The 63,330-nt window shown below is 34.4% G+C and overlaps 1 protein-coding gene across 3 annotated transcripts; it reads left to right on the forward strand.

The window, feature by feature from the left end:
• The first annotated feature begins 505 nt into the window (after positions 1 to 505).
• LOC138703663 (15-hydroxyprostaglandin dehydrogenase [NAD(+)]-like) lies at positions 506 to 36,676 on the forward strand. 3 transcript variants are annotated; one of them, XM_069831728.1, is made up of 7 exons: positions 506 to 636; positions 11,954 to 12,061; positions 19,186 to 19,312; positions 19,841 to 19,947; positions 21,723 to 21,896; positions 27,089 to 27,234; positions 36,048 to 36,676. In XM_069831728.1, exons 2-7 carry the CDS (start codon positions 11,969 to 11,971, stop codon positions 36,184 to 36,186), a joined length of 786 nt encoding a protein of 261 aa, XP_069687829.1. In that variant the 5' UTR covers positions 506 to 636; positions 11,954 to 11,968; the 3' UTR covers positions 36,187 to 36,676. The 3 variants fall into 3 exon arrangements, with proteins under 3 accessions (XP_069687829.1, XP_069687828.1, XP_069687827.1); XM_069831727.1 differs by having other exon boundaries at positions 527 to 748; XM_069831726.1 differs by lacking the exon at positions 506 to 636 and adding an exon at positions 643 to 795.
• The last annotated feature ends 26,654 nt before the right edge of the window (positions 36,677 to 63,330 follow it).

A 63,330-nucleotide genomic window follows, 5' to 3' on the forward strand; every position in this document is an offset into this window, starting at 1 on the left:
CATGTCGATACACTGCAATAAAATATGTCTCCAGGAGTCCTTTTCTCCGCACAGTGGACAAAGGCGCTCTCCTTCTTCGTTGACAACTTTATTACTCTTCCATGCCCCCAAACTTAGCCACGTTAAACCTGCTCTGCGCATGAATACTTCTTGGGTCCGGCCCAACATGAGCTGTGGTCACCCATACATAAAAAATGTTCCAGGGCTACAATTACGTCAGTGTATTCCTTAAGCCCTTCATATCATTTCTTCGACAATGAAGATTTTTCCGTAGGCGGCGCGCACTTGAACGGTGATTTTTAACCCCATACAAGCAAAATGTCATTCGTCATCTCATCTACTTATGAATTTGAGTACTTCATAATTATAAATTGGCGAGCAAGATTTTTGGGAGTATGGAGGAGGAGTAGAAGAGCAAGCATCTACTAGATAGGGAGCATGCGCAGTACAATTTCCTTCCCCCCAAAAAGCGGCATATATATTTAGCTGGATCAGCTCATAGCTGCCTAGAAGCTTATAGATCTACATTAGAAGTTACGCGATTTCATTTGAGCAGACAATAATTTATGCTTATAAGTTTGTAACAAGCGTTATAGAGTAAAGATCACGTGACGTCCAGAGTTGGCAGTTTAACAGGTGTGTTAAGGATATATCGTCATAAGTATCAGAGATAATAAGGTTATTATTGAGTAACCAAGGACACAAGAACATCTTCAGCGTACAAGCAGCTTACTTCCAACAATTGAAGGTACAACGTGACTCCAACATCACGCATCAGTTTAACATTTTCAATACGTGAGTCAAATTATTTAATAATGTTATCAGGTGCAAAGCAAACACTTCCCTGATAATCATTAAACTGTAGGCCTACATATAACATTGAGTATTAACTAAGCTGTTTGATTTCATAATAACTAGTGGCTTGTGCAGCAAATGCTGCAAACTAAGTTCATTAGACGTTCAAATAAACATTTTTAACATTTATTTTCAATGAAGAATACCAGATATTTTGAAAGTTATTTGCTTGCATAATAATGAAACATACTCCCTCTGAATGGTTTTTTATGCCAAATACTTTTTCTTGAACCTATCCACCTTCAGTTTTTGAGTTTCAACGTGAAAACCCAAGTAACAATGTCAGGCCGATCAGTGGATTTTTCATGTCGGAGTAAAGCAATAACTATTTCAGGTCATTGTGGATTGTAGGTGAAAGTTAAAAAAATTGTCAGGTTTGCTATGCTTTCGAACAATAAACATAGCATCTTGGTATAGCTGCTGCATGTAGAGTTTGAAATGTAGAGTGTAAAATCATTTTATTCTGCTAAGAGATCTTCCTGAAATGATGGGGAGACTATAAAATGTCGTAGGCCTCTGATTTTATCAGTAAGTAATTAATAGCTTTTGGTCTTTCCTTAGGAACTGTAATTTTTGCGCTCTCTCGAGCCAATATGAAGAGAATAACGCATATAAATATCTACAATCACATCGCCATTATGTATATGAAAAAACCCATCCCCACTTGATTAATAACTATAAAAATATTTGATTTTTAATAACAATATTACCTTACGTATGTTTTACAGTTATATAACTTATATACTATATAGCCGCCACTCAGTAAATTATAGAAATGAAGGTCTAATTTAAGATATTCTCTTCATCTACTTACATAACCCCAAAACTTTTCACTTTCATATCATCAATATAGCATTAATATTTATAATTAATGAAAAATAGTCACATCATGGCATTAACTATAATAATATTTCATTTCTAATTGTAATAATGTCATCAAACCACCTCAAGTTTTGTAGATTTTAATATCCAATACATAGCTGTACTCAGAATATTACACACCGCAGAATCAGACCTATAAATTATTTTTCGTAAGTCTTGAAGTTTTTAATAACCAATTGAATTTGAGCTCTAAGTAATATGTCAGCAATCCTTCAAGTCATGGCCTTCGTGTAATATCGTATTGTTTATTGTAGTGTGTGTTTTGTTTTATACTGAAATGCAATTGCTAAATTCTCAAGACTGACGAAAGATGGATTTTGGAAAATATGAAAATTATGTAGGAAAACTAGCGCTTCACTGAAAGTTACTATTTTTCTGAAAATCCTTGGATGCGAAGCTTCAAAATGATGGGTCATTCATTAAAATCCGTTCAGCCGTTTTCCCGTAATTTCCATTACCAGTTCAAATTATATATATATATATATATATATATATATATATATATATATATATATAGATATTTCACAATTAAATATACCAGTACGGTAAAAAAAACAATTGAAGGTAAAAGCTTAATTATTTCTCATTTTCATTTTCATATTAATTTTATATGTGATGAATAGATACTTTGTTTCTTTTTAATATTCTCAAAACATGAATAGTCGTCCAGAACAAGATTGTAACCCTAAATTCTCATAAGTTCACTTTTTCATGAATGATGGTTGTTAATGATGCACTTTGTGTAAAGCTTGTACTCGTATTAAAATCATTACACATATCTTATTATTATAACCTTGCTCTTAAAAATTAAAAGTATGTACAGTACAATGTATTTTCCCCCCATTCTTTAAGAATTTCGTATTTGTTGGTTACAAACTTGTTCTGGGCGGCTATTCTTATGAAGAATGATGAAAAAGTGTTGTGATGTTTCAAAGACTGACTTCAAGATCTTCACGTGATACAAATTTCCAGCATAGCCTACTTAACATACTTATGCCGTATAAAAGTGATGTCAAAGCAAGCGCATTTTTCTGACCTTGACGTCGTGCGCGGGCATCAAGCGCTAGGTATGCTAGGAGGAATAAGCAGCCTGTTGGATTAAGAAAACAGTGGTGCACAAACTTCACACGGAACGTGAAATTTTATGTCGTTATTTTTACATGGCCTCTTTCTGTATGTTATTTCCTATATTGTCTGTAAAACAAAAGTACTAACACCTATTTCTTAGCCTAATATTGCAGTTGTGTTTTAAACGTTAATAACATCATAAAGAGTAAAGAAGGTATATTCACATAAATTCCATAATAACTACAACTATACTGTACTAAGTGAATTAAACACATCATTCATAAAGAAAGTGTTATCCCAAAGAAAGACACTGAATATGACATGATACGTTGAAATTGATATTGATGGTATCTTTAGCCTTATAAAAGTAAGCTAAACAATATTATAGTACAAAGCAAAGTTGCCTAGGTATATGTTTTAACTGTAACTAATATTACATAATAAAACTCTTATCGCATTATGCTTTTAGGTGATATTGGTGCGCAACTTTCTGTTATCAGAATATTAAGTTATCTCGAAATCTGCTGACGCTATAGAGCTGACGTTTTACCAACACATAGGCACACATCTTTTGTTTCTGATGTAACAGTATTTCCTTTGTTAATTCATTTCCTTGCAAACATTTTCCATGCGAATATTTTCAAACATTTTAATACACATTTTTCAGTAATACGTATTTACGATATATTAGATATACAAAAACATTATTTTAGTTCCTGTAAGGCTACTAAATAAACATATCTGAAAATTTCCATTTTTCTTTAAAAAAAGTTTAGAAAATATTCCTTTTGAATAAAAAAGCAAACTTGTGAAAAATAAGCATTAAAATTAAAACTTACATTCTTATACTTCTCAGACAAATCTAAAAATTAACATGGATACAGTTTTAATAAGTTCTCTTCCCTTTATCCATTGAATCAGTGCTGGCCATCCCTGTATATAGCTCGACCAAGAGGCATATACTACCTCTTTCGTCTGTCTCTTTCCTTTCCGCTGTAAAGCGCTCAGGCTCTCCTGGGCTCTAAAGCGCGCGCTTGCTCCTATGGGCATCAGTTGACTATGCAGCCGAGAGCCCTGTACACGGTTGCTAGTGGTGATGGTAGATCTGTTGCTATTGTGCGCTATGCCAGATCCGGACGGAGAGTTCGTGGTATTCGCGTGGTGTGTTTCTATTGTGCCAAACCCAATGTTTTTGTTACCCAAGTACTGTTAAGAGTCCGGTATTTTGTATCAGCATGTTCTTACATATAATCAGGGCCGGGTATTTATGGAGATCGCGAAAATCACGACAAAATAGTTGTACGATAGATTTTTACTAATCTTTCAAATTAAGTGATTCTGATTAATAATATGTAATACAATTACGACAAATCGCGAAATAGAGTTCTAATAGCGAAATATGAACACATTCTCAAATTATTACTATTGCGTCGTTTTATAGCGAATTTCATATTCTGAGTTTTTTTTCGGATTTTTTTTTTTTCACTTGAATTTGTTATACATCCAAGTACGCTACATTCCATGGTATTCCAGGTGTTCTGATTACATTAGTGAACTCAAAAGACGAAGAATTCAACATTTCACTAATAATTTGAAAGTGTTAATTTGAGGGCTGCAAGTTTTTTTTTTTTTTTTCGTTATTAATGAATGTGTATTAAATACAGTCTCAATCCAACAAATACTGCCTATTGGCCATACCGCACTTTTACCAGAATCCAACGAACCGTTAATGTTAATTATTTGGAAAGTAATATTCATACTGAGTTAATAGCTACTCCAGTTCCAAAATAATTTTATTTTCAAAAATTTCCATTAATCTCCACCAAGACTACAAATCAATCTCTAAAAATCTCCGCCGACCCCAATATTAAAAACAAAAGTGATAAAATTAATCTTCATAAATACCTGCCTCTGTAGGCCTATATAATGGTGACTATTACACTTTTACTACGTCATACTACTTTTGACCAATAAAACTGTACGAAAGGACGTCTTTCAACCAATCATGGCTGTTCATCGCGCAATTTTATCGCGTCCCTAGCATTTGTTTAATTTTATCGCTTCCCTAGCATTTTTTTATTTTATCACTACCCTAGCATTTGTTTCTTTGTTTGCCAACATTTTAAACTGCATTGGTCTGGACGTGAAAAAAAAATTACAAACCACTCCAGTCGATGCACAGCAGTTTCAAATATGACTCGCATTGGCATTCAAGAACAAGAATTAATAAAGATCACTGGTCATAGCTATGCATCTTCCCTGAAACCCTATTTACAAATAAATGAAGAGCACCATTCGGAAATCCTGAATAAGTTGAGGAATACGCCATGTATATCAACGAGTTCACTTCTTTTACGCACACGTCCAATATAACATCAACTGAACAACTAATCACTAAAACATTCGAATTTGAAAATTGTACATTCAATAATTCTTCCTTTTAAAATTATTCATGTTTATTTTTTATTTCATCATCGTTAATTAAAACTTTTCTTCTTTATTTCATCATCCTTAATTAAAACTTTTCTAACACTTATTTACATTATTTAGATTATGTTATAGCTTCTGCTATATGATATTATGTGTAGTCACGTATCAGAGATTGTTTAATACTAAGATTTATTGAAAATCATCTGTCAAGTGACGTTGATTACTGGGATCCGGATAATTGAAGTGGAATGCAACTGTTTTAATAAAAAATGAAACTGAATCAACAAAGCCTTCTTGACTAGTAACCGTCCACAGAGTTCAATGAAGATTGCATAGTTGGCACAACTGATAACAAGAAAACAGCTAATCATAACAAACTACAGCGATCTAGCGTAATGTTGAGATGGTACAATAATACATTTGAAGACAGTTGTATTTTCGTAAGTCAATTAATATTTTATTGTATTGGAGTACTTCGTTACTTCTAATCTTTATATACTTTCTTCTAATCGTGTAATAGCCTAGTCAATTAAATCCCACTCGAGTTTTGATTTCCTCTAGATAAATCTGCTCGTGTTCCACTCACAGATTTATCGATAAAATCAAAACCTCTCGTGAGATTACTGTTGATAATTTCTGTAGTTTCAGTTTTAAGACGATTATGAATAAGAATAATGTTAAATATTTGCAAAACTTCAGCTTTTCATCGTTAACTTTTGCGAGACGGGTGAAATTAAGAGTTTAGGCCATGAGACCCCTGATTTACTTATCTGTCAGACATAACCAAGCAGAAATCAGACTTATTCTAAGAAATTTAATCCCTCTATTTATTTTGAGCATAAATAATTGTGTGTTTGTCAAAAAAATAGGTCCCGTGCACGTAGGCTACTTCCATTGTGCTCCAGATAATTGAAAAGTTTACCCAAGTTACGGTATATCTTGTAACTTCACTATTTGTGGAAATTTATATCGAAGTTAACGTCATACCGAAAACCATTAGTTTATTGTAATGGCATTCTAAGTGCTCTACTTGCTTCACAAGTAATCAGCAATCTATTTCGAAAGTGTGTGCCTTAAATAGTTGAAAGTTGTAAAACATAATGCTCTTGCGAAAGTTCGGACAACTGTACAGTACAAAGGTTACGGCTTTCACTAATTCTCTAACATTGGCCATCGATCCGGAGTGATTCAGATTCTTTGTGGCAAGAAAAGAATACGAATTCTGCCATTGACGTACATGTGCTATTCTTTCTGCAGACAAAGTGTTTGTAGAATAATTATATCTTTCATTTTCGCAATGGTTAACCTTTTGTTAATTATAGGCCTAAAGTCACTCGTGAAAATAATTTCAAACTTTGAAATCTTTGTCAAAAGAGATCTTCAATTTGAGCAATAATTTTGTAAATAATAATTTCTATAATGCATTCATTTTCGAAACTATGTTATGATTTGCACCATTTCTCTCAGCGTTTCATATTTTCTAGAAAAAAATTCAAGCAAAATTTTTAGAGTCGATTGAATAAATTGCCACTTTGTGCTCTTCGTTTGAAAAGATTTTATTTATTATTTATTTAATTATTTATTGTTTATTTATTTACTTATTTATTTACTTAGTTACTTCTTTATTTATTTACTTAGTTACTTCTTTATTTATTTACTTATTCATTTACTTAATTACTTCTTTATTTACTTAGTTACTTCTTTATTTACTTAGTTACTTCTTTATTTATTTATTTATTTATTTACTTATTTACTTACTTACTTATTTATTTATTTATTTATTTATTTATTTATTTATTTATTTATTTATTTATTTATTTATTTATTTATTTATTTATTTATTTTTATTGGCAGGAAAATACTGTGCAATGAAATTGTGAATGCACAAAATTCTAGCACTCTCCTGAAAGAGAGCGATTTCGTGCTCAGGGGAGGATCTCTGTTATGTTTTGACAAGCCAATTATATTTCAAGTGTGAGCTTTAAAGGCGTCAACTTAGGCCATAGATCAGACCTGCAGAACTGTAGCTCCTCAGAGCGACTGTTTTACTACCCCTTCTTACCCCGATCACCTTGTCTATCAGTGCGATCATAGCGTTCTAGTTACGGCCGGCTGCATCAACATTCATTCTGGCGGCGGCAGGTATACAATACGCTATCAAGAATTACAAATGAACAGATAATAAAATCCTTAGAAAGTAAGAGAAAAATGAATGAGGGAAATAAATAAGTTAAAAGATACTTACTTACAAATGGCTTTTAAGGAACCCGAAGGTTCATTGCCGCCCTCACATAAGCCCGCCATCGGTCCCTATCCTGTGCAAGATTAATCCAGTCTCTATCATCATACCCCACCTCCCTCAAATCCATTTTAATATTATCCTCCCATCTACGTCTCGGCCTCCCTAAAGGTCTTTTTCCCTCCGGTCTCCCAACTAACACTCTATATGCATTTCTGGATTCGCCCATACGTGCTACATGCCCTGCCCATCTCAAACGTCTGGATTTCAAGTTCCTAATTATGTCAGGTGAAGAATACAATGCGTGCAGTTCTGTGTTGTGTAACTTTCTCCATTCTCCTGTAACTTCATCTCGCTTAGCCCCAAATATTTTCCTAAGCACCTTATTCTCAAACACCCTTAACCTATGTTCCTCTCTCAGAGTGAGAGTCCAAGTTTCACAGCCATATAGAAGAACCGGTAATATAACTGTTTTATAAATTCTAACTTTCAGATTTTTGGACAGCAGACTGGATGATAAGAGCTTCTCAACCGAATAATAACACGCATTTCCCATATTTATTCTGCGTTTAATTTCCTCCCGAGTGTCATTTACATTTGTTACTGTTGCTCCAAGATATTTGAAGATATGTAAAATAAATTTTAAAATGTATGTATGCATATAATGCAAGAAGGTCTACCTATGTATATATCGTCCTATTACTAATAAAGCCGATTAAGTCCACTTTTTGTGTAAAATAAATTAAGTACAGTCCCCAACTTGTCTCTCAGTGCTCTGTATTCTACTAAAATGGAATAAATCGGAAATGTTGCATGCAGGCAACAAACCAATTACTTTATTTAAAGAATTTATTATGATTTTTCGTGCATTAATAAAGTTTATGCTCGACCATGCCGAAATGTAGTAATTATACACCTGGTAGCAGTCCTTTAATGCATGTCATTAAAGTACACCTATTCATTTAAGTTCAGGTTTTCGATTATTCTCGAAAGACAACTAGGGAAACGTCACGGAGGCTGGAAATCCAATACTGTCGCAGAAGGTTATGTTCTGTTACTATAATAATTAGCGTTAATTGTAAATAATATTCAAATCAATTCAATTTGTCATCTCGTTTTTCAATGTCGACTTTAATTTCAAGGTTATACAAGATTAATCTTTATCTTACTCTAGATTATATCAAGGTCGTCGATATTCGTTTCCCGAAAAAATTCAATACTTTCGCGTCTGCGCACATCTCACAATTTATGAGGTAGGCTATTGCATTCACATAACAATTACATGAATACTTATGAATAATTTCAAGTTAGAAATATGGTCGAGCATAAAAAGTCGTATGAAACTTGCCTATAATGGTAATTAAGATGCTCGTATGAAAATTATGAAACTCGCTTGCGCTCGTTTCATAAACATCCTCGCGTCTTAATTACTACCATTATAGGCTCGTTGCATAATGTACTATTTAATTCCTGTTTTAACAAAACTTGCATTACTGGTCTTAACTGGTTTTACTAGTAACAGGACGATAAATAAATTGCACTTTGATAAATGAGTGATAGTTATATGACCGGATGTCAATGCTGTCATTCAACATTGTAACGCACTCCAGCTAAATAAATAAATGTATAAATAAATAAATAAATAAATAAATAAATAAATAAATAAATAAATAAATAAATAAATAAATAAATAAATAAATGTATAAATAAATAAACAAATGTATAAAAAATAAACAAATGTATAAATAAATAAACAAATGTATAAATAAATAAACAAATGTATAAATAAATAAACAAATGTATAAATAAATAAACAAATGTACAAATAAATAAACAAATGTATAAATAAATAAACAAATGTATAAATAAACAAATGTATAAATAAATAAATGTATAAATAAATAAACAAATGTATAAATAAATAAACAAATGTATAAATAAATAAACAAATGTATAAATAAATAAATGTATAAATAAATAAACAAATAAATAAATAATTCAATACGCGTACTGCAGTTTAAAGAGAACTGGCACATGGCAAAATCTAAACCCGTGAAGAAATACTGCTTCCAAAGGAAATGGGAATATGATTATTTTGTTGTTGAAGACGAAAGAATTGCTTGTTTACTGTGTCCCATCCAATTTATTTCTACTCGTCATTTCAGTATTAAACCACATTTCAACAAAGTCCATATTAAGAATTATGGAATGCACAAACTTTCGGGTAAGTTCATTATTACGAACTATATATTGATTATTTACTTATATACTACTAAATTAAGGACGTCACTCGTTGTGTTCATTTTGAATTGAAATTAATAGTGACTTTCAAGATTCATTATTTAAATGCTATAAATTTATGTTTCCGTAGGTATTGATAGAACGAAAGTTTTCGAAAATCTAAAGCAGGTTAGGTGCAAAGAAACCTCAAAGAAACTACCGACAGGAAGTCTAGCATAATTGTAAACCTTGAAACGAGATAACACATTATAAATACAATGAATTTATTACAATCCTTTTTGAAATTTACAGTGCCGTCACGGGCAGAGAATACAAACAACTCCACGCGGAAGTCGATTATCCCCAATGAAAGTGAAGTGAGACTGACGTCATATTTCCCCTACTCACGGGTTCTGCAGGCATGCCATAGATAATGGAGATTAATAAAATACAAATATTACGAGTAGTTTAGAAAAATATATTTTTAAGCAGATAGATGTTATGATAGAAATCATCTTTTATTTTCGAGGTACTGGAAATTTGTCTTTCGTTGAAAATCTCGAAATCGATTTTTTTGCAGCATATAGGCTAATACTTCAAAGCAGAAGGAGAAAGTGAAACGAAAATGATTTCTCTAACAAAAGCATTTCTTTTTCAGAGATTGGCAAAAGTGTTTAAGTTAAATTATTTATTTATTAGAGCACTGGAATGGAGTCTGGACTACACAATCAGATATCGCTAAATTAGAGCATGGATCTGTTATATGTTACTGCCTGCCAATCTCGTTCTACATATTGTCAGAATTAAACATATTCTCAACATTATTCTGCATTATATTGTTAGTGAAACCCAAAAACATTTCAAAGCTATTTGAGAAAAGTACGGAAATTTAATTTGTATTGTTATCAACGTTTGTAAAAATATATATGTCCTTATTCCTGTTGATGTTTACACAACACGGCAACACATCCTTTAACATAATGTCTTAGTCCGAATTGTAATTTTGCTTTTAAAAGCATATTTTTTTCGCAGAATAAATGTTCAAGTTTTGCACTTTCAGCTCATTTCGCCTTTTATGCAAAGTCGGTTAATAGACATTAACATTCAAATATGTTTATTTTAATATATTGCCCTATGATATTCTTATTGAATTTGGAATTCCCAAGAAACTAGTTCGATTAATTAAAATGTGTCTCAGTGAAACGTACAGCAGAGTTCGTATAGGTCAGTTTCTGTCAGATGCGTTTCCAATTCACTGCGGCCTAAAGCAAGGAGATGCACTATCACCTTTACTTTTTAACTTTGCTCTAGAGTATGCCATTAGGAAAGTCCAGGATAAGAGTGAGGGTTTGGAATTGAACGGGTTACATCAGCTGCTTGTCTATGCAGATGACGTGAATATGTTAGGAGAAAATCCACAAACGATTAGGGAAAACGCGGAATTTTACTGGAAGCAAGTAAAGAGATAGGTTTGGAAGTAAATCCCGAAAAGACAAAGTACGATATGATTATGTCTCGTCACTAGAATATTGTACGAAATGGAAATATAAAAATTGGAAATTTATCTTTTGAAGAGGTGGAGAAGTTCAAAAATCTTGGAGCAACAGTAACAAATATAAATGATACTCGGGAGGAAATTAAACACATAATAAATATGGGAAATGCCTGTTATTATTAGGTTTAGAAGCTTTTATCATCCAGTCTGCTGTCAAAAAATCTGAAAGTTAGAATTTATAAAACAGTTATATTACTGGTTGTTCTTTATGGTTGTGAAACTTGGACTCTCACTTTGAGAGAGGAACAGAGATTAAGGGTGTTTGAGAATAAGGTTCTTAGGAAAATATTTGGGGCTAAGAGGGATGAAGTTACAGGAGAATGGAGAAAGTTACACAGCACAGAACTGCACGCATTGTATTCTTCACCTGACATAATTAGGAACATAAAATCCAGACGTTTGAGATGGGCAGGGCATGTAGCACGTATGGGCGAATCCAGAAATGCATATAGAGTGTTAGTTGGGAGCCGGAGGGGAAATAACTTTAGGGAGGCCGAGGCGTAGATGGGAAGATAATATTAAAATGGATTTGAGGGAGGTGGGATATGATGATAAAGAATGGAGTAATCTAGCTCAGGATAGGGACCAATGGCGGCAATGCACCTTCGGGTTCCTTAAAAGCCAGTAAGTAAGTAAGTAAGTAAATAAGTAAGTAATTTCCCTTCATGTGTCTAATTTATATATAAATTTTCTTGTTCATGCAGACTGCATAATAAAGAATGGATCCAGCTGGCAAGGTCATCCTGGTAACGGGAGGAGCGAGTGGCATAGGATTAGCCATATGCGAAGCACTACTGGCAGAAAAAGTCAAGGTAATTCACATTTCACCTATTGAGAAATATTTCCTATAGACTATACTTATGCATGGGGGCAGAAACATGGACTTGAGGGAGGGAGGGAACATCCCACGCACTATGACCTGAGGTCTATTGTACACCCCGCGATATGGGATGAGTTGCGTGCCCGCCGACCCTCTACGGCTCTACGCGCACCGACCTAACCACTTGGCCCCCTTAACGACCAGTCCCTACAGCCAACAGAGTCCATGTATAGCTCGCGCAAGAAACGATTACCGAAAAGCAATGGTGGCGTTGCTGTCTGTTTTGATGCGTGTACGTAGGCACACCGAGGAGGGAGAGGTGCGAGCCGATGGAAGTACTGTCTCATCCAAGAAGATGAACAGATGAGGACATCGCTGTGGAAATAAAGAACGTAGCAAGAGAAAAATTCGAAGCTAATTAAACGCGCAACATATGTTTACGATTGAAATAATAATACCGTGCGATACAAGACACGTATTCACATGCAATGGAACAAACTAAAGTCGTAATGTAACTATCACAACGCAAGACTGATTCTATCGATGTCATTTCTCTTCCGACTGTACTCTTGAATATCATTCAAGGTATCTCGTGACCTTTCCTGTCGCCCGCTCTTCCTTATCGCATTGTTTGATTCGCAATCCTTTCGTTGGTATTACGTGCTTGCGAGACCTATACCACTCCTGCTTCAGCAACCCCTCCAAGGCTCCCTTAACGGTCCGAGGCGGAAGTCCTTCCCCGAGAAGGTCTGCCCCGGGTTCCATTGCAGAAGCTATCCATCATCGCATGAATACAATCCATGGAGGCCGATCGAGAGAGCCAGCAGCTTTGGAGGGCCGCCTGTAGAGGGATCTAAAAACCAGAAGAGGTAACGGGATGATGAATGAAAGGATGATAGGGGAGGAAAAGAAGTGGCGAAGATTAGTAGGGTTCCAATCGCCTGATAAAAAGTTATCTGATATTCACCCATTGAAATGAGGGAAAAAACCCGAAAAAACCTCACCTAGGTAAATCGTTCCGATCGGGGATCGGATCCGCTGGGTCCGAAGTTAGACCCTCAGCCACAATCGTGGACAACAAGGATGTTAGTATCATGCAATGTTCGAACATGAGAGGGGATATCAAGATACTACAAACTTCGCCCTACTCCTTAGGCATCCAGCAGTACGTGGAAATGAAGCGTGTAAGCTAAAATAATCGAGTCTGTTGAAAACCGGTAAGAATATAAAGAATATAATTACAAACAAACAAGAGAAATAGAAATAAAATAATACAAACAATATGAAACAGGAGATACAGTAGTATTAACAAAATTTGAGACCGAATGAGCAGCGCTCGTGTTCGGTCGCAGTTCAGATATAATATTAATAAGCCTATAAGAGAATATAAAATAAAATAGGAAATAGAATTAAAATTAACAGTACAAAAATTATATAATACAATATTAATATAAGAGAAATATAGAAAAAATAATAAAAATAAATAAGTAAAAAAAAATGGGAAATAAAATTTACAGCGGCAATGGAATTATATAATATAATATTAAAACTAGATAAGAATAATATCGCACGTGAAAAGTAGGACTATATATTTCAAAATTATAGAATCCAAATATAATATAGGTTGATTAATTCATACACATAGGCTATAAATTTATTTAATCAAATTGAAGATATTAACCGTTTCTAATTTTCTTGTTATATGTTAGTGGGTTACATGTTAGAAGTTCTGGGTGTAATTTAGTTAAAGCATTGTACAACCGAGGGCCAAAATTAATGCTATGCTTTAGACCAGCAGATGTGAGACATTTAGGTTCTACTAATGTTTAATTAATATTTCGTCTTGTGTCATAATTGTGTGTCTGTAATACAAACTTATTACGATTTTTATGATAAAATTTTAACAGCGTATACTTATAAGTTATAAGCATACTTATAAGAGACCTTATGTTCGGTTCTAAACGACATCTCATACGAGTTGAGAGAATGCGAAAGCATTTCTTTCCCCTTCTACTTGCTCTGAGTTTGTCAGTAACAGGGCGGTAGCTGTTACCTCTTATATCTGCACCCCCCCCCCCAAGTTGTACACACAAGATAATAGAATCTTAAAGTACACAACTGAATATAAAATACAGTGACACGGATGTTTGACAATTACATGGTTGAGTATATTTTAGTGTCGTTCTTAAATATTTTCAAGTTTTTGAATGTACTTCACTCCCACTCCTTCTACTAATGAAGTTCAACCGTCCTCCACACAGATCCAAGACCGCATATACAGTCATAGTAGCCTTACGGTCATAGTAACACAGATCCAAGACCGCATATACAGTCATAGTAGCCTTACGGTCATAGTAACAGTACGTTCCAAAAATATATTCGCGTTTTCCAGTGACGAAAGAGCTTTCAATATTGGATCATTTTCGCACAGGTACTGTCGTCCGTTTGCCTACGTCGTATCCCGGTTTCCCCCATCAGCTTTTATTCGCCAGCTAGTGACTGGGCTGTCTTAGCTCTTTTCTGAGAACATTAATTTCTGTTACGAATTGGACGTCTACGTAATATTACACAACTATTTAAAATAATTTAAATGAAAGGGCCTCGTTATGTAATTAACTGTCACGTGATTTCCCCCCTTTCTACGACCCTACGACAAAACCCCTTGGACGGACAGTACCGTAGGTAGTATGTCTGAGTAATTTTATCTTTTCGGATCGGGTAGAAGTGAAGATTTAATTTACAGTACATAAGCTACTCTTTTATAGAGTAGGTACAGAATTATTTCAACATGAGTTACTAGTACGAAGGACGAAACTGGTAATAATTGGAATTAGATACAATAGTCTATCGTGCGATAATATGCACAAAAGAACTGAAGCCTGTATCGAAATGAACGGCCACCATTTAAAAAAAATGTGTTTAAATATCCATATTATGATTATTTTTCAATTTAACTTCATTCCCTATATTGCACGCTAATGTGCTGTAGACAGTGTAATATACACTGCATAATGAATACGTCCGCATGGACAGCTCAGTTCGTGAGTAAAAACACTCATTGTTAATACTGTACTGTATTTTGATTAAACAAAACCCTAATGAAAATTATCAAACTCAAAAGCGCAATATTTCCTAGTTTACGTAAATGGATGAACTACTTTTCTTCCCTCCTATACCTAGTAAAGTGATTTGTTTGTATATTACGCCAGTATCATCGAACTCCAGTCGTGGAAGGGGGTAGCAAACGGCGTTGATCCAGAGGTATAGGCAAGTTAATATTAAAAATGTTAGTAAAAATAAAATGATGTCCCTGTATAAAGTCAGGGGGGGAGTGACACAGTGCAGATTGTCCAATTCTGTGTGTTGTAGAGTAGCAACTAGTGGTGCAGAAAACATTTATCTTCTGCTCTTAGTAGCTTTTAATGTGCCAGTTAGTATAAACAGCAATAAAATGAAATATAAAAGCTTAGTATAGACTTTCTAAATATAGATTATCAGTAAACATTTTCAATAATATTTTTCACTAGTTTTAAAGTCAATTATTAGTCGAACATTAGTAAGACAGATAGTAGCTTCTTCCCCTTCACTGATGATTGAGAGTGTGAGTAGAGGGGAAGGCCTATCAACCAAACTGAAATGGGGAGTAGTCCCTTTTGAACCGAAGCTCCCTTTGCATTTTTTCAATATTTCCCCATCCTTAAATATCTTCGATGCCTTTCTCCTTAGCTCCTCCTCTCCCTGCGCCTTTATGTTTTAGCTGCATAAGGATGCCAGGCACATATCTTGCGAAGTTACGCATAGTAATGAACTACGTAATTTTTCTTGTTATTAATATTACTAAACATTCACAAAAATATACGTGTAAATAAATCAAACAAAATATATAAAAAACGCATATCTTCATAATAACGACTAGTATTGTGCAATGTTAAAACATGAGAGAGGAAACCAAGACATTATAAACTTCGTCTTTTTTTTTTTTTTTTTTTTTTTTTTTTTTTTTTTTTTTTTTTTTTTTTTTACAGTCTGCATGCTCCATTTCTGTGGAGTAATACTACATGCATTGGTTTACCTTAAACTATGTTCATATAATTACTTTATATTGTTCTAAGAGTTATTTTATAGACAATATAGATGGATGAATTTTGTACTTTGCTTTCATTGTAATTTGTCAAACTGTATATTGTTAGTAAATTTGATCAAGTTCTTATGGTATTTGTGCACTAGTTTGTCTTTACTCATTGGCCAGTTTTCAGACTTTAGAACTGCCGCTTTCAGAAGGTCTCTTTCTCTCTCAATTAATTTACAATTGTATAACAAATGATCTATCGTTTGTTCGTCATTTTTGCATGGACATACTGGGCTATCTATTATTTTATATTTATGTAGATAAGATTTTATATTTCCGTGTCCTGTTATTATAGTTGTGAAGTTTGGGGTTATGTTAAGTTTCAGTTTTAACCGATCGTGTATATTTGGGAAGAAAGATTTTGTGATTTGTCCTTTTGCTGTGTTGTCCCATTCGTTTTGCCACTTCACTAAACTGAGAGTGTGTATTTCACCTTTCACTGCACTTTTTGGTGTCTTGCTGTAGCTCTCTGGAATATCCTCGGAGCGTGCTGCCTCCTTCGCAAGTTGATCTGCTAATTCATTCCCCTCGTGTCCAGCGTGGGCCTTAATCCAGTTGAATTCTATTTTCCACTTCTTCCTCTCCGCTTCCTTCACTTCTCTTCTGATTTCTCCTATAAGATGCGTATGATTTGTTTGGTTTCTAAGGAAGTCTAATGTTATCCTGCTGTCTGTAAATACTGAAATTGTTTGCTGTTGACTTTCTAGGGTCTGTGCATGTTGAATAGCTTTTAATATGGCTAGTATTTCATATGACATACTAATCGCAAGATCTGTGCTAAAATCCTTAAGCGGTTAAAACATGAAGGAGGAGTGGGAGTGGAGGACAGTGAATTTTTTTTTATAACAAGGTGGAACAAACAGGGCAGATCAAACATCGGCAAATATCAAACTTCACCATACTCGACAAACTTGAACAAAACATAGCGCCTGTAATGCACGACGCTAGTTTAAAGCATGAAGAGATGGAAGGGGATAGCAATTAATATTTCTATAATATTGGCTACCAAACATGATAGACCTCCTCCCGCAAAGCGAACATCGGTAAATATTAAACTTCGCCATACTTGACAAAATGAACCGAGCATAGTGTCTGTCATGCATGACGATAATTTGTAGTATGAAAATGAAATGACTTATTATATTTAAGAAGTTGAATAGTATGTTATAATTATCTATAGTTTTGCTTTAGAGTATGCTATTAGGAAAGTTCAGGATAACAGAGAGGGTTTGGAATTGAACGGGTTACATCAGCTGCTTGTCTATACGGATGACCTGAATATGTTAGGAGAAAATCCACACACGATTAGGGAAAATATGGGAATTTTACTTGAAGCAAGTAAAGAGATAGGTTTGGAAGTAAATCCCGAAAAGACTAAGTATATGATTATGTCTCGTGATCAGAATATTGTACGAAATGGAAATATAAAAATTGGAAATTTATCCTTTGAAGAGGTAGAAAAATTAAAATACCTGAGAGCAACAGTAACAAATATAAATGATACTCGGGAGGAAATTAAACACAGAATAAATATTGGAAATACCTGTTATTATTCGGTTGAGAAGCTTTTATCATCCAGTCTGCTGTCAAAAAATCTGAAAGTTAGAATTTATAAAACAGTTATATTACCGGTTCTTTTTATGGTTGAGAAACTTTGACTCTCACTTTGAGAGAGGAACTTAGGTTAAGGGCGTTTTATAATAAGGTGCTTAGCAAAATATTTGGGCTAAGAGGGATGAAGTTACAGGAGAATGGAGAAATTTACAAAAACAGAACTGCACGCATTGTATTTTTCACCTGACATAATTAGAAACATTAAATCCAGATGTTTGAGATGAGCAGGGCATGTAGCACGTATGGGCGAATCCAGAAATGCATATAGAGTGTAAGTTGGGAGGCCGAAGGGGAAAAAGACCTTTGGGGAGGCCGAGACTAGATGGGAAGATAATATTCAAATGGATTTGAGGGAGGTAGGATATGATGATAGAGAGTGGATTAATCTTGCTCACAATATGGATCAATGGCGGGCTTATGTGAGGGCGGCAATGAATCTCCGGGTTCCTTAAAAGCCAGTAAGTAATTATTATGAAAATTAAAACATCTGTTTAACAGGGTGGTTATTATTTATTTTATTTATTAATAGAATGGATAGTATAAGTCTAATTATATAAAATAGTATGAAAATTAAAATATTAACTCTAGTTTCTTCTTCATTACTCATGTTTCTTTCTTCCTGAGGAATAGCCGTGGTGGGATACGGTAGAAGTTACAATCTTAAACAATCTGAAATTATTTATTTCTGAATTATAAAGTTCACCAGTGCAAAAATCCAACGAAATTCGTACTGTTTTATAAGGTTCTATTGGGATATATGGGCACTCTAAGGAAAAACATATTGCATTATTATTATATTTATTATTTTTACTATTATTTCTCCAACCTTTTTCACTTACTCCATAAATTTAAAGTATATAAAATCAAGTTACAACATTACAATTGAACAATAAACAAAAGATGTACCAAAATGTCCACTTCTCCCCAGTTAAGTTGGATGATTTCGACAGATTAAAAAGTTGCGGAAGCATAACATGAAAGATCCACGGAAGAACATGTCATGTCACTTCTCTTATATTTTACAGGGGAGCATGTCTTAAGTTTCATACACTCATAAAACATCATTAGCTTACATCTCATTTAGTTAAAGTTACCATGTTACAACGCAGGCTTTTTGCCTTTCTGATTTACTAGAAAGATAGTTCACTTTAAGGGTAGCAGATGGGACCAAAAAAACTGAAATTAAAAAAAAAGCGACTTAAGTTTTTCTTTCCGTGGATCTTTATAAGTAAATTACAGAAATAAAGCTCTATTATTATTATTATTATTATTATTATTATTATTATTATTATTATTATTAAGTTATTATTATTATTATTATTATTATTATTATTATTATTATTATTATTATTATTATTATTATTATTATGCAGGCTGTAGTGATGTGCGACATTAATGAAGAACTGGGCCAACAGAAAATTTCGGAACTGAAGGAGAAGTATGGGCAAGAAAGAGCCATGTTCAAGAAAGTTGATGTAAGAGTCAACGAGCAGATAGAAGGTATCTACTACACCTCACAAGTATATTTTTTAACAATAACTGGACGGAGTTTCGCAATAATAGACCAAGCGCCAAAACCTGTTTCGAGATATTGGCCATTGAAATAAGTCTGTTTTTTTATAAAACATTTTATGCAAGAAGTATTAGAACATCCATAATATTACAAAAAAATTACACAAATAATACCAAAAAAGGCTAACCGATTTTTAATAAGAAACCAGCAGTTGAATTAATATTTCAAAGCAAAATAAATAAATGAATTTTATGCAATAAACGAATTTTTGGTTATAAATAGCAGCAAAATTCAGATATCACATTCTTGATTTTTTTCAGAGCTAAATTAGCCTGCCATCAACAGATTTGTGCAAATATCTAACTCTCTTTTTTTTTTTTCAAATTGTCGGGTGGTCTATTATTGCGTAACTCTGTCCAATTAAAGTCCCATACACACGTCAGTTAATGACCTCAAACGGGCTCGAAAGATGTATTAAGTATGAATATATGACGTGTTATACATTTATGTTTCAGATGCTATTAAGCAGACCATTGCAAAGTTCGGTACACTGGACATCCTCATAAATAACGCAGGAATATTCGATGATCAGAGATGGGAGAGAGAAGTGGATGTCAATCTGGTATGTTATGTTGTAGGCCTATTTAGTATTACTGGCTATAGTTCACAATGAATTAAGGCTACAGTAAAATCAGATAGATAGACTGAATTCAGAAGTGTTAAATATGCACTAATATTATTATTAGGGCTAGGATTTTGATGAAATTGCATCTTTTCTCTAGAAAGCCAGAAACATAGCCGCTTTAGTATTTATATGTTATGTGAAACTGAATGTTTTAAGACATATTTGTTAGGGCATTTTTTTTTGCATTTTTTTGCATTTTTTTTTGCCTGTTTCAACTCATAAGAGCATCTTTTGTGTTATTCGGATATTTTTTAGGCATTTTCATTTAATTTTAGCCACAAATCCCCATTATTAATATAAAACAATATTTGATATTTTGTCTACATATTTTGTCCATTAATACCCTTTATTTTTACTTGGTTATTTAACGACGCTGTTTCAACTACGAGGTTATTTAGCGTCGATTGAGTTGGTGATAGTGATATATTTGGCGAGATGAGGCCGAGGATTCGGCATAGATTACCTGACATTTTCCTTACGGTTGAGATAAACCTCGGAAAAAAACCCAACCAGATAATCAGCCCAAGCGGGAATCGAACCCGCGCCCGTGCGCAATTCCGGATCCGCAGGCAAGCGCCTTAATCGACCGAGCTACGCCGGTGGCTAATACCCATTATTTTGCATAATATTTTAATCGTTTTTCTACACAAATATTGCCCTTTTAACGTAGTACACCCCATGTAATGGATCAGTCCAACCCTCCTTCAATATAGACTCCTCTATACTTGCTAATTCCGTATAAGAGTGGCCTTGTGATGGGCTACATGGAAACTACATCAGGTAAAATAATTAATTAAAGTGAACCACTTAGACAAAATTATGTAAAATTAAATAAACGTAAATGTTGGTACCAGAATTTAATTTAATTACTAGTCAAAATATTAAGTAGCAAAAAACTCCTTTTCCTACTAAGCCAATTTTAGAACGTAAGATCAACTTTTAGGGCATTTTTAAGGGCATTTTTGAAAGATTTTTAGGTCATAAATGCTTTGTTTTATGACATTTTTTTAATGATTTATAGGTCATCAAAATCCTACCCCTAATTATTATCATCATCCCCATCACCACTATCACTACCCCATGCTATCAAATCCACGACCATTGTACTGGTACAATTGGACGGAATTACGCAATAATAGACTAAGCGACAATTTGAAAAAAAGAAATGAGATATTTGCACAAATCTGTTGATGGCAGGTTAATTTAACTGGAAAAAAAAAAATCAAGAATGCGATATCTGAATTTTGCTGCTATTTATAAACAAAAATTCGTTTATTACATAAAATTTATTTATTTATTTTGCTTTGAAATATTAATTCAACTGCTGGTCTCTTATCAACAATCGGTTAGCCTTTTTGGTAATATTTGTGCTATTTCGCATTATCTGTAATGAGGCGATAGTAGCTATCCTAGTGGTTAGCAACTATCTATGGATGCATATTTATTACATATTGAGCTTCGTGACTGTATATGCTAGACTGTGGTATTATCGTAAATCAATTAATAATTTACTGTAGATATTAGAGTACTTTATTTCTTCTAATCTTTATATACTTTCTTCTAATCGTGTAACAGTCAATTAAATCCCACTCAATTTCAATTTTCTCTAGATAAATCAAAACCTCTCGTGCTATTACTGTAGAAAAAAAAATGGCACGAAAATTTAGCTTTCTTTTGAATAAACTATATTAAGGTCTATTATTTTATTTCAGAACGGCGTTATTCGTGGAATGATGTTGGCATTCAAATACATGGGGAAAAACAGTGGAAAAACCGAAGGTCTGGTAATCAATACAGCCTCTATAACTGGACTTGAACCCATAGAAACAATTCCCATCTACAGCGCCATCAAGCATGGAGTAATAGGACTCACCAGAGGGTTCGGTGTAAGTCAACTTGCCATGCAAATGCATGCCTTTTATTTTGAAGCCCTGTTTATACGTCCTACACTTGTACTTAGTTCACAATTACATGTTGCTTCTGTAAATGTTTCTTCGTTTTAACGTTTCAGGAGTTCTGATAAATTGTTTTCAAAATCGACTGTAGTCGCTGGATGTTTTCACGGTCTATCATCTATTGACGTAACAATTTTTGGATAGGATTCCTAAAACAGTATATATGTGACTTCTCTGATTAAAATAATTATTTCAGTTTCTCCAACAAACCAACATTTCAAATTACCGATGTCAAATAACAAATGAATAAATACTGAAATGTCCAGCAACTACATTTGTTACGAGAAAGAATAAAGTTACACAGACTTCCTTTGTTTCATATTCTTTCCTCTTTGACAAAATTTATAAACTAAACATTGAAAAAGTAAATAAATAAATAAGCAAATGAATGAATGAATGAATGAATGAATAAATCTATACTAATAATACATCTGTAGCCGAAATTTTTCTGGTAATTTTCGATTTTCCAAAAATAATTGGTCCTAACATATGTAATCAACCACCCTGAAACCGAAAATCACTTTTTTGAAATTTTTGTTTGTATGTCTGTCTGTCTGTCTGGATGTTTGTTACCTTTTCACGCGATAATGGCTGAACCGATTTATATGAAAATTGGAATATAAATTAAGTTCGCTGTAACTTAGAATTTAGCCTATATGGCATTCAAAATATTTTATTTAAAAGGGGGGTTATAAGGTGGCTTGAATTAAATAAGTCGAAATATCTCCCTTATTATTAATTTTCATGAAAAATATTACATAACAAAAGTTTCTTTAAAATTAATTTCCGATTAATTTTATTCTATGCAAAATTTTGATAGGACTGATATTTAATGGGATAAATGAGTTTCAAAATTACAATTACAACGCCATCTAAGATGGTGTAATGAAATAAAAAACAAATGACTTCGTCTATAAGGGGCCTTGGACAACAACAATAGAAGCTATCAAACATAGCGTACAGAGACTATTCCTGTGTTTGTATGACGTAATATTGGAAGCTAAATTAACCGATTTGTATAATTAATTATTAATTCACCATTGGAAAGTGTAGTTTCTCTAGATGGACATAATGCTATAATGTTATTACAGTAACTTCTGAGTGAATAGAGGCCAGGTAAGATTAAAATAGCTTCTTATGCACCGAAAACTTGATAGGCTAATCTGTACATTCGTTTCCTATATTTCCTAAAATAATTTTTATGACCAAATGAGTGGTCTCTGGATCAAAATGACTGCATTTTAATTTTTTTAAATACAATTTAAATTAAGTAACATAATAAACGATTAATCCTTCTATCAAACACGAATGTTCCCTGGATCAAATGTCCTATTTTAATTATGCAATTACTTTATATTTATTTCTAACGGGTGCAGCGGAGCGCACGGGTACGGCTAGTAAATAAATAAATAGATAGTGCACTTTATTATGGATTCGCGTTGTCCTCCAATGCGATTAACAAAATCTTAACTATTGTATTTATTTAGTTATGACTGAAATTTGAACAAAAATTAAGTTTCTTTTTGGAAATGTTCAATCTTTCCTCTATCAGAAAATAGTATAAATTTACCTGTTCGGCCATTCCCGTATAGCTAGCAGACATTTTAAAAGATACATATTTTATATTGTAACGGGTGTGGTACGCGTAGAAACAGATTTCGACTACTAATACGCAGTTCGAAAAGCGACGTTACCAAGTACTGCAATAGTCCGGTTAGCGGTCATCGAGAGCGTTAGTTTTCACGAACGGTCAGAAGACCCGTGCATTGGATTAGACAAAATTATGATAATATAAAATTTGTATGTATAATATTACTCAATAAATCCATCTATCTATCTAGTTTCGGTAATATAATCTCTTGACTTATGCATTACTATTATAGATATAATTTATTTCCTTACCTTATAATAGGTACTGGAACTTTACGATTTATGATATATTCAAATTTTTAAATCCCTTTATATTTGGTAAGGGCGGCCGGGTAGCTCAGTTGGTAGAGCAGCTGGCTACGGACTGGAAGGTCCGGGGTTCGATCCCAGGTGGTGACAGGATTTTTTCTCGTTGCCAAACTTTCAGAACGGCCCCGAGGTTCACTCAGCCTCCTATAAAATTGAGTACCGGGTCCTTCCCGGGGTAAAAGGCGGTCAGAGCGTGGTGCCGACCACACCACCTCATTCTAGTGCCGAGGTCATGGAAAGCATGGGGCTGTACCTCTATGCCCCCCAAGTGCCTTCATGGCATGTTACGGGGATACCTTTACCTTTTTTTTTTTATATTTGGTAAATGATTCTTGATGACTGATTCAGTCATTATTATTTGTATTTATTATGTATTATTTGTATTGGTAGGTTTTATAATATATCATCGTTGTTCCTGCAATAACTCCTATGTGCAAAATATGAAATTTTTCAGTAGGAAGAGAAAACACATTTGTTCTTTTATGGCAGTAGTGCACAGGAGATTGTGAATTCTTACATTTTCGAAAGAAAGAAAGAAAGAAAGAAAGAAAGAAGGAAAGAAAGAAAGAAAGAAAGAAAGAAAAAGAAAGAAAGAAAGAAGTATAATTACATATAGGAGATTTTATTATTTGCTGTATCACTATTTAAGTTATTTAATAGAGAAAAAATCTGAAAATCGATAAATATGTCACATAAAGTAGAAATTCTTGCCGGAACAACGACGATATGTATTTTCTATATCATACCTTCACAAACAGCGCTCAACGAGCGGCCGCGCTCTTTCCGAGCGGGAGAGCCGTGTTTACCGCTCGCCGAAACGGAGAGGAAGATACGTCAGAATGACAGACTTGCTATAGGTAGAGGAGAGGGAAACGACCACTCAGCTATCTAGTGGAGTGCAGTGTGTAGGCCTATTCTCAGTAACTGTTTCACGTTGCTTACCTACTGCTACAGTACAGTATGGAGGAATCTAAAAGACGGAACGTAACATTTAACATTTAACGATTTACAGCTCGAACTTATTGATCTTCAATGTGACCTAAGGGCTAAAGATCCTTTGAATAATACTACTAGCCTGGTTGAGTTTTACAAGACTAAACATTAGCAATAATATCCACGACTACACAGGCTGGCTGTGAAAATGATTGCTATGTTTGGCTCAACATTTATATTTGTGAGCAACTGTTTTCTATAATCAACTTCAATAAAGGCAGATATCGAACATCTGTAACTGACGTTTCATTATGATCAGTAGGCTACTGTTCTTTTCAGCTGCCAACAGCATAAAACCTCGTTTTGATGTACCGATAAAAAAAATATAACAAAATGATATTGTACATTCAAGTAGCTATAGAATGTCTATTATTTCTGTAAAATAAATATTTCTTTATTAATATAATAGTCCGAGATAGTTTTGCAAACACTGAACGGGAATTCATTTCATAAACACTCGTAATAGTACTTCCCTTTTGTGTATATTTTATACGAGATCACCCCTTCTTCCACTCCACCCTATACTGAGCGCAGCTAATATCTGCATTCCGCTCATGAGCTGTGAGCCGGCTCGGAGAGCGCAAACCTTGTGCAGGCCTGTTCTATATCGACCATCCTCTCCAATGCATATTCAATGTTCTTTAAAAAGACTTCTAGACACGCTGGATTTCGTCTTCATGGATAGAATAGATCGCTAGGCACGTAATCCGTTTCATTCAATTTATGAACGATTGTTTTAAGTTTTTAGTTCTAACATTTTCGTCGTTTTCCAAGCTGATGCCTTGGATACAGCTGGCTGTTCAGCTAACTTTCTTTTGTGGCAGACTGTTCCAGCCCCTTTCAGGGTTCCAACCTTTGTCTAATTACAAGTCATTCATTAACTGTGCTACAGTTCGAACTCTCAAAGTTGTGAGTTCGCGTGTAAAAGTCAGTAATACAGATTCAGCTTTTCCATCGTCTACTCCAGTGATGTCAAAGCAATCGCATTTTTCTGACCTTGACGTCGTGCGCGGGCAGCAAGCGCTAAGTATGGAAAGAGGAAGGGTTGTGTATATGAATAAGCAATCTATTGGATTAGGAAAACAGTGGTGCACAAACTTCAAACGGAACGTGAAATTTTATGTCGTTATTTTTATATGGCTTCTTTCTGTTTAATATTATCTATATTGTCTGTAAAACAAAAGTACTAACACTGATTTCTTAATATTGCACTTGTGTTTTAAATCTTGATAACATAATAGAGAGTTAAGAAGGAATATTCACTTAAATTCCATAGTAGTATAATATTATACTGTATTAAGTGGATGAAACACATCATTCATAAAGAAATTATATTCCAAAGAAAGAGACTGAGTATGACATGATAAGTTGGAATTTATATCGATGGTATCTTTAGCCTTACAAAAGTAATCAATAAACTAATCAAAACAATATTACAGTACAAAGCAAAGTTACCTAGGTACTGTATCTGTTTTAAGTGTAACTAATATTACATAACAAAACTCTTATCGCATTATGCTTTTAAGGTGATATTTGTGAGCAACTTCCTGTCATCAGAATATTAAATTATTTTCTCGAAATGTGCTGAAGCTATAGAGCTGACATTTTTACAACACATGGGCACGTATCTTTTGCTTATGATGTAACAGTAGTTGCTTTGTTAATTCATTTCCTTACAAACAATTTCCATGCGAATATTTTCAAAATTTTCAATACACTATCTTCACTAATACGTATATGCGGTATATTAGATTTACGAAAACATTCTGTAAGGCTACTGAATAAATAGGCCTATACCTGAAAATTTCACTTTTCTATACGAAAAGTTGAGAAAATATTTCTTTTAAATAAAAAAATCAAACTTGTGAAAAATGAGCATTAAAATTAAAACTTACATTCTTACAATGCACTTATACTTCTCAGGCAAATCTAAAAATTAACATGGATACAGTTTTAATAAGTTCGCTTCCCTTTATCTATTGAATCAGTGCTGGCCACCCCTGAATATAGCTCGACCAAGCGGAATATACGACCTCTTTCGTCTGTCTCTTTCCTTTCCGCTGTAAAGCGCTCAGGTTCTCCTGGGCTCTAAAGCGCGCGCTTGCTCCTGTGGGCATCAATTGACATGACTGATCTACTCAGTCATAAAAATATTTTATCTTCCATTGCAGACACCACTGCATCTGCAGCGAACTGGTGTCCGCGTCGTGGCTATATGTCCTGGTTATACCACCTCAGCCATAGTTACTGGTGCCGAGGCATTTCTGGATCCGCAATGGAAGGCAGATTTGGACCAGAGTGAAGTTTTCTTTCAAGAGTAAGTATCGCTTCCAGTTCAGTGAAGACTTTAATCTGCATCAGTTACGATAGGACGTTTAACACCAGTTACCTAAAGCCAGCAGCATATTGCATTGGACATTCTGTCTCGGACAGGATGGTTTTGTCTTAGACCGTCCGATGTGACGGTGATTACACATAATGTTTTTAGGCTGCAGTATACTGCATCAGAGATTTGTCCAGGGACATGCGTCCGATACAATAAGCTGCATCCTCATAATAATGCATGTAATCATCGTCACATCGAACGGTCCGAGATAAAATCGTCCTGTCTGAGACAGAATATCCGATGCAGTATACTGCAGCCTCGTAAAAATCTGTGTAAACACTGTCACATCGAACATTCCGAGATAAAATCGTCCTGTCTGAGACAGAATATCCGATGCAGTATACTGCAGCCTCGTAAAAATCTGTGTAAACACTGTCACATCGAACAGTCCGAGATAAAATCGTCCTATCTGAGACAGAATATCCTATGTAGTATGATGCAGCCTTGTAAAAATCTGTGTAAACACTGTCACATCGAACAGTCCGAGATAAAATCGTCCTGTCTGAGACAGAATATCCGATGCAGTATACTGCAGCCTCGTAAAAATCTGTGTAAACACTGTCACATCGAACAGTCCGAGATAAAATCGTCCTATCTGAGACAGAATATCCGATGTAGTATGATGCAGCCTTGTAAAAATCTGTGTAAACACTGTCACATCGAACAGTCCGACATAAAATCGTCCGGTCTGAGACAGAATATCCGACGCAGTGTACTGTGGCCTCATAAAACTCTGTGTAATCATCGTCACATCGAACGGTCCGAGATAAAATCGCCTGTCTGAGACAGAATATCCGATCCAATATGCTGTAGTCTCATAACAATCTGTGTAATCATCGTCACATAGAACGGTCCGAGACAAAACCGTCCTGTCTGACAGAATATCTGATGCAGTATGCTGCAGCTTCGTAAAAATCTAGGTAAACATTTATTGATTTATTTATTTATTTATTTATTTATTTATTTATATTTTTATTTATTTATTTGTTTATTTATTTATTTATTCTGGTGTAGTTAAGGCCATCAGGCCTTCTCTTCCACAACACCAGGAATACAAATACAATAATAGAAATAAAGAGAGAAAAAAATACACTATTTACAAAATAATGCTACACAAAAAATAAAGAGAGAGAGAAAAAAACACTATAAACAAAGTAAGGCCACACAAAATATACACAGCTTGCAGTCACACAAACTTTAAATGAGTGATTAAGTATCATAATTAATTGTATCCTAACTAATTAATATAAACAAAAAACTTACAATTTCAATCTAGATTAAAAAAGAAAAAGAAAGAAAAAAAACACAAATCAATACTTCTAGCAATACCTAAAAACATTAACTAAGACAAAATTTTCCAATTTAATTTTGAATTGTGATAAAGTCCGGCAGTCCCTGACGTCATTAGGTAACGAATTCCAGAGGCGAGGTATTTCTACAGTATAGGAAGATGAGTATAAAGACGTTCTATGATGAGGGATAGAAAGAAGTGCTTGATGTCGGTTTCGAAGAGTTGTAAGAAATTGAAAGCGCGATAACAGATAATTCGGAGTAGAAGTATGCATGATTCTAAACAGAAGAGACAGTGAATGTATTGTTCTTCGTTCCTTCAGACGCACCCATGAAAGTAACTGGAGGGAAGGTGTTATATGGTCAAATTTACGAGTATTGCAGATGAATCGTATGCACACATTATGAACACGTTGTAGTCTCTCAGCTAAGAGTGAACTTACATTAGTTAGCAAGGAATCGCAATAATCAAAATGGGGCATTACAAGCGTCTGAATAAGATTCTTTTTTAGAGTAAGTGGTAGAAATTCTTTCATATGGAACAAGGAGTGAAGTTGAGAAAATATTTTTTTGCAAATGTGTGTTACTTGAGTGTTCCAACATTGTCACATCGAACAGTCCGAGATAAAATCGTCCTGTCTGAGACAGAATATCCGACGCAGTATACTGTAGCCTCATAAAAATCTGTGTAATCATCGTTACATTGAACAGTCAGAGACAAAACCGTCCTGTCTGAGACAGAATATCCGATGCAGTATGCTGCACCCTCAAAACAATGCATTAATCATCGTCACATCGAACGGTCCGAGACAAAACCATCCTGTCTGAGACGGAATATCCAATGCAGTATGCTGCACCCTCATAACAATGCATGTAATCATCGTCATATCGAAAGATCCGAGACAAAACCGTCCTGTCTGAGACAGAATATCCGATACAGTATGCTGCAGCCTCATAAGAATGCATGTAATCATGGTTATATCGAACGATCCTAAATAAAAACGTCCTGTCAGAGACAGAATGTCCGATGCAGTATGCTGCACCCTCATAACAATCTGTGTAATTAGTCACATCGAACGGTCCGAGACAAAACAGTCCTGTCTGAGACAGAATATCCGTTTTAGTATGCTGTACCCTCATAACAATGCATGTAATCATCGTCACATTGAATTGTCCGAGACAAAACCGTTTTGCCCGATACAATATCCGATGCAGTATGCTGTCGACCTAAGAGAAATATCAACTACTTATCACAATGTTTTGAATAAGTTGCTAGTTTGACTGTTAATTTAATTATTTTCAATCAAGTTTTGAAGTATACACATTGTTCGAAGACGGTAATGTGATGATATGAAGATAATATAGTAACGATAGAATGATAGATGCGGAAAGAACTTTGAGACTCTCAGTAATTCTCATAGATTCTGATAGATATCAAAAGCAGTTTCATCGGACGAGGAACCATGAACTATTTTATTGAGCTATTGTTGTATCTTTAATAATTTAGCTCTCAATTTTAACTAGATTGTGTAAATAGTAGGCAATAATTCTGAAAGCCTTGCCTTAATGTCATTAGTCTTCATTTAAAAGTATGACTTTCTTAGCCTCATCATTTATTAGCAGCTTGCATTACGGTTACATTAATATCGCTATTATTATCATTACCAATATCTCCGCCCTTTGAATTATATTCGTAATGGATCCATCAAATAGCTAGCTGATGTACTTAAAGAATTCCATTCATTTGCACCCAATAAGCTTGTGTTATCTTTTGCTTTATCTCTTTTCTTCATAACAGTTCTCTTCACATTTGGGAGAAATGAAATGACATTACATTAATTGAAGAGTATTTTATTGATTGTGTTTCGTACTCCTACTAAAGTTCTCTTTCTGATTGGCGTAACAACAACAGGACAAATGTGATAGAATATTTATTTTCAACGTTCAACATTCAGTACGAACTGCATCTTCAGTAAACATCGTAATCTGCTACTACAGTAGTTCTCCGATCGTAAATAATGTAATTTAATTTACAACCAGGTGCGATTAAACGTACAGGAAGATGGAAAAGAGACTCAGAAACGTCAAATATTCTTGCAGACCTCTTTATTACTCCTTACATTTTTTCGGACAGTCTCCATATCCTGTTTACACCCAGGAAAAGAGAAAAAGAGAGAAATCAGTCATTAGGTTTTATAGAGCATTTTATACTATTATATGGATAACCATATTTCTATGCAATGATATTTTACAAATAATTTCTGGAGCAGATACCAATGATTTATCCAAATTTCCATATTTGTTCAGAGTTAGAATACAAACGTTGTATTTAACATGTATAGTAAATCTTATTTTATTCAGCACAACGAAAAAGCATCATGTGTCTGCAATACTTGGCGAAATAGAAGAGATAGATAAAATTTTATTTCAAAAAGAAGAAGGGTTTTTAATGTATGAGAACAGAAGGCGCCTCATAATATTATGCATCTGTTTTCACGCAACAGTGATGCTAGTGCTGTTTAGTATAGCTTCCAGTGCATCAGTATCTACTATGGGAAGAGTGATGTGGTTATTGAACGACGTCTGTTACTCCTCTGTCATCATGATGGTGATCTCCTATGTAGTTCTGACATCAGAAGTCAGAAAGAGATATCAACAGCTCAATAACTTAATTGCATCTTTATACGCATCCGGAAACAATTACGTGCAATCTGTACTGCCGATTTGTTACAATACATTTGTCATCGATATAGAGAACGCTTTTAATCTGAGATCATTCTCACCTTTGAGAACTCTGCTCCTGAGTCAGATTCGGGTCTTGAGATTAACTCACAGCAGAATGCACGATGCCATCCGTCTCATCAACTCCGCATTCGGGTTCTCTATTCTAATGACATCTTGCTGGATTTTCATGAATGTGCTTTGTGAGATATTTCTGTTCTTGGTTGTGCTAAAAAATAACGCAGACTTTTTCAGTCAAAGCCCCGGTGTTTACGTGAGTTACACTGTTATTCACTTTCTGCTAACTTTATTTCTGCTGTTTGAGATGTGTGTATCCTCTCAGTTTGCCGCAGAAGAATCTGACGATTCACTCATCCATGTGCAAAAGTTGTTACTTCGAACTGATCTTCATATTGAAGTCATATTAGAACTTAAAGAATTTGTCATACAGTTGAAATGCAGGAAGGCAGAATTCACAGCCTGTGGTGTTTTCAATATAAACTTGCCGTTCTTATATTCGACATTGGGTGTTATGTGCTCATATTGTGTAGTTCTACTCCAAACGAGTAATTAAAGGACTTTAAAATGTTTTGTGCGAGATCGTGCGTATTTGCTTGGTTTCCGCACAACACCAATCCGCGGTAAGCCTAAAATTCCACATTCAGTATTCCCAACCTAACACACATAACAATTTCCCTCTTCTTACCGCTTAAGAGACATATTGATTTTACTGCTTTAGGCTTTTAACATATTATTTTTAAAGACGTTCAATACAGTAATAATTATAAATTGGAAACTTACCACTGCAATTTCACCTAAATTGCACTGTTAATTATTGAATTTAAATATTTGCAAAAATTAAGTAAACTCTACAACTCCACTAAAGTTACTGGATTCGTGATGCAAGTAACATTAAGGAAGCCGTGAAAAAATCAACAAGATTCCAGATGCCGATGTTATTACTGCAATATGTTATATAAATAATATTGTTAAAATATTAAAATGAAAAATAAATCATTACATAACCTTACCGTTTGTTTTAAGTTCGCATTTATGGACTGGGGGAAAAAATAGACAGACGTATATCACGGCTTGCTGAAGTATAGTAAACACAGAAAACATTATAAAGCAACAATGTTGAAGATAGATATTTTTGTTTTACAAATTTGCCGTCATTGAACAGAAACCAAGATGGAGATTACATTGCAACTAATTAGAAATTCCTCTTTCAGGTATGTAATAAACGATCTTCGCACGAAATAATGTACGATACACGAGCGGTATGTTTGTTTTCATGTTGTCGGAAATTAAAAAACTCAACTACGTTTCGCTTTTTCAAACTTTCCCTCGAACATGAAAACTTCGACATACCGCTCTTGTAACACATATTACTATTCTGTTGTTAATTTTCTAGTGGCATTTTAGGATTGATTGAACTTTAAAATATTCACAGAACAAGTGATATCTACTTGAAGGAGACAAAAATGCTTGTTTCAGTGGCGGCTCCTGGATATTTCTTAAGAGGAGGAAAGAAGTTAACAGCTCAAAATGACACCTTCTTGAGAGAAACATGCTACAAATTAGCCTACATGCATACATGTAAGACCAGGTAGTGTTAGGGTTGGCCTTCCCTTTTGTATAGCAATAATCGGTTTTTGTAAACTGAGTTTTCTAAATTGTCCAAAATATAATATGTTTTCACTTCTATTCACTGTTGAATAATTGCACAAATTAACAATTACAAGGAAATTCACAACCTCGCAGCATTTTTCGAGCACACTACAGCATCACACGTATTGGAAGAGACCAGTTACTATCACGTAACCGGAACCGTTTTATTTAAATGGGAATGAGAAATAATCTGTTAGGAAAGCGAGAACACTGCACCCACCCACGTGGTCTGTGTTGCCACATGTACATTTTACAAGTTCAGTATCACATGTTTTGAAGAATGTCAGTTCTTGTAAAGTCATACTATCATTATTGTTCAAAGCTGCCGGTGGCCGATTATTTTTTTATGTTGAAAATAATGTAGTTTGGAGTAGCTACTTTCAGTTTCAAATTATATTTGTACAAAACTAATAAACTTGGCTGTTACCCTGTCTAGTAGACAATGAATGGAAGTGAATTTCAGGGGCCAAAAAGATCTGCGATACTAACGTAGAACTACTTCCTCTTTGTTTTATATAAATCCAACTTCGACTTTCAGATGCACTCGAAAGTTTCAAACCATTAATAGTAGCTTATATAAAGTGCAATGACTAATATAGTTTGATTTATAATTTTAATAAAGTTTATACGGTGTCTTTCATAGCTCTGTGTTAAAACTGTTTTTGTTGTGTCTCCTCCTAGATGTGTTATAGTCTGTTGAATGTAGCATTGTTAGATGGCAGCGGTAGCGAGCTTGCTGCAAGACCAGTCGGTTTCTATTTCCCGCCCATGCGCTGATTCAGAGGAGAATCTCCTCCCTATCCTTTCATTTACTTGCTTCAAAACTCTGCTTCTTTCTCTAGCCACTAGCGCGCTGTTGTCTATGTATGTTAACTGCAGTAAAGGAGGAAAGGATTGACTTTCCTCCACACAAACAATCCCGCATCTTTCTCACAGTTTTCTAGCAGCACATGAGTGCGCGTCGTTTAAAACTAGATCAACCGAGGTTTTCTTATAGCTGTGAACTTGAAAATTATCGAATCTTCCTCGAATTTCAAGGTATTTGGTATTTACTTTCAAAAGAAGAAAAATGTGAGGAGAAAGTTCCTCCCTTCCCTCCCCCGAGGAACCGCCACTGGCTTGTTTTCAAAGTATTTACAATATCACCTTATCATCTCCCATATGAAGACGAAGTTTACGTCAAATGAAGACAGTGAAAGTGTGAAATAATGTGACTATTTTGTATGAAACACTTCCATTAAATATGAGCATGGACTGGGCACCAGCTGACTTAGTTCTTGACCTTGCATTAAGCGAGTATGGTAAGTTTTGTCATCACATCATGCAGGCTTGTAGTGTTCATGGCTGTTTTTAGGAATAATGCACATTCTATACATAAAAAGGGTAGCTCACAGATAGAGAGCTGTAATTTTTGTTGTCAGTTCAGTAGTACGAACAGTAACACAGTCTGCTTTTCCTACAAGTAACTTGAAATGAACTAGGCCTATACATTAACCACTTCCCTGATTAACCCAAGTTAACTCGGGTTGCTAACTTGTGTCAAAATTTATTAACCCGAGTTAACTCGTTTGAATCCCATTTTCGCTGCTAAGGATTATATCCCGAATATATACGTTTCCATTCTTTCATTAACATTTTCCTCACTAATGACTACAGAAGTTAGTGATATTGCTATATCTGTACTTCTTCCTTGCGAGTGGAATTCTATGCTCATATAGCATTCACACACAGTAGTGAGTAGATGCTAGTTAGTTTAGGCGGTTTCTGTTTGTGTTTAGTGTTTTTTGTGCTGTTTTGTGTAAAGATGGATCAAGTTAGTGATTCCGAAACTTTTGATCAGGAATATATTCCTGTAGAAGATTAGGAAATGAAACATCTGTATCAGAAGACGAAGTTATAGACCAACAAACAAATTCAGATCAGTTGATGTCGCGTCTTTTCGACAGTGGTTTGAATAGAAGACATCTGGCACCATTTCTTCTGCACCTCCGAAGTCTCCATTCCCTGAAATTTTAACATTGTTTCTGATAACGATAATTCTCAATTTTTAACATTATTCTTTAATAATGACCTCATCAACATTATATTCTAGGAGACGATTCGGCATGCTAATAAGTGTTCACAGAATGCTGAAAATAATTCGTGGCGGCCTACTACAGACTCTGAAGTACGTGTACTTTTGGGCATAGTGATACTGCAGAACATTATTCACAAACCTGAAGAACAGATGTACTGGTACAAATATTCAATGACTGCTACACCATTCTTCCCAAAACGCTCTCGTATAGGAGAGCAGATACTACTGTCCGGAATGCAATGTGCCACTGTGCGAAATACCCTGCTTTCTAGTCTATCACACGACAAGCAACATTTAACGCCTTGATAACAGCACTGGTATTGTACCTCATAAATTAATCCATAAAAAACATAAGTAGGTAAATAGTTCAGGAGAAAATCAAAGTGGGACAACTACCAGAGCTGGAATCAAGGTGCACGAGATAACTCGGGATAATAATTCAGGTATGAATGTATGTCTATTTCATAGTGATTTTTAAGTATGTAAGAAAATTAGTGATGTACAGTGATTCTGCAATATTGAATGACCTCTTTACGAAAATAAAAAAAAAATATGGCACTTTTTTTCACAAAACTGGTAAAATATATGTCCCCCTCGCGTATGTGGTACCTAAGAGGTTACGTCCATTTTCGGTTTTCCCCTTCAAAATTTTCTAGAGCTTCTTCAGTGGAGCAGCGTAACCCGGAGTGAGACTAGTGGCCAACAGGCTTGGAGCTCACATATTTAGTTTCTTGTAGCCCCGAACCCCTTGCAAGGACGCGTTTTGCGTAACTTTTAAATTTGTCCTCCCAATTCTCTTCTTTCAATTCAATTATAAAAGCCACTGAATTTAAAGCAAAAGGTTTGTTAAAAGTCACTGTTAGGTTGAACATTTTCTCTATTTGTCACCACTTACTGTCAAAATCCTTTAATTTGTAGAAGTGGATATACGGGATTTTGAATCTATAGAATTCAAATAACTGTTCATTTTTGCTTATCGTTGCAGGCCCAGCGTAGTCGCCACTGGAGTGTTAGAAATGATACGAAACGCTCCACACGGATCCATATGGGTGTCAGAGGACGACGAGCCCATTTACGAGGTCCTCATCCCACCACGGCTAGCCCTCAGGAAGAAAGCAACATGAGTACGGAAGAATAAACTGGAGTTAAATATTTTCAAAGTCTCAGAATTCAAGGCACGTTATTGAGTAAAAGTTTAGTACGTCATACTACTATTCACCAATAAAACGGTACTGAACGGCGTGTTTCATCCAATCATGGCTGCTTATCCTACAATTTTTATCACTTCCCTAGCATTTGGCTTTATCACCTCCCTAGCACTTGGTTTTATCACCTCCCTAGCACTTGGTTTTATCACCTCCCAAGCATTTGTTTCTTTGTTTGCCAAACATTGTACTTTCAATAATAATTGCATCTTTTAAAATGATTCATGTTTATTTCAACATCCTGAATTAAAACTTTACTATGATTTATCTTGTTTATATATCATTTAGGTTTTGTTATAGCTTCTGCTGTATGAGATTATGGATAGTTACGTATCAGAGATTGTTTAATGTATGTTGAAAAATAATTGAAATGCAACTGTTTTAATAAAAATGAAACTAAATCAACAAAGCCTTCTTAACTAGTAATAATGTCCAGAGAGTTCAGTGAAGACTGTATAGTTGGCACAACTAATAACAAGAGAACAGCTAATCATAACACACTACTGCCATCTAGCGAAATATTTGGTAATGATGAGATGGTACAATATCACAACAACTGAAGGGCTAAGTGGATGAAGAGGGTATGTGACATTTTAAATGTGTGTTTTCTCAATGTATGATGGTGGTATGTGTTAAGCCAACTACTGAAACTTATCAAATCAATAAAAATATTTATTATTAAGCATTTTAGAGAGCTGGGGTAAGTTTCAGAAGTTAGCTTGATACATACCACTATCATCTGTTGAGAAAATTCACATTTAAGGGGAGAGGATGGTATTTTTTGGTGAAAATGAGTAAATTTTCAAAAAAAAAAATTCTTTAAAATACTCTGTGATATGTGTGGAATGCATAGCATAACAGTTTGTGGGTATGTGTGCCCTTATCGGATGTTAAGTCGCCATTTTTAAACTTCCTGCGTTATGGATTTTTAAATCACTCGCCCACTTTTATTGTTGTTTCCGGTAAATTAAATTAATTTTTTTTTCTTTAAAATAGTCTTTGATATGTGTGGAATGCATTGCATAACATTTTGTAGGTATTTTTGCCCTTATCGGATGTTGAGACGTTATTTTTAAACTTCCTGCGCTATGGATTTTTAAATCACACGCCCCCTTTTATCGGTTTCCAGTAACTTCATTTTTTTTGTTACATTGCCAGACAAAAATGGATATAATTTCTTAACAATTAAAGATACATGCATGAAATTTAGAACACACATTCTTTAGACTATTAGGGAACTTTTCTCTGTAACAGAAGTTTGTTAATTGATTTCATTTTAAAAATACGTCCGTTTGTTTGCAAGAAAGGAAATCAGAAAATTGTTATTAAATTTTAATTGTTTATTTTACAAAAGTAGGGACTAATATTAAAATTCTGTTACAGACAGTTTATAGAACATGCTTTTGCAAATACATTGCAAAAAAAAAACAAAAAAAGTTTGAATCTATCTTTAAAAACGGTTTAGATATATCGGTTTTACTACAATCCTGCATAGGGTATATTTTTTTTTCAAATTTGGGCCAGCCAAATAATTTTTTTTTAATATTTTTATTTGGTTGAGTTCCTATAGCTGTGAGCTTTCTACATACAAAAAATTAATATTTTACACCAAATAGGAAAAAAAGTTTTAAAAATGCCATCCTCTCCCCTTAAAAATATGTCGCATACTCGCTTCATCTACTCAGCTATTCAGTTAGTAAGTTAATATTTTATTGTATTAGAGTACTTCATTTGTTCTAATCTTTATGTTCTTTCTTCTAATCGTGCAATAGGTAATTTTCTCTGGATAAATCAAAACATCTAGTGAGATTACTGTTGAGAAATTAACATAAATAACGAATAATTAAGATTATGAAAACATCGTCCCCATTTTTAAAAAAAAGGAGATATAAGAACTGTGAAAATCACAGAGGGATAAGTTTACTTAATGCTGGATACAAAATTTATTCATCTATTGTGAAAAAGAAGCTGACTAGCGTTACAAACTGTAGGCTACAACATTGATTACTGAAGATCAAAATGGTTTTAGAAAAGGCAGATTATGTGCAGTCTAGACTGTGTGACCTTTAAAATGTTGGTTATGGGTAGACAGTGGATGCGGGATGACTTAAGTAAAAGTGAAGTTGTTTCGTATCGGAGTATATGGCACGTGCCGCGCCGTCCGTCTTTTGTGTACTGGCGAGTACAGCAGCGTACATAACGAAGGAACTCCGGTCCACATTGCAACGCAATGTGTGCAGTTGTGTTATCCTGCTCAAGTATTCAGTACGAGTTGAATAGTGTAGTGATGATCCATTCATAATATCGAAGTCAAAACGTTAAATTCGTTTAGAGATACGAAATGCAATTAAAAAGTATGAGAGTGACATTTTATGTATTAACGAAGACAATATCGTGTGTAATGTATGTAAAATTGAAATAAAAACCAGAACAACTCAGGCTATAGAGAAAACATTGCAACAGTATATCGCATAGGAAATGCGTTGAAATGAAATCTGAGGAACCATCATCATCATCATCATCATCATCATTTAGTTGTGCGGGTCTAAACGACACGTGCAACATGATGCTCAGTACAAATATTCCTCTAAAGAAATTGAGTGATCCCCATTTTAGAGGTTTTCTTCAGAAATTCTCTCGATGGAAAAACTGTTTAAGCATAGGCGAAGACGATTCAGCTTCGACAACTTACGAGAATATATCGTCGTTTACTGCAACGCTGGTAATTGCATCAATGATGACGAGGACTGAAGCTTGCAAGGTATGTACTACAGTACGTTATTTTTCTTTTCCTTCTGACTGTACGGAGATACAGTAGCATGTTGACTTCGTCTGTTTACATTTAAAAACTATTCAGCCAATGGTCTGAATGAAAAAAATGTAACATATAGTAAATGTGCACCTACATTCAACGATAAATCATCCCGCATCCACTGTCTAGTTATGGGAATATAACTTTTACAATTGAAAGATGTAACGACGACGTGAAAGTAAACAATAAAAGTATATTGGCCAAAACAGAGAAAAAAATAAATATTGACTAATCTTGTTATAATTATTAGCTTTCATCTGCAGCTAAGTACATCACGGAACTGAACTAAGTCGAAGGGTGGGACAACAAGCTGAGTTCTTCAGTTGGTATGAATCCGAACTTCTATAAACTCCTGAACCACCTGCGACTGGAGGCTGAAGAAAGTGGACTGAGATACGACCGTGCAGTTTTAGAATTGGATGGCACCAAAAGAAGGCGAATGTATATATGTATATATGTGATAAAACCATAAAAAATAATCCACACATACCATCAGGATAAGGACATTCGAAAATATTTGAGGAACCTAGCTCACATACAGAAGCTGGAGTAGAAAATAAAAAAGAAATTGTAGCCTCTTTTATGACAAAGGACCAACGGAAATGGGCGATTGTGACTTGATCCGACTCGACACTGGGCGCTTTTTTTCTGCATTTTCCAACATTGGGCGCATTTATCCCAAGCGATTTTATCCTGATACGGGGTAAAACCTCGGAAAAACCCAACCCGGTAATCAGCTCAATCGGGAATCGAACCCACGCCCGAGCGAAACTCCGGATCGGCAGTCAAACGCCTCAGCCGACTGAGCTACGTCGGTGATTATTATTATTATTATTATTATTATTATTATTATTATTATTACTATTATTATTATTATTATTATTATTATTATTATTATTATTACTTACTTACTTACTGGCTTTTAAGAAACACGGAGGTTCATTGCCGCCCTCACATAAGCCCGCCATTGGTCCCTATCCTGAGCAACATTAATCCATTCTCTATCATCATATCCCACCTTCCTCAAATCCATTTTAGTATTATTTTCCCATCTACATCTCGGCCTCCCTAAAGATCTTTTACCCTCCGACCTTCCAACTAACACTCTATATGCATTTCTGGATTCGCCCATAGTGCTACATGCCCTGCCCATCTCAGACGTCTGGATTTAATGTTCCTAATTATGTCAGGCGAAGAATCCTATACGAACTCCGCTTTACGTTTCACTGAGACACATTTTAATTAATCGAACTAGTTCCTTGGGAATACCAAATTCAATAAGAAAATCATATAAAACTTCTCTCTTAACCTAGTCATAAGCCTTTTTGAAATCTATGAATAACTGATGCACTGTACCCTTATACTCCCATTTATTCTCATTATCTGTCGTATACAAAATATCTGGTCAACAGTTGATCTATTACGCCTAAGACCACACTCATGATCCCCAATAATTTCATCTACATATGGAGTTAATCTTCTCAAAAGAATATTGGACAAAATTTTGTACGACGTCAACAAAAGTGATATTCCTCGAAAGTTACTACAGTTAACCTTATCCCCCTTCTTAAAGATAGCTACGATTATGGACTCCTTCCATTGTTCTGGTACAATTATTATTATTATTATTATTATTATTATTATTATTATTATTATTATTATTATTATTATTATTATTATTATTGTTATTATTCCTAGATAAAACAAATAAATAGTATAGAATATAAATAGCAATGAATACAGTATGTGAAATACGTTCCGTTATATCGTAATACAAGCGAATAGGGATTACATAGAATGGACACTGACAAGCAAACATTCTGACGAGGGCAGATAAAAAGTTATTTTTTTCTTTCACCATGTTAATAATGTCAAAAGAAGTGTTTATACAAATTTTGGTTACTCGACCGCAATTACGAGGACCATAAAAAAAATAAGTTCCCCGGGGGTAGTTAACAGAAAGAAAACACGATTTCATTAAAAAAATATTTTGGAACAAACACAGCAATTGTTGAGTTATTTTTCAACATATTCCCCATCGGAATTGAGATATTTGTCATATCATGGGATCGACAGACGGCTGTCAAATGCTGGTTCCGATTCCAGGCTGCTGACTTCCACGACAGAAGGATACAAAAATTGATCGCATGGTATGACAAATGTCTCAATTCTAGTGAGGGTTATGTTGACAAATAGTGCAACAATTGCTGTATCTGTTTGAGTAAATCTGACCATACAATTGTGCTTTTTTTCTGTAAACGGCTCCAGGGAAAATCACTTTCTGGACGGTCTAGTAATTGCGGTCGAGTGGCCAAAACTTGTATAAACACTTCTTTTGACATTATTAACATGGTGGAAGAAAAAAAAACGTTTTTATCTGCCCCAATCAGAATATTTTCTTTTGAATGAGACTTGAGACAAAAGATCCAAACATTGCCTATCTTGTTGCATAATCCAATAACGGCTTTGCTTCCAATAAATTCAAGTTAACAGCTTTTCCTTATTTCTCAGCTGTAAACTAGCTGTAATAATAATTTCTTATGTTTTACATAAGGGTATAATAAATAATATTATAAAATAATGTTATATATTAAAATTATGTATCAAATTCGTTTAATATTTTTGTATACAATATATAGGCATATGATTTTATTTCTCATAGGAGTTTTATTTTTCCATTTTCAGCGCTATAAAATCATTACATATTTTTGTGCGAGATCGTGCGTATTTGCTTCTTTTCCGCACAGAACCAATAAGCGGTAAGTGTGAAATACCACATTCAGTATTCCCAACGTAACACACATAACAATTTCCCTCTTCTTACCGCTTAAGCGCGACATTCATTTTACTGCTTTAGGCTTTTAATATATTATTTTTAGAGACGTTTAAAATAGTAATAATTATAAATTGGAAACTTACCACTGCAATTTCACCTAAATTGCAATGTTAATTATTGTTTTTAAATATTTGCAAAAATTAAGTAAAGTCCACGAAACTTATTGCATTCCTGATACAAGTAACATCAAGGAAGCCGTGAAAAAATCAACAAGATTCCAGATGCCGATGATATTACTGCAATATGTTATATAAATAATATTGTTAAAATATTAAAATGAAAAATAAATCAATACATAACCTTACCGTTTGTTTTAAGTTCGCATTTATAGACTAGGGGGAAAAAAAGACAGACGTATATCACGGCCTGCTGGAGTTTAGCAAACACAGAAAACATTTTATAGCAACAATGTTGAAGAAAGATATTTTGGTTTTCCGAAGTTGCCGTCATTAAACAGAAGCCAACATGGAGATTTCATTGCAACTAATTAGAAATTCGACTTTCAGGTATGTAATAAACGATCTTCGCACAAAATAATGTACGATACACGAGCGGTATGTTTGTTTTCATGTTCTCGGAAATTAAAAAAGCTCAACTACGTTTCGCTTTTTCAATCTTTTCCTCGACCATGAAAACTTCAACATACCGCTCTTGTAACGTATATTACTATAATTGTTGTTGGGGTCAACGTCTCAACTCTCATTATAAAGGAACTCTAGAGTCGGTACAATTTATTTTATTTGAGTACGATGTATTAATTGTATGTGTTATATTTCCGCTGTGTCGCCTGCTAGCTAGTGCGATGACAGCGCCAACTCTAGAGAAAAAGCAGACTCTCACGCTCAAGCTGGCTTGAAGGTCATTGAAATCAGCCATGCTACATCAAAAATACCGACGCAAAGTGATCATATTTATAATTCCCTATACGCTGGTAATACAGGCGGAAATCGATAATAATAAAATTATTAAAAATAATCTATAAACGTTCAAGTAAGAAAACAAACAGCGACACACAAAAGCATTCGTACATTTAATAGTTTAGGGACAGATGAACCTTTAGCTGAATGGCTAGAGCGTCGGTTTTCCACGCTGGTACAGGATTCGGATCCCGGTGGGTCCAACAAGTGAAATTTGTGGTAGAAAAACGATATTTGGCGGCAAAATTTAGCGAAGTTACCTCGTTTTCCTTACCGGTATTCCTCCACTGCTCCACACGGTGCTATATTGAAAATCGCCTTCCATGCCTCCATGGTACCTTGAGGGAAAAGTTAGCGGCAAAAAGACCTGCAGTTGGTTTAGTTTTTCGAGGACCGGACCTGCGATGGATTCTTACACTTGGTTTGTTTTGACACTTTGTGCGTCATTCAATGCAAAGATTTTCCAAGTCTTACAAGTAGCCTGGATGCCATTCGTGAACGCGATGTTGACAGGTGTGTCTTCTTGTGTCAGACTTGACACAGGTAGGTTCTATTATCATGTTACTCGTTCCGTACAACGGAAACAAGCCTAAATTCTCATAAAAGTGGTAAAGATTATAAGAAGAAATTGATTTGACTTCGTTGAGTGCATGCGCGAACTTCAGATGCCAATAGGTTCTACACACACAGTTTAAAAAAAGAAATAAGACATCGTTATATAATTCTAATATAGCTGATTAATTATATTATCTTAATGTAAGATAAATATGTTGTTTGTTGTAGTCGTAATCAAATTAATGACTTCGAAACTTCTATTTTAATACATTAGTCAGAATTTCTTAACTTCGCTTCTTACTAATCATTTCTTTAGCATCAGACGATGAGTTATGACTGCATTATAATATCAGAATACCTATTATAATAAAATTCCCAGATAGCAAGAACCCAAAAGAGTGAAACAACGCATTTAGGAAAACGAGAAAATGAAGCGATTTAGTAATATAACATTTGCTTACGAACCTCTTTATTATACATGCAAGTTTTTCGGGCTAGCTCCATATTGTATTTACAGTAAAACAGAAAAGAAGATACGTTGTGCAATGTTTTGTACTATAATATGGATAATCTGGTTTGTGTGTAATTACATCTTTCAATTTCTAGTGCTACAACATACAAAAGATAAAGCTCTTTTTTTGTATTTGTTTAACGCCGAGATGTTCACATTATATTCAGCAGCAATCGCTGATCTTATTTTGTTTGCTACAATAAAGAAACGTCACATTCTCCAAGTAATTAAGCAATTATCAGAGATAGATGCCATCTTACTACAAGAGGATGAACAATTTTTAATTTACGCAAACAGAAGACGTTGTACGATGTTCTTCCTTATCGCTCATTTTGTAATAATGTTGTTATTAATAATTGGTATAAACTTTCATAGCAAAGCGCCCTATTACTTAATATTCGTGTGGAGTTCCAGTGATGTGTGTTGTTTAACAGTCATAATTATGGTTATTTCGTACGTCGGCTTTGTTTACGATATAAAGAGAAGATATGAAATCTCTAACACTCTCATAATATCTTTATACACATTCCAAAACAATGATTCATCGCTCGTATACCCAATTTGCTATAATTTTTCTGTCACCGATATGGAGAACGCTTTTGACCGAAAGTCATTCTCACTTCTAAGAAACGTTCTTCTGAATGAGATTAGACTTTTGAGATTACTTCACAGTAGACTTCACGATACAGTGCGCGTCGTAAATTCTGCTTTCGGACTTCCAATTCTAATGGCATCTATCTGGATCTTCTTCAGTATTATGTCAAAAGTGTATGTATTATCATTTGTAGTATACGATGACAAATTAAAGTTTAATGATGATAAGGCAATTCACATTACGCACACGGCCATTCATTTCCTGATGACTATATTCCTGCTGTTTGAAATATGTGCATCTTCTCAATTTGCCACAGAAGAATCCAACGAGTCAATGATCCACATACAGAAGTTATTGTTGAGATGTGATCTTCATGCTGAAGTAGTAGCAGAACTTAAAGAATTTTTGGTGCAATTGGAAGATAGAAAAGCAGAATTTACAGCTTGTGGTGTTTTCACGATAAATTTACCTTTCATGTATTCCACACTGGGAATTTTATGTTCGTATTTTGTAGTCTTAATCCAAACGAGCTAACTTCTGTTGAGGTTAGAGTTGCCAACCGTCCGGAACTTTTCCGGATTGACAGGAAATCAGTCGTCTATGCAGGAAAAAAAATTATTTTCAGGACGCTTAATTTCCGGAATTTTGCTCATTGGAATATTATATTCTGAAATTTCATATTGATATTTCATTATTAGAGATCAGACGTAGTTCGCAATGGCTTGGTAGTAAATCATATTCATATTCATATTTATTGTCATCATACGGCTTTCAGGTAGTGGTTTCCCTCACATTTCTGCTTACGGTCCACCACTACCTTGCTTACATTCCATCATATATCCTTTATATTTCTCTTACCATCTATGTCTCCCCAAATCTTCCAATTACCTAAAGTTTAACCCTGCTTCTGTCTGTTTCTTCCTCCATCCTTTCTGATGTACAGTATTTACAACTCTTATGGCCGGTTTGTCCAAGTATTGTTAGAACACTTAACGACTGTTAAACCATCAACAGTTTGTTAAATACAGTTTTTCCATTTGTTCAACACCAGTTTGGCTTAACAGATTCTTAACCGTTTGTTAACTTTAAATGTAGGATTTCAGGCCGTTAACTCATTTAACACACAGTTAAACATGGCGGATAACACCACAGCTGTTCAGACAAAAGTTGTGAAAATAACATGTTATGTTTCTCTTTGAGGAATGTTTAGAGTAAGGGCCGGTTTCACCAAGCTTCAGTAAATCAGTCCAAATGAAACATTAACTAGTACTGAACATTAAAATATTTACACGAATACGTTTATATTATGTGCGCTGTCTCCGTAGACTTCAAGCCCAGCAGCTATATGTCCCTCGTCGCGCTAGTTGCGTCATGATTCTCCGGTGAAGCAATCAGTAGCGAGTTGGCTTGCCAATCCAGGGGCCCGTGTTCGATTCTCGGCGGGAACAATTTTTTTTATTAACGTAACTAATTTTTATACATGTTACCTTTCTTCGTTTTTTTAATTTTGTGTAGTGGAACGAATTATTTCGCAACTCTGGCTCCACTAGGAGAATTTAAAAAACTCTTGGGAGATCAATTTTCTTCCCGAAATAAAACTAAGATAAACAAACAAATTAAAGAAAAATAAAAGAAATACACATATGGATCTAATACATTGTCCACATGCCACCGGCGTCTATCACTGCCTTGCATTTTCGGGGCATTGAGTCCACCAGATCGCGGAAACAGTTCTGGTCCTTAGCGAAATCTTCCCAGGTAGCCAGAACTTGATCCCAGACCTGATCTGGATTTTGAGGTGGGATGTCTCGATATTTGTCAATCCTCCTCTTTTTTTCATGCTTTTCCGTGAACCGTCTTTGAACGTTTATGGCGGTTAAATTTCCATCGGAAAGAAAACGATTATAAATTCCAAGCATCCAGCTCTTTCGCTTCTGTTTTAAAGCCAGTGCAAACATATCTTATCGCTAGCTATAATATAATTCTAATAAATGAAAGTTAATATACCAATTAAGTTTTGTTATGTTTCAAATGCACATTATGTATTAATTTACTAATATTTCTTAGGTACCGGTATGTAGTTATAATAATCACTTTCATGTCTTAAAATAAAACTCAGTTGTATGTTACCTAGTTGACTAGTTTCAGCTTTGTCTCAGCCGTTTTTATGATATTCTAACCTATGATCAGTTTCTTCTAAAATGTTGAGTACCGGTACCACGATCTTCGTGACGCGGTATCTTTTGTGAATTTTTGTGTCATTCAAATTTTCAAAATGATCGGTTTTTAAATGGTTAATATTATCTCCATTTGACTCTTAATTTTTGGTAGTTTTACTGGTTCGTGAGGCTAAAGATGCTTGGTGAGATATAAAAATGATTTAATGAACCAGTAAATACATTAATGAATCATTAAAACCTTAATGAAGCTTTGTGAAACCGGCCATAAGACTGGTAATATATAATTTAAAATATATTTTGGAATATTAATATAGGGAATATAATCTTTATAAGTCAACTGATTATCATACTGACGCTTATTTCGATGCTGAGCTATTACCCATTTAATATTGAGGAAATGTGCGATCTCAACGTGGCAAGAAATTGAAGTCAGATTTGAATATCCTACAAACAGAAATAGGCCACTTGTTCCAATTCACCAGCTACTATTAACTCGAGATTCTATGTTACTGGCTCTTCAACTATAGCCGATGTCAATAGTGCTTCAAAATACGCAGTGAGTAAATAATAAAATGTTTCAGCAGCAATTGGTTCTTTAGGACGAAATTACATATAATTTATACATGGACCTGAATTAGAGAATTGTATATGATACGGAATTCCCTTCAGGGTTTTGTGTACAGTTGACTACACACACATTCGTGTAATTATTGTCACCTAGTGGTCATAATGCTGAGATTTTTCTAAACAGAAATTCATATTTAGCATTATAAAATATAAGCATACTTATAATTATTATTATTATTCAATAGTAGTCAATGCAACTTTCATTTATCAACTCTCTGTACTGTATGAATCATGGCTACTGTAACAGGTTACGATTTTATACAGTACAGAATTTAAATAATAATATCAGCCAATAAGAAGTTGTCTTACATATGCAAAATCATTACCAACTGCTGTTGAGTAGTTAGAATAGTATTAACAACAGTTAAAGTTAAGTGTTGGTTATTTTAAACAAAATTGTGTTGGAAAAATGGAAATCATCTTAACAAAACGTTAAAAATAAACCAGCTGTTAATTTAACATTTGTTAAGCCAAATTAAACATTACTTGGAAAAACTGGCCATTAACCTTCTTTATCTCCCCTCAATATAATTCCCGAATGCTATGCAATACTGCCACCTTACTCTTATATAGAAACATGCGCGTCTAAATCTATTCCTTCATCTCTACTACTATCATTGCCATCTTTCATTACTGTTATCCCTACGTTTATGTTTATCGTTAAAACCTTTTTATCTCTGACTAGTATTGCATTAATATTTCTAATTTCTCATCTACTTTATCTTATTATATTATTTGTCTCAATTATTATTGCAATGTTCTAATGTTTCTAATACATCCTTGCTATTTCTTGATTTGATTCACTTATCATTTTTTCACTTTATTGGATAACTTTTACGGTTCATTCTCACTATTTGCACTCACTTTCTACCTCCTCACTTCCCATATTTTCCTTCTCAATTACATCAAACCCTACCTATTATTTACATACTCTCTCCTACTCTTATTAGTCATTACTATATTGCTTTTCTTCTCTCTAATTTACTCTATTCATCTTCTATTAACACTTCATTACTTGTTCCTTGGTAGTAAATCAGTATTTGAATAACTTGAGTGATTCTTATGTGCATCTCCTTAAGATGGAAACACTGAATGTGTATCAGAGGGTCAACTATTTGCAAAAATGGTTTGGTTACGATTCTTCAGTTCTTAAGAAAAATCATTTTTCTAAGCCTTAATGATGAAAATCACTTTACTAAGCTTTAATGACACTTTCACATTCAGTGTCCTTACTGAAATTGTGAATATATTGCATGTTAATATAGAACTGGACTTTGAAAATGGTGATGCATTGTACGAAGAGTATTGTCTATTGAAAGAGATGATGCCAATACTGAAATATCTACCAACTCAAGAACGCTGGGTCACTGTTTTGAAGACACGTAGTGTGCCAAACTTATAGAAAATTGCTGAACACATACATGCTCTTCTAATTAGCATGCTCATGTGAAGCGAGTTTAAAAAAATGAATCTCTGTACTGACGAGAGGAACTGGAGGAGGCCAAAACTTGTAAAATCAGAACTCTTGGTAAAGACGAACTTTAACCCTTTGAAGCGCAGTGGTTACAGTACATAACCACCTTTTAAATTTGAGTTTCCTGCCTACTTACAGTGTGATTTTTATTTCAAAACTACTGCGCTGCGTTCACTGATCCCTAGTAACTGAAGAAGAATTTTATTTTCCCTATATTTGTGTTGCTCCACTAAGATGGCCGATGTTGTGTGTATTTGGGGTGTGGAAGACTCGCTACGTGTTTTTATTTCAGTTGCATGTTAAAATATCACAGGTACATAAGTTTCTTTTAGTATTATTTGTCTTTCAGTCTTTTAGAACATATTTCAGTAACAAGATTGTAATTTCTTCCACATATGTGGCGTCAATATAGAAATAATGTGGTAGTTTCAAAACGTAACCACTACGCAAACAGGGTAGTTATGCTTACCATATCCAACAAAATATTTCATTTTTGTGTCAGCTTATTCATCATGGCTACAAGGAAGAGATGGTTGGTGACAATCACAAAGTGTTTTAGACAACTTTTTCACAAATTTGAATCTGATGATCTCTAAGGGAGCAAAATATCTATGCATGTGGTACAGTTAGACATGGGCATATTGGTTTACCACACGACGAAAAAAGATTCCGCGACATGAAACGTGGTGAGATTGATAGCCGTACGTCATATGCTGGAGTGTCCTGGTTCAAGTGGAAGGATAGAAGGTCCATTCTTTTCCTTTCTAATTACCACGCAACACATGTGAAGTGGCACTTTGCCTTAATGAAATCAGAAACTGTTTCCTTTTGTATCATTGGCAATAAGTCTGAAGACATTGTGTTCTGAAGTATTGGATAGTGGTTTTACCATGAAACCACTCATTTTCTGTGTAAAAATGGAAGTTTTTAAAATTTTTTAATTTGAAGCACTTCTCTTAGACAAATAAAAGTTTAATTTCATTGCAAACACAATGTTTTATTTCCTTTCCAAATGCATGCATCAAAGGGTTAATATGTCATATAGAAATTTTTTTCATTATGTTTCAACAAACAAAGAACTATTAAACAAACGCAAAGAAAGCAACAAGAATTATTTTGAACAATGTTAATGTAGTGAGTATAAGGACATGTATATCAACCCCTGTGCTTTTCAATGTGTACAGACTTACGACATGTTCTTTAATATAGGGCTGCACCGCTACAACAATAATAACACGAAGGTAATTCTAATTATTTAATTCAGCGTCAAAATACAAGTGTATTTACATTGAAATTCATTATAATTTTATGTGTTTTTTTTTTTATTTTTTAATCTGTCCTGAATTTCCGTCCTCTAGAGTTGGCAATCCTAGTTGAGGTTTCTTTTACCTATATTATATTTATGGAAAGCGTTTAATTGAAATTGTATTATTTTTAAATATAAGAATAAGTTTTTAGAGAGGTAAATATTTGTGTAATACTGTCAATAAGGCTTACGATTTAAATAAAATCACAATGAAATTCTCTCGCATTACTCGTTCAAACGAATAAAATGAATTTATGCTCGACCATGCCGAAATGTAATAATTATACACCTGGTAGCATTCCTTTAATGCATGTCATTAAAGTACACCTACTCATTAAAGTACAGGTGTTTTCAGCCAATGATAAATCAGCTTACAGATGTTCAGCCAATGACAAGTCAGCTTTGTACCGTTATAAAACCGCAAGTATCGATTATTCTCGGATATGCAATCGAAAGAGAATTAGCGAAAAGTCACGGAGGCTGGAAATCCAATACTGTCGCAGAAGGTTATGTTCTGTTACTATAATAATTAGCGTTAATTGTAAATAATATTCAAATAAATTCAATTTGTCATCTCGTTTTTCAATGTCGAATTCAATAATCAAGGTTATACCAAGTTTAACGGGATTACACCAAGGTCAATGACATTATTGTTCCTCGGAAAAAATCAATACTTTCGCGTCTGCGCACATCTCACAATTCACGACCTAGAACAAGGTCACTTCCGATCTTGTCAAATACAAATAAAATGTATACATCTGAATAATTTCAAGTTACAAATATGGTCGAGCATAAAAAGTCCTATGAAACTCGCCTATAATGGTAATTAAGAAGCTCGTATGAAAATTATGAAACTCGCTTGCGCTCGTTTCATAAACATCCATACTCGCTTCTTAATTACTATCATTATAGGCTCGTTGCATAAGGTACTATTAAGAGTGTGATCCCAAAACTTGCTCAGTCCATTTGGCCATTATTACGATTTATATTATATACAGAGTGTTTAAAAAGTATCCAATATTTTAGGAGGTGACAGTATGCATCAAAACAAGAAAACGTCTAATAAACATGGATCTTACGACACATACTTTCTGAGATCTGAACACTTGTTCAAGGAGGTGCTCAATGTGACGTCCATTCATGGCAATGCATTTCTCTGCCCTACAATACAGCAGGCTACCAGATAATCATACCGTAGTTGACACCCCTGGCATGGAATACTGATACGTCGCCAGGAATACTGAAAACAAAAGTTTGGTTGCGGATATGAGCGGGGTTCAGCAGAGCTGGTGTTGTGAATTTTCGTAATCAGCATGTGTGGGCTGATGAAAATCCCCATGCAGTTGAAGAAACAAGGCATCAGCACAGATTCTCAATCAACGTATGGGCAGGCGTTCTTGGTGATAGATTAATAGGACCATACGTGCTACCACAGAGATTAACTGGGGATCGTTATCAGGACTTTCTTATTAATGTATAAACAACAATTTCAAAGAGTGCGTGATTCCTTACACCAAAGGGCAGAGGAATGCATTGCCATGAATGCACGTGACATTGAGCATCTTCTATGAACAAGTGTTCAGATCTCAGAGAGTATGTGTTGTAGGACCCATGTTTATTAGACGTTTTCTTGTTTTGATGCATATTAGCAGCTCTTAAAATATTGAATACTTTTTAACACCCTGTATATATTTTATATATTTTAATTTTAAGCATGTTTTCTTCCAAAACAACGCCAGTTCTTGCCTAAAATTTGTGTTATTGTGCATTTCACGTGAAAACACTCTCTGTCCGTAGACCGATGGATAAAAAACTAGCCCAGTCCTTTCATAAAAATGGACTTAACGCGTTTTGGGATCACTCTCTTCAATTGTGTTCTATTGTTTTACCAAAATTTCAATCGGGATGTAACATCAATTTAAGAAAAATAAGTGTCATTAAGGGAGAGTCGGGTAGTATCGGACAGCGGGTAGTATCGGACAGTGCGTTTCTTTCATCTACCACCATATGGTAGTACCTGAATGACATGGTTACGTTTCTTTATGCGATATCACAGAAACGTAACCATGTCAATCAGGTACTATCATCGTGTGGTATATGAAAGAAACTCACTGTCCGATATTACCCGATGTCCGATACTACCCGGACTCTCCCCTAATTCAGATTGCGCCTCGTTATTTTAATAATATCTATTGTTACCGATTAGTAGATTACAAACAGAATATGTAAACATGAACATTAAATATGTATGAAATAAAAGTCCTGTGAAGATTTCTTAAACGTAACATTACATTTATTCCTTGGTTTAACCTCCTCAGTCCTGTTGTAGCATATACTATACATAATTATATTTTAATTTTTTTTTTGCAGTATCTTGGACACTTTTGAATTTTTCAATAATTAAATTTGATAGAAATGAAGAGTATCACTTTTGCAACATTTCTATACCAGATTTATAAGTTAGAATTAAAATTTTGGGGCACCATGAGTCAAAATTGCCCCAAAATTTGATTTTCTGTGAAGACATGATTTGGGATATTTGGAACCCCAGAATGATTATGTGTATATATATATATATATATATATATATATATATATATATATTTCAATTTAAAAACAAATATAAATTCGGGACTGAAGAGGTTAATTTAAATTTTATTAAATTTTAAATATAAGATTACATTTTCAGAGAGGTAAATATGTTACAGAATCAAATGTTCTCGTATTGTAAATGCATGCCTACTACAGAACATTATTAGTTGCCTGTACATTTCATTTTGATCATTTAATTGTAAGATTCAAATTAATATTGTTATGACCTGGACGAAAGTGATGCATATATGGCTTTCAAGTAGTAGCTCCCTGTAAAGAAGGTTTGAATAATTTCAAGGAAAAATTGTTCCGGGGGTAGGTATCGATTCCGGGACCCTTCGCTTAGTGCACGAATGCTCTTCCGACTGAGCTACCCCAGGAACCATGTACGACACCGTCCCAATTTTTCCTTTTTATATCCATACAACTCAAATGGGCTGACAAAGCGCCAGAACCCAAATCTGAGTGCACACAAATTCTGTGTGACTTAAATTGTGCTTCCTGTTAACGTATCTCCAGTAACGAATATATCATGCAAATCTGGCTTTCAGGTAGTAGCTCCCTCTAAAACAGGTATGAATAATTTCAGGGAAAAATTGTTCCGGGCCCGGGTATCGATCCCGGGATCTTCGCTTAGCTCACGAATGCTCTGCCGACTGAGCTACCCCAGGAACCATATACGACACCGTCACAATTTTTCCTTTTTATATCCATACAACTCAAATGGGCTGACAAGGCGCCAGAATCAACTTTATTATTCTTTTCCTCTCTCTTATTACCATTTAAAATCATCCACACCTCCACACCCTCTTACCTAGCATCTCGTTTTGTTTTACCTTTCACTACCTCGAACCCGGAACATGTACCTTCTCTCTATTCCTCTGCACAGAACATCCTTCTACTCATCATCTTTCAGCATATCTATTCCACGTCTCTGGAACTCTCTCCCTGACCATGTCAGAGACTGTCGGACAATATCAAAATTCAAATTTAAATTTAAAAACCACATTGTAGTTCATGGAATTGCTTTTCGAACACCTGTCAGGTCGCGCAACTACGGCTTAACCCATGACATATAGTAAATATTGTAACTACGCTGTTGTAAAATTGACAATTAATATGTAATGTATTTATTATTATTATTATTATTATTATTATTATTATTATTATTATTATTATTATTATTATTATTATTATCAGTTATCACTATCATCATTGATATCTCTGTTTTTCCTTCCTTTTTTTCTTGTATTAGCTCGATGAGAGCTCTATAGTTTTCTTTCGACCCTGTTGACCCTCGACAGGGCTTTAATTTAATTTGTATTATTTTCACCGCGTCTCTATTTCTTTTTTGTATTTATATGTGCTATCTGGTGGGATGGAAGAGAAGGCCTTATGGCCTTAATCCTGTCAGATTAAATAAATAAATAAATAAATAAATAAATATAAATAAATTTGTGTGCACTCAAAGTTGGGTTCTGGCGCCTTGTCAGCCCATTTGAGTCGTGTGGATGTAAAAAGGAAAAACGTGTGACGGTGTCGTGTACGTTAGCTCAGTCGGTAGAGCATTCGTGCTCTAAGCGAAGGGTCCCGGAATCGATACCCACCCCCGGAACAATTTTTCCTTGAAATTGTACAAAAATGAATTGTGTAGACAGGTTGTATGATATTGCGCCATAGAAATCATTACAAATATTGTAACAGCCTCTGGTAATATTATTAGAATGTAAAAGGACATACTGTACTTAAATCGGATACTTAGCGACGCTGTCTTAACTGAATGGTTATTTAGGAGCGGCAAGTAGGCCTAACTATACTTAGTCTGTCTTTCATTGTCACATATTCCCAAACTCCAGCATAAGTTGACGGGGCTGGACTCGGACACCTGGCCAGCCCAATATCCAGTGCGACAGATTACATCAACAATTATTGAATCGCATATTACACAGAATGAACCGTAAGTAATCTCATTAATTTCACGGGGTTATTCTTTGAGATACTTGAAACAAAAAGTTCAATACAATTTTGCTCGTTTTTTCTTTTCTTTTCGAGATAAAAATTGCTTTATATGAAACATTTCATAGAGTATTTTGGGAAAGTCCTTGATTTAATTCCCAATATGCTTAGTCAATTTAAGAGAGCAGGATATTACCCTACATACTTAAGGAACCCGGAGGTTCATTGCCGCCCTCGCATAAGACCGACATCGGTCCCTATCCTGTGAAAGATTAATCCAGCCTCTATCATCATATCTCACCTTCCTCAAATCCATTTTAATATTATCCTCCCATCTACGTCTCGACCTCCCCAAAATCATTTTCCCTCCGGCCTCCCAACTAACACTCTATATGCATTTCTGGATTCGTCTATACGTGCTACATGCGTCTGGATTTAATGTTCCTATTTATCTTAGGTGAAGAATACAATGCGTGCAGTTCTGTGTTGTGTAACTTTCTCCATTCTCCTGTAACTTCATCCCTTTTAGCCCAAAATATTTTCCTCAGAACCTTATTCTCAACCACCCTTAATCTCTGTTCGTCTCTCAAAGTAAGAGTCCAAGTTTCACAATCATACAGAATAACCGGTAATATAGCTTTTATAAATTCTAAATTTAAGATTTTTTGACAGGAGACTAGATGACAAAAGCTTCTCAACCGAATAATAACAGGCATTTATCATATTTATTCTGCGTTTAATTTCCTCCCGAGTGTCATTTATATTTGTTACTGTTGTTCCAAATATTTGAATTTTTTTCATCTCTTCGAAGGATAAATCTCCAATTTTTATATTTCCTTTTCGTACAATATTCTGGTTACGAGAGACAATCAAATACTTTGTCCTTTCGGGATTTACTTCCAAACCTATCGTTTTACTTGCTTCAAGTAAAATTTCCGTGTTTTCCCTAATCATTTGTGGATTTTCTCCTAACATATTTACGTCATCCGCATAGACAAGAAGTTGAGTGTGTTTTATGGAAAGTGGTTGGGTTTTAATCATAGGTAAGGGGGCGAAACCTACAAACGTTGGACCTGTTATTATGATAATATGTGATTGAAATAATTTTACTTTTGTCCTTTAACTCAGCCAAAGGTCCCGGGTTCGATACCCGACCACGGAACAATTTTTCCCTTGAAATTATTAAATTTTTCAGTGTATTCTTTTCATAAGGCACTAGTGAAAGACATTATAATTTCAAATAGAATGATTGTACAATTTTTGTAACTTTTATAATAAATTATTACTTATTTAGGCCTACTACTCTCATCCAGTAGGTACATACCTTACATATTTTAAATGTCTATCATTTCTTACTACTGTACTCCATAGAAAAATGTTATAGATGAAAGACAATTAGCTTTTCGAGAAAAACAGAACATCCAAAAATTATATTGTCAATCTACTTAAAATTACGAAACTGCCCACCAATGTCCCATGAAAAGGATACACTGAAAAAATGTTAATGGAAAAGTCTCTCCTGTTATAATGTTTGGGAAGTGAGCATTTACTTTTAATGGTCCACTTAAGAGACACTGGCGTGTAACACCTTAAGTGAGTCACTCTATAAATTACTCGTGTGGCTTCAACATTGCTATCAGAAAAATTATTTACACCCGTCCTTTAGGAATTACGCCAGGTGGTCATTTACCTACTTTTTAATTTCCATTTTCAAACATATACTCTTCATCCAAAGTTATTACTTAGGCAACATTGTAAATGTTTCCATTAACGTTCAGTACTTTTAAATTGGTAAGATTTATAGTTCTCAACTTCATCATACTCTATTTCGAGAAAAAACAAAATTAATGGACATATTTAATAAGAACAGACAGTAATGTATATTTTGTCTACTTTAAAAAATATATATAATTTGAACTGGTAATGGAAATTACGGACGGGTTACATCAGCTGCTTGTCTATGCGGATGACGTGAATATGTTAGGACAAAATCCACAAACGATTAGGGAAAACACGGAAATTTTACTTGAAGCAAGTAAAGCGATAGGTTTGGAAGTAAATCCCGAAAAGACAAAGTATATGATTATGTCTCGTGACGAGAATATTGTACAAAATGGAAATATAAATATTGGAAATTTATCTTTTGAAGAAGTGGAGAAATTCAAATATTTGGGAGCAACAGTAACAAATATAAATGATACTCGGGAAGAAATTAAACACAGAATAAATATGGGAAATGCCTGTTATTATTCGGTTGAGAAACTTTTATCATCCAGTCTGCTGTCAAAAAATCTGAAAGTTAGAATTTATAAAACAGTGATATTACCGGTTGTTCTTTATGGCTGTGAAACTTGGACTCTCACTTTGGGAGAGGAACAGAGATTGAGGGTGTTTGAGAATAAGGTGCTTAGGAAAATATTTGGGGCTAAGAGGGATGAAGTTACAGGAGAATGGAAAAAGTTACACAACGCAGAACTGCACGCATTGTATTCTTCACCTGACATAATTAGGAACATTAAATCCAGACGTTTGAGATGGGCAGGACATGTAGCACGTATGCGCGAATCCAGAAATGCATATAGAGTGTTAGTTGGGAGGCCGGAGGGAAAAAGACCTTTAGGGAGGCCAAGTACGTAGATGGGAAGATAATATTAAAATGGATTTGAGGGAGGTGAGATATGATGATAGAGATTGGATTAATCTTGCTCAGGATACGGACCAATGGCGGGCTTATGTGAGGGCGGCAATGAATCTCCGGGTTCCTTAAAAGCCAGTAAGTAAGTAAGTAATGGAAATTACGGGAAAACGGCTGAATGGATTTTAATGACTGACCCCTCATTTTCATGCCTGGCATCCAAAGTTTTTCGGAAAAATAGTAGTTTTCAGTGAAATGTCAATTTTCCTTCATAATTTTCCTATTTTTCAAAATCCATCTGTTGTCACTTTTGAGAACTAATTTTATTGAATCACGGCCGACTCGATTGAATTTCAGAACAAAACACACACTACAATAAACAATAAGCTATTACACGAAGGCCATGACCTGCAGGATTGCCGACATATTTAGAGCTCAATTCAATTTGTTATTAAAAACTGATTCTGCAGTGTATAATTTTCTGAGTACAGCTGTGTATTGGATATTCAAATCTACGAAACTTGAGGTGGTTTGATGACATTGTTACCATTAGAAATTAAATATTATTATAGTTAATATCATGATGCGTCTATTTTTCATTAATTGTACATAATAATGATGCTATATTGATGACATGAAAATGAATCGTTTTGAGGTTATGTAAGTAAATGTAGAGAATATCTTAATTTATATCTTCATTTCTATAATTTACTGAGTGGCTGCTATATATAACTACAAAACTCAAGTAAGATAATAATATTGTTATTAAAAATCAAATATTTTTATACTTATTAAACCAGTGGCGTTGGGTCTTTTTCCATATACTTAATGGCGGTGTAGTGTAGATATTGATATGTGTCATTGTCTTCAGTATTGGCTCGAGAGAGCGCAAAAATTACAGTTCCTAAGGAAAGATCAAAAGGTATTACTTACTGATGAAATAAGAGGTCTAGAAAATTTTGTAGTCTCCAGATCATTTCAGCAAGATTTCTTAGTAGAATAAAATGATTTTACACTCTACATTTCAAGTTCTACATGCAGCAGCTATATGAAAATGCTATTGTTCGAAAGCTTAGCAAACCTGACATTTTTTTAACTTTTGCCTACGGTCCACAATGACCTGAAATAGTTACTGCTATCGTCCTGACATTGATACTTGCGTTTTCGTGTTGAAACTCAAAAACTGAAGTTGGATAGGTTCAAGAAAAAGTATTTGGCCTAAAAATAATCCATTCAGAGGGAGTATGTTTCATTATTATGGAAGCAAATAACTATCAAAAAGACAAGTATTCTTCACTGAAAATAAATCTGAAAAATTTTTATTTCAACGTCTATTGAACTTAGTTTGCAGAATTTGCAGTACAAGCCACTAGTATATATATATATATATATATATATATATATATATATATATATATATATATATATATATATTGGTATTGGAAATTACGGGAAAACGGCTGAACGGATTTTAATGAATGACCCGTCATTTTGAAGCTTGCCATCCAAGGATTTTCAGAAAAATAGTAACTTTCAGTGAAGCGTTAGTTTTCCTACATAATTTTCTTATTTTCCAAAATTCATCTTTGTCAGTTTTGAGAACTAATTATTGCATTTCAGAACAAAACAAAACACACACTACAATAAACAATAGACTATTACACGAAGGCCATGACCTGCAGGATTGCTGACATATTTAGAGATCAAATTGAATTGGTTATTAAAAACTTCAAGACTTACTAAAAATAATTTACAGGTCTGATTCTGCGGTGTGTAATTTTCTCACTACAGCTGTGTAATGGATATTAAAATCTACAAAAATTGAGGTGGTTTGATGGCATTATTACCATTATAAATCAAATATTATTATAGTTAATGCCATGATGTTACTATTTTTCATTAATTATACATATTAATGCTATATTGATGATATAAAAGTGAACGTTTTGGGGTTATGTAAGTAGATGTAGAGAATATCGTAAATTAGATCTTCATTTCTACAATTTACTGAGTGGCGACTATTATATAGGCTATAAAACTACAAAACTTGCGTAAGATAATATTGTTATTAAAAATCAAATATTTTTATAGTTATTAATCAAATGGGGTTGGGTCTTTCCCATATAGGTACTTAATGTCGGTGTGTTGTAGATACGTAATAATATAATATATGCGTCATTCTCTTCAATATGGGCTCGAGAGAGCGAAAAAATTACGGTTCCTAAGGAAAGACCAAAAGGTATTATTTACTGATAAAATAAGAGGCCTACAAAATTTTGTAGTCTCCCGATCATTTCAGCAAGATCTCTTAGCAGGATAAAATGATTTCGCCCTCTACATTTCAAGTTCTACATGCAGCAGCTATGCCAAGATGCTATGTCTATTGTTCAAAAGCATAGCAAACCTGACAATTTTTTTAACTTTCACCTACAATCCACAATGACCTGAAATAGCTATTGCTTTACTCCCATATGAAAAACCCACTGATCGTTCTGACATTGTTACTTGCGTTTTCGCATTGAAACTCAAAAACTGAAGGTCACTAAAACCTGCCTTTCTTTAGATGTCGCGTAACTCCTATAGGAAGTATCGGAGAACATGGGTTGTTTTACGAAAACTGATTCTTATTGCGAGATCTATCGATCCCCAGAGTTTCTTGCAGAGGTCCTGAATCACCCTGTAGATACAGAGTTTCATTAATATGAGTAACAAAATAATATTTGAAGCGAAGAATATTTATTTTTTATTTATGTAATGCAGGGCTGTAGAGTTTATCTTTAGCCGTTATAATGGCAACATATAATAGTGTGAGACAAGTAAACAAAGACCTAAGCAATTTACACATTCTTAAGTTTAAAAATAAAGTGAAAATGTTTGTATGATATTTGATAAATTTTATTATAAGTTTTTTTAAGTGTTACTAGCATTATATGGTACTAATTTTTATTGTATTTATCTGATGCATGTAAGCTATAAGATAAAACATTGTAATAAATATAAATAGAACATTTTCTTAATTAATAACAGTGTATATCTCCAATAAATGATTCCTTAGCATCGCCACAGATACACTTGATTGTACTTGTCACTATATTTTGTCACTAGAATGTTATTGGAATTTATATTTTCCCCGCCATTCATAAAATATTTTGATATGATATCTCTTGCACAAAAGGAGAGATCTATAACAAACTCGATTAATATATTTCAGTATTATTTGTATTTATCCTGGTAATAATGAACAGTTTGACTCGTAGACATTTTGTTTTTACAGCATTAACTTCCCATGATTGTAGGAGAAGATTCGAAGAGAACGACAGTTACGTAGACTTTCGGCTCCCCCCTACTACCATTAATGCACAACACAATGTCAATACGGCGGTTGCTGTCGTCTGCGATACAATGAACTTTTCTGTTGATTTTCAAGTTTGGCATTTTTTCCGGTTATTATATGCTTATTTAAGTTGTGTTAACTCTCGCTAGTGGTTTTATATTTTATTTTATCCGTCTTAGTATTTATTTTATTATTGTAAATATTTTTGTTTTATTATTATTATTATTATTATTATTATTATTATTATTATTATTATTAATGAATTATTTTGTATTACAATCTTTGTATAATTTCTGTCACGATTATTCTATTATTATTATTATTATTATTATTATTATTATTATTATTATTATTGTTGTTGTTACTATTATTTATATCATCAGCATTATTATTTGAACCCTGTAAAATTTATGTAGACTACTGGATTGTACCCGAGCACGAGCATATGCGCATTTCGGGTATCTATTCATATGTATTCAATTCAAATGTACTTACTTACTTACAAATGGCTTTTAAGGAACCCGAAGGTTCATTGCCGCCCTCGCATAAGCCCGCCATCGGTCCCTATCCTGTGCAAGATTAATCCACTCTCTATCATCATATCCCACCTCCCTCAAATCCATTTCAATATTATCCTCTCATCTACGTCTCGGCCTTCCTAAAGGTCTTTTCCCTCCGGTCTCCCATCTAACACTCTATATGCATTTCTGGATTCGCCCATACGTGCTACATGCCCTGCCCATCTCAAACGTCTGGATTTTAAGTTCCTAATTATGTTAGGTGAAGAATACAATGCGTGCAGTTCTGTGTTGTGTAACTTTCTCCATTCTCCTGTAACTTCATCCCGCTTAACCCCAAATATTTTCCTAAGCACCTTATTCTCAAACACCCTTAACCTATGTTCCTCTCTCAGAGTGAGAGTCCAAGTTTCACAACCATACAGAAGAACCGGTAATATAACTGTTTTATAAATTCTAACTTTAAGATTTTTGGACAGCAGACTGGATTATAAGAGCTTCTCAACCGAATAATAACAGGCATTTCCCATATTTATTCTGGGTTTAATTTCCTCCCGAGTGTCATTTATATTTGTTACTGTTGCTCCAAGATATTTGAATTTTTCCACCTCTTTATTTTTATATTTCCATTTCGTACAATATTCTGGTCCCGAGACATAATCATATACTTTGTCTTTTCGGGATTTACTTCCAAACCGATCGCTTTACTTGCTTCAAGTAAAATTTCCGTGTTTTCCCTAATCGTTTGTGTATTTTCTCCTAACATATTCACGTCATCTGCATAGACAAGAAGCTGATGTAACCCGTTCAATTCCAAACCCTGCCTGTTATCCTGAACTTTCCTAATGGCATATTCTAGAGCGAAGTTAAAAAGTAAAGGTGATAGTGAATCTCCCTGCTTTAGCCCGCAGTGAATTGGAAAAGCATCAAATAGAAACTGACCTATACGGACTCTGCTGTATGTTTCAATGAGACTCATTTTAATTAATCGAACTAGTTTCTTGGGAATACCAAATTCAATAAGAATATCATATAATATTTCCCTCTTAACCGAGTCATATGCCTTTTTGAAATCTATGAATAACTGATGTTCTGTACCCTTATACTTCCATTTTTTCTCCATTATCTGTCGAATACAAAAAATCTGATCAATAGTCGATCTATTACGCCGAAAACCGCACTGATGATCCCCAATGTCAATTCAAATGTAAATTGAAAAAAAAATGTACAAATAAACAAACAAACAGTGAGAAGAGTACAAAAATAGTTCATCTCAGCAAGAATGATGGAATTCTCCTGCAGGCGTGGTAAACTACTTAACCACTCTAAGCGAATAATGGGCCTATAAAATGTGGAATTTTAACAAACTTTTGCTCATCCATTTAAATATTACAATTACATTTATTATGTAGTCATGTGGCTTGTTTACTTCTTGAGATTGTGTGTGCAGTGAAAGAAATTAATCTTACCTGCATATTTGACAGCTCAATAAATTATTTTCCTGTACAGTATTTCCTTAAAGACAGTTCAAGAATATGTAATAAGCAGGTATTCGTTGGTATACAACAAACGACTGAATGCGAAACGTGCAAATTGTGTAATCAGAATGTATGTCATCTTAATGACGGTTGTTTCTTAACAATAATGACCAGGGGCGGACGCAGGATTTTTTTTCGGGGAGGGATTTGAGGAGATAGTAAAAATGGAATAATGAGAAATAAGTTTATATACTCACAATTTGTTCCAAGTTACAAACATTTACAAGTTGGCCTGAGTAGCGTAGTCGGTATAGCCTTCTGTGCTCGAGAGTTGCGGGTTCTATCCCAGCACAGTTCGATGGCATTTAAGTGTGCTTAAATGTGACAGGCCTCATATCGGTAAATTTATTGGCATGTAAAAGAAGTCCTGCGGGAAAAAATCCTGACGCACCACTGACGGTGATATAACCTCGGCAATTACGAGCGTTGTTAAATAAACCGTAATTTTTAAATTTTAATATTTACAATGACTGCAATACAAAAACAATGACAGAGTGATATTTACAGAAGAAGGTGACGAGGCTTCTTAGACATTTCATCCAGTACTTCATGAGCTTTTACTTCTACATTTTTATGTATCCTCATCAAGACCAGTCCATTTAATCTGTCTGCTCCTCAAGTAAGTCTTCAAATACCGCAATGTTGAGAACGACCGTTCTGGTGTTGCTGTAGTTACA

The sequence above is a fragment of the Periplaneta americana genome, chromosome 7, assembly GCF_040183065.1.
Source record: "Periplaneta americana isolate PAMFEO1 chromosome 7, P.americana_PAMFEO1_priV1, whole genome shotgun sequence".
NCBI lineage: Eukaryota > Metazoa > Arthropoda > Insecta > Blattodea > Blattidae > Periplaneta > Periplaneta americana.

Coding starts and splice junctions, on each gene's coding strand:
- LOC138703663 (XM_069831728.1), top strand. CDS start 11,969: ATGGATCCAGCTGGCAAGGTCATCCTGGTAACGGGAGGAGCGAGTGGC. Junction 21,897..27,088: donor GACTCACCAGAGGGTTCGGT/GTAAGTCAACTT, acceptor CTTCCATTGCAG/ACACCACTGCATCTGCAGCG. Junction 27,235..36,047: donor AGTGAAGTTTTCTTTCAAGA/GTAAGTATCGCT, acceptor TTATCGTTGCAG/GCCCAGCGTAGTCGCCACTG.